At 37.4% G+C, this 72,089-nt stretch overlaps 1 protein-coding gene across 1 annotated transcript; it reads right to left on the bottom strand.

Annotated features, from left to right (window-relative positions):
* Nucleotides 1–13,732: 13,732 nt before the first annotated feature.
* Smp_130470 (hypothetical protein) lies at nucleotides 13,733–64,280 on the bottom strand (the record flags this gene model as incomplete). Its single annotated transcript, XM_018790053.1, has 28 exons — nucleotides 62,246–64,280; nucleotides 59,293–59,972; nucleotides 58,100–58,244; nucleotides 56,699–56,821; nucleotides 53,923–54,164; nucleotides 51,453–51,561; nucleotides 50,045–50,150; nucleotides 49,353–49,489; nucleotides 48,253–48,801; nucleotides 42,591–42,833; nucleotides 42,317–42,502; nucleotides 41,555–41,736; nucleotides 39,405–39,478; nucleotides 34,350–34,630; nucleotides 33,472–33,648; nucleotides 32,089–32,199; nucleotides 30,953–31,940; nucleotides 30,278–30,487; nucleotides 27,532–27,718; nucleotides 26,266–26,701; nucleotides 24,628–24,701; nucleotides 23,017–23,297; nucleotides 22,242–22,506; nucleotides 20,427–20,914; nucleotides 19,559–19,710; nucleotides 17,423–18,586; nucleotides 15,989–16,427; nucleotides 13,733–14,547 (listed from the first exon to the last, which is right to left on the bottom strand). Exons 1-28 carry the CDS (start codon nucleotides 64,142–64,144, stop codon nucleotides 13,733–13,735), a joined length of 10,743 nt encoding a protein of 3,580 aa, XP_018646391.1. The 5' UTR covers nucleotides 64,145–64,280.
* Nucleotides 64,281–72,089: the final 7,809 nt, after the last annotated feature.

Raw genomic sequence — 72,089 nt, 5'->3', positions numbered from 1 at the left:
CTGTGGCCTATATCAAAACTCACTGCTTCTCCCATGAATAGTAGTTTATGATAGGTTTATGTGGTGTACGTACTAAATAACCCAGTAAAAATACCATGGTTCCGGATACTACTTTTGAGTTACGTCAGTTAGATATTGGGACGCCCCAGATCGTTCTGATGCCAAGCACACAGTTGGGCATAACGAGGTAAGTGTGTGGTCACAGGACAATGTTTTAGCAACAGAATGACTTTCTCTAGCGGTGAGTGTGTTTTGAGAACTGATGACAGTTTCTGTAAGTACGGCCAAGCTGTCTGCTATCAAGGCATTTTACATTTAAAAATCCCTAACATTAATATGGTCTCAGCCTTGCCCTTAGATGCGAAGCACTTAGTTTACCTAGATGTTGTAAAAAGATCTACCTTTGTGTATAGATACTACATAAACGACTTAAAGGAATGGCTAAGAGCATTATAACATCCGTTAATTAACCTATAACTCGTTGTGCTGAAAAAGAACTAATTCATATTTCCAGCAGAAATGTCACACATTGGACGTCTTTTTGGAAGACTACTGAGAGTAGATTGTTCTTTCTTTGTGTACGACTCGTCATTCCTAAACATTTTTTACTGAAACCACCACCTAAATTTCAAACGTTCGAAATTAATCATCAGCCTCCTATCTTATCCTAAGTTTTGTAAAAGTCAGCAAGCCGTGTCAATTATTATTCGCATTAATATCAATTTTTATGCGGAAGCGAAAACGAATTTTCGGGCTATTCAGGCGAGAGGTGGAATACGTAGCGTGGCTGCTGGCGAGAAAAAACTTTGGTGTAAATCAAGGGGAAAATTAAATACTCTGGTGTAAAGTTAGGGGGAACGTAGACAGTTTGAAGATGACTCATGTGTGAATTCATAGACCGTATAATGGGAGACACTTGGGAGAAATGTCTCATCATTTCTTAGACGTAAGCAAAAAAGGCGAATTTTATTTACAATCTCAGCTAAGTTAATGCCGAATTTCGTCAGCTAATATCTCCCATATTTTCCCGAAGATCACCCTTATCTTTCCATTTTTGTGTTGGTTGGGTGGGAATAATTTACACGATAGTCTTCAGATGAACACGACTTCGAAATGTGATGCGCGAAGACTTTCTAAATTTACAGCCACAAATTTAGCCGTGAGATATACTTTCGAAGCAAGTGGTAGAAAACGAACAGTGAATACTCATCGGAAAATCACGTATACGCATATGAATAGCAGTAAGTCCTAGAGCCATATAGTACACCTGCCTTGGAGCTATGATTTGTATATGCACAAAAATAAAGTATGAGTAATATTTTAAGAGTTTATGGGGTCTTAAGGTGATGCTAAATCCCTGCAATAAACCTCCACTTACTCGTCGGCAGTTGTACCAAATAGTTTGTAACTCAGATATATTTATACCCTCCAGGTGCTCAACTATATTATTTACTTCATTTTCAGGGCTTTACTCCAGATTCTTTATCAAAAAAATAAAAATACCTATTGTTAGGACGAGTTGAACTTAAAGTGTTTGATGCTAAGAATCTCTTGATCGTAAGGCTTTAATGTTTACGCTTACTTATAATGGAACTACGAACCAATACTACAAGGGTAAACATAATCAAAGACGCTTTCTAAAAAAACAAGCATACGTAGCGCAAAAAAATAAATCGTGACGTAACCAACTTCAATCTCAAGGTTGTGAAACCTTTTATTCAATGAGCAATTCTTAACATTATCATTCTCGAAATTTCATTGAAGAGGACTGTAGTTTGTCACTTTCTTATAAAGATAGTGAAAATCTTGCCCCGACTCTTCAGATACGTTGTGATAACACGTAATCTTGTTAATTTTCGTAACTATAGAATACCGTATTTTTACTGTGTTGCCTAATTTTGTATATGAAATAATAGTTAAAACCACTATATTGTGAGTAATCTACGTCATTACTTGTTTTGTTTTGTTAGCCACTGCCTTTGTTATAGAAATATAATATTGTTGTTTAATGTTTTATGTTAATATCTATCACGTAAGATTGTTGGTTCGATTCGCCTGAAGATTCACTTCTGTATTTAGGTTTCTTTTAGCGTTGTTGGGGCTAAACACGCAGGAGAATATTTAATAATTGTGTGAAATGAACTTTTGGGGATTACCCTAAAGTAACATTCAAGTAACACTGACAACGTGGGATTTGTTTTGGTTTTGTTGTTCAGTAAATATGATTATGTTATAAGTGTTTATGTGCAATTTCTGTTTGCTTATTGCCATTCAATTTTGATGCTATTCCATTCAGCTGCTCATGGACAACTACTTAGGTCAGAAGTATACCTACATCATCAAAAGGGAGGAGTTTTATGAAAAGATCTACGGCGCTAAAGTGGACACCAATTTTACATTTGTCAGTTTTTACACATCCCACTAATCAGCTCAGGCCTTTTCTCGATAATTAGTTTCAGTTTGGAGGGGATAGGAGGCTGAGTGACCTATGTTTGTATTGGCAATGTTGGTCCAACCTTCTTTTAATAGCTTCGAAAGATGGTGCTCCAATCATGTGGTGAGGTAATGAATTCCATTCATTGATGATTCGGTGAGGAATTCGATAGTCAGCTGACAAGTAGTTTGTCTTGGGCCTGTGAAATTTCTTAGCGTCGTCGTAAATTCTGAATTTTGGATGACAAGAAAAATGAAGGGATGATAGGTGCAAGTTTATTGCTAAGTAACTTGAAAACTGACCAAGACACCTCTGTTTCTTCCTAATGACAATGGAAATAGATTTAGTTTGGCCAGTCTATCATAAAGAGGCTTAGCTATTCTGGGAATCAGCTTAGTTGTGGTTCTTTGAAAGTTTTCCAACAACTCACTGTCTCTTTTTAAATAGGGGCTAGTCGTTTGTATGCAGTATTCTAGTTTAGGTTGAACGTGCAATTGTAGGACGAAAACGTTGGCAGAACAGGGAGTGATCTTTGATCCTCGAGTTGCCACCAAAAGTCTTTGACGTAGAACGGTACCAGAAGGAACGTGCTGTATTGATTGCTTGGATTAGCATGCTACACCAGAGTGGTTTGTATCCAGAATCTGAAGGTTGCGTTCGTAGAGGTCCGGACCAGAAACGCTGCAGACGTAGGACGAAACCAGATTGAGCCAAGGAACCAGATGCGACCAGGATAACCATGTTCGGGACCAAATGTATATCATACGTATTTGGAGCCAGAGAGATCGACTGAGTGCGTTGACTAGAGCGTGGGTGATCAGGCCAGCTTTCGCGAAAGTTGACTGAAGTCGACGATACCGTAACAGCGATGGTCGGAGGCGTAGGCTCGGGGTAAACAAAAAAAATGATAGAAAAAGAGAAAAGTGTAGCTTTCTTGTAGTATAGGGGCAGATTCCTATACTGTATCCGTAGTTGGTTATGAGGTTAGTCGAGAAAGCGTACGGGTAAGCGTACTCGGCGACCAGAACGTGAGACGGTAGTCTCGTTCGAACCTCGTGAGCCTGCAATCTCATCCGCAGTCAAGGGCGGTGTGGTCTGCAGGTCTGGACGTGAGACGGAAGTCTCGTCCGTAGACGGGGCAGATGACACGTGCTGTTGACTGGGACGTGAGAATGAGGTCTCAGGTGCATCTAGCGTGGGATCCAAAGTAGATGTAAAGATCCCGCTAGAAGCTCTGATGGGTCTAACATTGGGTCTCGGCTTATCAGGTATAGCACTGTCATCGACGTGTGCTGGCTTGAGACGATCAATGCTGACTGTTTCGATGCGGCCACGTCGATCAACCTTGAAGGTCTTTTCGTGACGGGAAATCACGTGAAAAGGTCCTTTGTAAGGCTGTTGTAGAGGTTTGCGTACCGAATCTACTCGTATGAAAACATGTGAACAGGTAGATAACTCTCGAGGGAGAGCGACCTGTCGATGTTGTATACGAGTTGACACCGGAGTCAGTGTTCGCATGAATGCAGACAGTCGTTGGACGTAGTCTGATTCGCCGAACTTAGTGCTGCTCCGTGGTGTGAAAAATTCCCCAGGCAGACACAATGTCGTGCCGTAAACAAGTTCAGCGGCGGAACATTGAATATCTGCCTTTAAACTCGTTCTGATACCCAGGAGAACGAGCGGTAAGGTTTCGTACCAATTGTCGTTTTCGTGTGCTCGAAGAGCACTTTTAAGTTGGCGATGAAACCGTTCAACTAAACCGTTTGATGCTGGATGGTAGGCGGTAGTGCGTATGCGTTCCGTACCAAGCAGCCGTGTTAGTGAGGAGAATAATGCGGACTCAAATTGTTGTCCTCGGTCAGTCGTGACAGTCGAGGGACAACCGTACATAGCTATCCATCGTTCTACGAAGCGGTGAGCGACTGTCTCCGCCGTAATAGACGTGATGGGAATAGCTTCGGGCCATCTTGTGAAACGATCAATGCACGTGAGTATGTGATCATACCCGTGCGATGGTGGTAATGGTCCTACAATGTCTATGTGAACGTGATCGAAGCGAGCATCAGGCGTAGCGAAAGTGCCAATAGGGGCAGCTACGTGCCTGTGCACTTTTGATCGTTGACATTGTAAACATTGTTTTACCCACATACGGACATCTTTATTCATTGACGGCCAGACGTATCGTGCAGCGATGAGGCGTAGGGTGGCTGCCATACCAAGATGAGATAGACCATGAAGGGCATCAAAGACGAGACGGCGATAAGCGGAGGGTACGATGGGTCGAGGGAGGCCCGTGGAAGTATCGCATAGGATAGTACCTGAGCTAGTAGCTAGGGGTACTTCCCGACACTGAAGGGACGTAGACTGTTGTGCTTCCGTGCATGAAGTATCGTTTGCTTGGGTGGCGGCCATAGCAGGTAGGTCAAGCACTGGCAAAGTAACTGCATTAAGTTGGATACGTGATAAAGCATCAGCAACACAGTTCGACTCGCCTTTGACGTGACGAAGGTCTGTCGTGAACTGGGAGATATAGTCTAAATGTCTGCACTCTCGTGGTGAGTAGCGGTCAGACTTGGTATGCAGAACATACGTTAAGGGCTTATGGTCGGTGAATAGGATGAACTTACGACCTTCTACAGCGTGCCGGAAATGTTTGATGGCGCAGTAGGCTGCTAGCAGTTCGCGACCAAAAGCGCTATATCTCGTCTCCGTGGGAGTGAGGCGTCGTGAGAAAAGTTCGAGGGGCTGCCAACTACCGGAGATATTCTGTTGCATAACGGCTCCTATGGCGAAATCCGATGCATCAACCGCTATACTAAGCGTGGCTGATGGGTCAGGATGCACGAGAAATGTGGCTTGAGCTAGGGCCGTTTTGATATCTGAAAATGCAGTACGTGCGGCGTCGTTCCATTCCAGTTTGCGTGGATTATCGCGAAGTAAATCGGTTAACGGTCGTAACTGTTCTGCCGCGTGCGAAATGAAGCGTCGGTAGAAGTTGACCGAACCGAGAAATGCCTTCAGTTCCTTGAGTGTGGACGGTACAGTGTACTCCATTATCGTACGTACTTTATCCTCACAAGGTAGAATACCCTCATGCTTAATAACATGACCTAAGAATTTTATTTCCTTCTTCCCGAGTTCACACTTATCGGGGTTGACTATTATTCCATTATCCGAAAGGCGCTGGAATAGTAGCGTCATGTGTTGATAATGTTCATCTACGTTTGATGATGCGATTAGCAGGTCATCAATATAGACGTGAACAAAATCTAGGTCTCGTACGATGCTATCGATAAACCTTTGGAAAGTTTGAGCAGCATTCCGTAATCCAAATGGCATTCGTAGGAACTCAAATAAACCGAAAGGAGTCGTGATAGCAGTTTTCTCTATATCTTCAAGAGCGACTGGGATCTGGCGATATGCTCGTACCAGATCGATCTTGGAAAAAATTGCCGTGCCCTTGAGTGATGCCGTGATGTCATGTATGTGGGGGATGGGATAGCTATCGAAACGTGTAGCTGTGTTTAACGCTCGGTAGTCTCCGCATGGTCTCCAACTAACCCCATCCTTTTTTCGAACCATGTGGAGAGGTGAGGCCCAAGGACTGTGAGAAGGACGAATAATACCAGTAGCTAGTAAATTGTCAAACTCACGTTTAGCGAAAGCTAATTTGTCCGGTGCCAGTCGGCGAGGTCTTGCCGTGACTGGTGGTCCGCGGGTGACTATGTGGTGTACCACACGATTGGTCACCGATGGAGTCTCCTCGAGAGGTTTAGTTAATTTGGGGAATTTCTGAAATAAAACGAATAAATCGTCACGCGAATGAAATACACCTGTGATTCGGTACGCGTTTGTGTGGGCTTTAGAGCCCATAAAGTTGCTGTTCGACGAAATATCAATTAGCTGCAGCCTACGTGAATCGACTAGCAATTCATAGTGCTGTAGGAAATCGATACCGAGTATAGCTGTGGGAACATCGGCAATGATGAACGTCCACAGATACTGTCGTCGGTTGCTCAGGTTGACCGTAAGTTGTCGTGTACAATAGGTGGGAATGACTGAGCCATTCGCAGCGCGTAGTCGAAGCATAGTGGCTTGAGACTTACTGTTACCGATAGGTACGACAGAAACTTGGGCACCCATATCCACAAGGTACCTAGCGTTGGTGCGATAATCGTGCACGTAAAATAAACGGCCAACCTGAGGTGAAGTGCCGGCGAGTACGGCCGCATTTACTCGCCGGCTCGGGAGTTTCCCGCCTTGTATGAGCAGGGAGCTCGACAATGACGGGCACCGGCTCCGAAAGCACGGTGGAACCAGCACCAACCTGGACTCGCTTCCGAAACCGCCTTCTGGCGTGGCTTGGAAGATGCCCGCTTGGGGCGAGTCGTTACGGCTTTTCGAGATTGTGACCTGGGTCGGGGGGCGTAGGGGGCTGGCACATTTGCGCGGTCTCGGAAACTGAGACGAGTATGGATACATCTGTCCCTATCTCCATGAGCCGGAGGTCGTCTAGCATCGAGATCAACGTTAGAACGGGAAGTACTAGCAACCAAATAGTCGTCTTTGGTGTTAACTCGTGCTAGAATCTTATCTGCTATGAAGGCCACCTTGTTGAGCGGGGTGTCCTCGAGCAGAGCCGTAAGGGTTGGCTGTATACTGACTGGTAAGGCTTCGAACCACAACTCTTTGACTATCTCAGAGTCAGCTGTCATGTTTCCTGCAAGGGATTGCAGGCGCGTGAGGTGGTGGCTCGGCTTAGCATCACCCATAGGGTGACGTGCTAAAAGTGTCCTCAATCTTTCCTCTCTTGATGGGAGGAAATGTCGAAGGATGGCATCCTTAAGACGGTCATAAACGTTTGGAACGTTGGGATTGAGGACAACCTCACGGACAGCGGTTAGGTGATCCCCGGGCAATGATTCCAAAGCGTAGGCGTACTTCTGCCTTTGATTGGTTATGCGGCGGATCTCAAATTGAGATTCCAGTGCCGCGAACCAGACTTCTGGATCATGGGGGATGAAAGGAACCGGTCGGAAACTGATAACCTGTATCTCGGAGTCTATCATATTTATGTTATTCTTATCGTTATCTACCATATTAAGTTGCCAAAATATTATATATTGAAAAAAATCAATACGAATATATGCAACAGATGTGGATAGATAAATAGACTCACCGGATTGATCTGGTTTGGAGAATTGGCCAAGTTTGACTTGTGCTCGATGGATTGGGTTACTAGCTGTATTGCGTGTTCCAACAACGGCTCACCAGTTCTGTTGTGCGTGTCCCAACAACGGCTCACCAGTTGTAGTGGATATCAAGTCGTGGACGGACTATGATCACCACTACTATTCGATTACGCGTACAAATATGACTTGGTTCCCTTGATAGCCCGTAAACCAGAAGGCTTTACTAGTCCAGATAAAGTATATTTATTGGCGATCTCGTGGTATCGAAATAATACCGAGACGTGCCAAAGAGTACAAGCGAATAAGCAGTGCGTGAGCAAGCTCGAACCAAACCAGGCGGTATATGGAACAAGAAGTGAAACGGATACAGTTAAACAAATACAGTAAAACAATCTCTGGTACAATTGGTTACAATAATAATAATTGTTTCTATTATTCCAATCGTGTTCTTATCGAGACTGGCCGGTCACTACAAGTTCAATACCTTTGATGTAACGAATGCTCCGGATACTTTTCAAAGGATAATGCAAACAGTTTTACAAGACATAGTACCCCACAAATGTTTGATTTATCTTGACGACATTATTGCGTATGGTAGCACACCCGAACAATACAACAATAATCTAAAAGCCGTTCTCCGCCGGCTTAAACAACATAATTTAAAAGTAAAACCGTCCAAATGTCGCATGCTGAAGAAAGAAGTAGTCTTCTTGGGACACTGTATCACTGAAGATGAGGAGGGCACAGATAAAGAAAAGACACGTACCATTGTTATTTGGCCGCAGCTCAAATCGCTCGAAGACATTCGTAGTTTTCTTGCCCTAGCTTATTATTACAGATGTTTTGTTCTCGACTTCACATCATGAGCAGCACCCTTGCATCGATCGACACACGAAGGACGAAACTTTTTATGCACCAGAGAGTGTTAACAGGCGATTGATGCTTTGAAGGCACGGTTAATCTGTCCATTCATATTAGTCGTCCCGGATACCTCAGCAGCCAGAGGCGAATTTATACTTGTTACGGATACTCGTTCTGATAGTACTGCGAGTAAAATTCGAGAACATTGTGGAGCAGGTGCATCGCGAACTTGGTCATGCAGGAGAACGAAGGACTGACTACGCTGTCCGTTAGCGCTTTTGATGGACGTCCGTACATGAAGGTATAGCGGAATTTTGCAAGAGTTGTAACATGCGTTGCCGTTTTAAGTCGTTTCAGAAGACATCCCGTGCACCGTTGACTCCGACGGTGACAACAAGACCACAATAGCTGGTTGGCATGGATAGCATCGGATCATTGACAACAACAAAAAAGAACTAGTTATGGTGGATTATTTCACTAAATGGCGTGAAGCAGTACCTATTCCGAAGCAAGAAGCCCTTACGGTTGTCCGAACTTTCATCGATCACTGGGTTTCCCGTTACGGTGTCCCGTTCTCACTTCATTCTGACTAAGGTCCAGCCTTTGAAAGTCGTCTTATAGCTGACACATGCCAGCTATTAGGAATCAGGAAGATACATACTACTGCATATCACTCAGAAGGTAACGGTCTTGTAGAAAGAACAAAGTGAACTATTAAAGCTGTCTTACAGTCGTTCGTCAGAAGATCGTCGCTGGAGTTATGGGATGATATGCTTCCTCAATGTATTTTAGACTATCGTACATCGGTACAAGGGCCGGCAGGATTTTCACATGCTATTTCAATTTTCGGGCAAGAAATACGCTTACCAGTGGAGATGCAGGTGCCCTTGCTGCCCTGCGAAGAGCATGTACCGTACATACGGCAAAAGTTTGGAATATTCCGTTGTTGTGATTTTCATAAATCTAAGTAAAGCCTTTGACATGGTTTGTTAGCTGGGTCTTAAATTAATCTGGAAACCTCAGGATCTATTATAAGATCGTAAACTAGATAGGTGACTTTCTCAATGATAGTAGCCAACAGGTATGGGTACCTAAGGTTTTATCGCCGTGTGAGTCCGCAAAAATGGAGTTCCCCAAAGTACAATCCTTGGTCTCCTTCTCTTTTTACTTTGTGTAAATGGCTTACCAACTGTAGCAAATTCATCTGTTCTACTCTTCGCATATAACATAAAGATTTGGGGACCCATACACAATATGTCAGATGAAATTTTATTACAAGATGACCTATGTTCACTGGTTGAATGGAACTGTAAGTGGTCATTAGTAGTTAACTCTAACAAGAGTGTCGTTATGCAATTAAGTAACTGTGACGATTCACATCACAACACAATATGTGCAGTTGTTTTACCTGTCAAGATCTAGGAGTCGTAATAAGGAATACAGGATTCAAGCAGCGAGTACTTGTTTCAACTATGAGGCGGATATGCTAGGACGAGTTCAACGGCGAAAGATGAAAATGTCTAAAAACCTCTATGATCCACCTCACAAGATAAAGTGAGATGCCTCAACCTATTTCTGTCACCTTGTCACAGGTTATGGAGTGGTTTAATACTGGCTTACAGTATAGTGAATGATTTTGGTGTTATTATATCTCATCTAGGACTGATCGTTAGAGAGGACGTTCATAAACCGAGATCAGACCGTTCGCGTTCGAAGTTCCGTTTCTCTTACAGGGTAGTGACTGCTGGAATTCCCTACCAGAGTACATACTATTTGCACCTGTTGACACATTAAGAGCGATATAAGATCTTTACAGGACTACAATTTGCAAGGACGAATATAAGTCGATTGACCCCCTATCCTTAATACCCCCTATTTCAGATTTCCTATTTATCTTCTCTCGGGAAGAAATTTACACGTGAAAAGAGCGTGATATTGCAATACCCATGTGTGATACTGACAGTAGTAGTTTCAGTTTGAGCATAGTCCATCACAAGAGTTCGTGTGTGGGAAGTACCCCTTATATTGTCAACAAAGGTATCTAATGTACATTTCACATAGTCGGTTGACTCAAGAGCATCCAGCTTGAAAATATTTAATTACACTTTTACCGAGTTTAGACTTCAGATTACTTACGTCACTGATGGTGGTTTCTTTGTGAAATGTACTCTTCACATATGTGAGTGTATATTTAAACAAGTGGTTCTAGGAGTAGACATTGTCCTCAGTCTATCTGACGAGAAACTGACCATTCCTTAAGTATATGTGGGCTTCGGCCCATAATGCGTATGCGATAGCCCTTGTAAATTACATGAACAACCGCGTGGTTTCACCTAGTCGTCGACTGAGATACTTAGTGAAATGAGATGCATTACACACGTGTATAATGGTGTATATATGAAATGTGAGAATAACTCACAACGAGGAAGTAATTGAATTTACCAGGGTTTACCCTCTGGACAGACCCCCGAACTTGCTCATCCTATTCTGGGGCCTAACTTGGTTCGTAGTGAAAATGTTATACGACAGTTACAGCGAATAAACCCGGTTACTCTGGTATACGAAACGCGGAGTTTTACGTGTTTCAGGGAAAAGCAAGTGCACTATGAGGTAGACTTAATGTCCGGAAAGTGTGACTACAGAACCCTCCAGACTTGTTGCTATCCATATTGTCATATGTTGTGTGCATATTCGAGGAGACGAATCTACGCGTGCTACGACTATCAAAAAACTTCAAATCGCTAGTTAGCTGTGCTTCGAAATCACGGATAACAGTCAACAGTTTGTCCTCAGAATCCCATCTTGTGAATCGCTCACCAAGCAGTTAAGTGTATAGTATCTTATGTAACGTGAGACTAATCAAATTATCGCAATAAACCAGAAGTAACGTCTTTGATTACTGCGGACTAGCTTACTATGTTGGGCCTAACTTATATTACTGCAAAACGACAGAAGTGGTTCTCCAAATATATTAGGCTTTCCAGCTGGAAACGTTGGTTGGTGAGGTTCATCACTTAACAGAAGTGTTCTAGCAAATGAATTCCTATGGACTACAGCTACTTTGACTAAAAGTTTTGATGTGTTAATTAAAAATGTTAACATTCGTGAGCTTCGTCTAGAAAATACTTAAGTCTTATTTCAAATGATTTTTAAACACTAATACTGGGAGTAATAATAACACTTAAAGTTCAGGAAATTTCATTATATATTCTTATGGACAACAAAAGTTAACTACGATGGTATGCGTATATTGTTATAACCATCACAGTTCAGTTCTAAAGTCGACCTCTTCCAAATTGTCCCCATGATCAGTTGACATTCATAAAAACAGAAATCTTTCATAAATTATGCGAACTAGGGTCCCAGAGAACATAAAATCCACTTAACTGGATGTTGTGACAGCTTTCTAAATCAGGGATGAACTCTACATGAATATAAGTAAGCAGTTGGTTAGGAGTATGCAAAAGCCTTATTTTCTTGCAATTTTACCGCTCTGAAAGGCAGGAACAATTTACAGATGTCAACTCCAAGTAATTTCAAGATTTTAGTCAGAAAAGATACACTTATTGTATTATTGTGTAGTGACACTAATTTGATAAACTAGGGATATTTTCAAGTCAATGTCATTTAGCACATGAAAATTGGATTTCAATCTGTCCGAGCAAATGCTACAGTGATCCTTCATATGGGTATTTATTACAAGCAGTGATACAAGTTAACGGGTCTACTAGCCTTTCGCTTAAGACTATGTTGAATCAAGAAAAGATGAATTTCCAGTTCCTAGCATCGTAACCGATATTACAAACAATTGTCTCCATCTAAGACATTATATCATTCATCACTACTCTACAGATCAGGTCCAGAGACAAAATTGTCTCAGCATATTCATGAGGAGTTTCGCTGCTCAAAGTGATACAGGTTAGCCGTAACTTATCAGGAATTTTCTAAAAAAGAAAGTCCGTGTAAACGACAGATCCCAGTTGATATTTGTCAAGAAATCATGATGAAATTAATGTCATTCCACTGTTTCACGCAGTAATTTGCTACAAAAAAGGTCTAAATAAGTATTTTTATAACAAAACTAGATTTTACATTGACTTTATTGCTTATTTCTAACGATTTTAATAAATAACGCATAAAATCCACGTACACATTCAGGAGGCGTATCTAAAAATACTCTTCGCCTCTTTCGGTCTTTTTAAGTACATATAAATTTTTTCAGGCACAATTCCCACACAGTAGTACACATGTAGAAGTGTAGAGCTATTAAATTCTGAGTAAGTATTTATAATGATTAGGAAATTCCATTTTATTTTCAACTTGCTTTAATTACACTGACAATAGATAATAATGAACATCATAACTATTTTAAACTAGGTTCATGTTACAAGTCACCAAAATATTCTGTTTAATAACAACTAAACAGAATTTAATAAAAGAGACAATACGCTGAACATTTGAGAAATTCATTATTTTAAATACCTAGAGAAGCAATATATCTATGTATATGTATATCTATGCATACATGTGTAAGCATAATTAGTTTTATTGGAAAAGAAAACGGAAGAGAAATGCATCAGATACAAAGTGTTCTTAGACAGCAACATATGGTTTTAAGGTATAACAACTAAGATAAATCCGTAAACACAAACATACATATACGGACGTGTGTATATGTAAGAGGAGGAAAACGTGAAGAAAGTCAGGAAAATTGAAACAAGGAAAGAATTGAAAATAATTTATTGAGAACGCTAGGACTGTGTTTGAGTTTTTTTCAAAAAGAATTTTCTAAATAGTTTAATCGATAACTGAAAAAAAGACAACATACGATATGAACAGGGCATACTTTCTCACTAGTTATAATTTAGAAACATACACAGAAAGAATATAAACGCATTATTATCATACATATCTCATTTTTTGGACCGAATTAATCACACAATAAATACACATTAAAATCACTTGAAACACCATTTACTAAACAAGTAAATTTTAAAAGCAGCATTTGTGAAGTTTTAGATGCTTAGAATAGAGAAAAGCATAATAAGAAAAGCGAATAATAATGATAATGAAATGCCCAGAAAGCAAACGGAAGATTGGATAACGCACCGAGTTGAAGTAGAAATAATTTGTAAAGGCGATTATCAAATAAAAACACAAGCAACGATATATATATATATATATATATATATATATACTGATTATCATACTATAGATACACAAAAGCGCGAAGAAAGTAAAATGATTATTTACTGAGATCCAAAATAGCTTGACTCTCTTCAAACTCCTTAGTATTATCGTATTTATCCTGAGATTGATCTGCATGTCTACAAGATACAGTTTGTCTCGTATCGCCGGAATCCTGAGTTTCTCGCTCTGAACAAACAGAGCTAACTATTTCAGAAGCAGGGGTAGGAGATGTTGGGATTAGGTGAGGTCTATTATCTGGTTGAGTGCATGACTGTTGCTGAGAGTTTGAATGCTTTACAGGAGTAGACGTTGTTCCGATTCCGAGTGAAGAATTTGTCGCTCCACTAAACATTGACAGAAGAGCTGTAGTATCTATTTCTCCGGGATTTCCACAAGCAGACATTAAAGTTGAAGCTAAAGATGCAAGGAGTTGTTGGGAATCCCAAGGATTAGTTGTTTGGGTTGCCTGTCTTTGTTGCATCTGTTTAGCTGACAACAAGTAGTTGGCGTACAGAGAAGCCAGAGTGGCTTGTTGTGAAGCGAAAGGGTTAGATGTCAAATTAACATTAGATGATCCGATATCTGGTGGAATGACTGATCCAGAACATGCTAACATAAGTTGACTATATAGAGCTGCCGCAGTTACAGGATTGCACATGTAAGCCAGATTCATTGCAGCAGCCTGCTGATATACAGCATTCAACATTGAATCCATCCGTTGGTTACCGGTGTTTAATTGGAATGGATCTTGTACTGTTGGAGTACTACCAGAACTCCTATCGGGAACAAATGGATATGCTTGACAATTGATGGGGGGATCTGTCACTTCGACAGGATCACGTCGGCGACTAGAATTCTCCGAACGACTTCCTGTGATAATAATGAGAAATAAAGTAAAAGAAAGCTATGAATCATAAAGGATATGGGGTAGAAGACATAATAATAAAATTTAAAATAATTACACAATATAGGTTATATTTCAACAAAATAACCACAAATATAAGTGGAGACAAAACAAATTCGAGTCTTCTATTTCACTGATGGATATAAACTAATATTAGTTTATTATCCGAAAAACAACTTAGATGCTATGTCGGATTTACTAGAATAGAGGCTGAATTCACTTGAATAACACACCAGAAATCTATTTGAGTCAAATACTGTCTTGGTTACTCGGAAATATTTATATATGAATATATATGGATAATATATGTGGTTCTACAATAAATCATGATTAGTTAAATTTAAGCCTACAGTCATGGTAGATAAGACAGAAACAACAACAACAACAACAACAACAGTCAATTACAAAGCAATCAAACGTAAAATAAATGAAAGGTTCAAAATGGCTGTTCAAACAAAATTCATTTCAAAACCTATAAGAGGATAGCCAGTTTGTCGATAATTAGTTTAACCAATGAGGTACAAGAAAAAAGGATTAACATTGATTATTAATAAGTGATATAGTCGTAATGATTTTACATACAGTAATCAACGATTAATATGTGTTTCTTTTCATCAATTGGTAACTGATTTATGCTGGGAAGAGATTTGAATGAGGGCTCAACATGGCATACTGTAAATACTTTATTCATATGATAGCGGAGAAAGTTGAAGAAGGTAAAATTGCTATTTCACTGCTAGTCATAATATATTTTGAGATCAAACAGATGAAAAGTTAAAATGCTTTATTACAGGTCACTTTTATTTGGGTTTATTCACAATAATCTTTATACTCTTATTTTAATCTAAAATCAATACATATCTCAGTAGAGTATCAGTATAAGCAAAGCTTGATAAACCCATCATTATAATAATAAAACGATATAAACCACAGACTGTCGATTGGTGTTTAATGGCATGAGCATTAAAGTTTTGCTGTTATGCAACCAACATAATTATTTCACTCGGGAAGTTGCAACTAGCATTAGTTATTTTCTTTAAAGATCCATTTATAGAATGATTCTTTAGACGTTTACTAAAATACCATGTCTAAGCCTCCCCCTCATGTATTGCCAACCTATAAACTCTTGGTGAGTGATCAACCTAATTTAACCAGAATATTATGCTATTTTTGATTATTTGTTTATTTAAGAGTTTTTTTATTCAATGTAATAAAGCCAGACCACTTAACAGGATACTTTACAAAATGAAAAGTAGCAGTAAAGGTTGACACGTTTAGGAATATAAAACAATTCAAAACTAATAACTAACTATACAATCGATTAAAACTCATCTAAATAGGTATCACCACTAAAAAAGACCGGAATACAGACGCAATAAATTGCCCTATTTGATAAAATATTTTTACCAGCGGAACGGGATTTCGAAGACCGAGATGTTGACGGTGCACAGCTCGTGGAGACGGGAACTCGTGATTTAGAAGTAGTAGTATTAGAGACAGCTCCAGTAACAGAGGTAGCAGTGGATGATGGTGTGGAGGAAATGGACTGCCAATTACTTAAAGCAGAAGCGATCAAATTCGCGTATGCTGGATGACGAGCATAAGCGCCAAATGTATTTAATAACTGTTGTTGTTGTAAATATTGTTGTGTATTGAAATTGTTAACCTGAGCGGCAACAACAGATGATGGAGAATTGGACGTCGTTACATTGTTATTGCCGACACCACTGCCGGTTGCTGCACTAGCCAGCAAACTGTTTAGATAATGTTTATAAGCTAATGCTTCCATATTACTTGTATCTTGACCCCTAGCACTTGCAACACGATTATAGATCGCACGATCCTCCTGAAATATTCAAAATATAGGCAGTGAAAAATAGACACTACATTATTTAGAAAATTTAGGACATAAGTTAGCGTAAACTAGTTGGTTTATGTAGGAATACAGGACAGACACCTGAAACCGGTTACTGTACACCTAATTTATACTGAAAAACAGGGTTAAAAATGTAAAGATGAATGATTACCACTTCTAGTTAAAAGAGTATTTTGTGAATCAATAGACTACAATGAACACACATGAATACGTTATTTATTTTCTGTTAGGTCCTGAAGAGTGTGTTATTCTGTATGCTTAATTCACTGGTTTTTCTCCCAATCCTTTTTTTAAAGTGGTAAACCACTTAGTTTCAGCGTAATTTTTGCTTTTTCACATTTTCATCCTGATGTGCTAAATGTACAACATCAGAACGTTTAAGCTTCACGTTAACACATATGTTTTAGATAAAAAAAGCCCTCAATCAGTCGCAGGTGACAAGTGTATCTGTTCAAGTTGTCACTGACAGAAACAATCTTTTAGCAATAACTTCTAGTTAAGAGAAGCGAATATCACATATTAAAATACAACTATATTCAGTATAAAAGATAATGAAAAATTTTCCCATATGTTAAAAGAATCTCCAAAGTTGAAGATTACTGTTAAGAGTATCCTTATATCTATTAAGAATAATTAAATCTTTTCAGTCCCCCTCTCCTTTAACAGCAATCACTTGATTATGGCTTGAGAATAAAATTATTAGATAATGTAGTACAAAGTTCAAATAAAAAAATTACCATTCGTTCTCATCTTAACATTGTTAGCTATATACACTGTAAGATCCTATCAGTGAGTACAGTTCAAGATAAAGAAAACCATTTTACACCGCACTGGACACGGTAAATACCAATTAACTGCATTACAAATAAAAGATATTCTCACTTTATTACGAGGAATAATACAACAATTGATTAATAAATAAATTAAGAACGGTTAAAAAAATTATTCTGAAGAGAACCACTTACCACTTCTACTGAATATGGCATATAATTTGGATTTGCATCCAACCAAGATTCCAGTGATCTTCGTTCAGGAGCTTTATCACCATAAATTAAAGAACCATCAACTAAACTAATTACTGGGACACGTACATCCCAAATGTCAGAATTAACATTCTGAGAAGCTTTCTGTACATTATTATTGTTCGACTCAATTTTAGATGAACTGAGACGTTCACGTTTAGAACTGTAAGGAGCTTTTGCAAATGTTGAATTTGAATCCGATGGAAGTTTAGAAGTATCACTTTTTCGTTTACGTCCACGATTATTCGCTCCAGAAATAGGGCGTGCTGCAGATGTCATACTGGGTGGTGGCATTGAAAAGTCATTGTCATCAGACACTGGATTACTGGCAGAAATCGATAACGATTTGGGACTTTGTGAAAAGTGTTCTGAATGTGAAGCTGCAGATTTTAAAGTTGTATCACGAAATGATAAGGTTTCTTGATCAGAATCAGAATTGGTCTGACATTTATCATGACTAGAAAACAAATTTTTGCCAAGTGAATTAGATCGATTACTTCGATTGCGAATTCGACCACGGTTTCGATCAACCATAGTATTCTCGTTCGTGGGATTAGAAATAAAAGGTAACTGATTGTCATTTAGATTTAATGGAATGTTGGCAGACGTAGAAATACTCTCATCGGGATCCGTCGGTATAGCAGCTTCAGACTGTGTTTCAGAAGAATAGGACTTTAACGACGCTGACTTACAGTGCGATGAATTAATATGCCTCCCACTCATAGAGAAATCGAATTGTCGTGAATCGTCAAATTCATTATTCGTAATGACAGATGATATATCGGTTAAATTGGATAATTTCAGGTCACATGGTGAATCTAGTGAATTAGAGGTCATTTCAGAAGAAAAAACGGGTAGACCATACTGTTTTCGAGGTAATGAGACATGAGAGGCATTCAGTGAAATTCTTCTAGAATTACTAGATGACAACGGATAACTGTCACGAGATAATGACGACGAACTTCGATAAGTTTGAGGGAATGGATCATTCAAACTTGTAACTTTTGACTCAACATGTGAGCGAGTAGAATTTACCATAGATGATGAAACTGAAATTGCAGTGGTAATCGGTGTAATAAAACGACGGGGATTCGGCCATTCGTTAGTCTAAAAAGAACACATTACACATTTTGGTATAGTAGGTTTTGTAGTCAAGATGCTACAAGAAATCACACATTCCTGAATGAAAATATTCATTAAAATAATCACTATGTAATTTAAATGAAAAATATTTAATAACTGACTTCTAATTAAATTAGTCAACTAACACTAGATGCAACAAGAATTTAAACACATCTAAAGCTATGAATTTTGATACAATTTCGAAATTTTATTATTAACAGATGATTTCTTTTGAGTTATTTAGGGTATAGTATCCATTTCTTTATGGACAAGAAACTACTGAAATAGCTACGGTTACATTGTATTGTGTGTCTTTGTCTTTCCTCAAATTCTGACATTCTGAATTCCTCATAACATTCTTAATTCTTATTTCACTCATTTATATTTCCTCAAATCTTCCATGCCTAATCTTTTCAACTACCACTCATACTATTACTATCTCTACTATTCTGGGATAATTTCGTCTCTCTGAGGTATGGTAACTTGAACGGATGTACATATGTACTAGGTTCTACTTTGTGACTGACTGGATTAAGCAACTTCAAAACTTCGAATCTATCGAAAAACCACTCTAAGCATGTTGTTGAAATCAATTACACACGATTCGATAAGTATCTCCAAAAGTATAACACATGATTCTTAACATTAATCTCGACAATTGTTAAAGGAATCAATATCAATTTAAGTTTCGCGATAAGCTGAAAACCTGAAGTACCTGATCAAGACAGAGACAACTTGATTTCACAAAAATAAGGTTTAACAAAAGTTTAGTGCTTGTATTTATAAACAAAACAGCTAAAGACGAATAAGGAATTGAGTGTGACAGTCTTCTACTTACGTAAATTAAGAAAGGCGGATATGTATGTAAAAACGAGTGATTGTTGAGAACGCTATACTAAAAAGGCAGGTACAATATCAAGAATTTCCACAACACAATTGAATATAACAGTATCTTACTTCAACAGTTTGACAAATAAGTTCTAAGCGATGTTGAATTGTCCTGTCTTTAGGCCATGAGATCGCCAGATTAGTAGCGAATTTGATAGACCATTCAGCAACGGTCGAGTCTGATCCGACTTTAACGATATCAGTGCCGTTCGCATCATCAACTAACGAAGCAGAATTTGAAAGAATGTAAAATTCTTAAAATAAATCAAACATTGAAAATATTACAAAAATGAGAATGGAAAATTTGTTGGGAATCTGGAAGTTTACATAAAAACTTTTATTGATCATAAAACAAACTGTTCATTATGTTCATTTCTCTAAATGGACACTGTAATTATTATTTGTTTTGTAATGGTTATTAATAAAGAATTATTAATTAGATATATAGTACCCACTGTAGTGACGGTTACAAAGTGAAATTTATTACATGGATATATTCCATATCAGGAGTAATTAGCCTTGTCTTGCGAAATTGATCAATCTAATAAAAGTCGAATTACAATGAAATCTTAATCGAGTTTATTATTAATGACCAATTACCTTTGAAGATATTGCGGGGATAAGAATACTTAATTATTTAAAGTATAATTCACACTTAATTTAAGTGATGAATATAATCTATGTAAGGAACTCTAGTTTCTTTAAAATAAGGTGAAACACTGAGAGTACATGCTTTACACAATTTGAATTACAAAACTCAATGCGTAAATATAGAGTCATGCAATATATTAGGCGTTCAGTGAAGTAAATTTTTACAAATGACTAAAAAGAATATGAAATTAATAAATAAACAGCTAAACACAGATTTGTAAAATAAAAAAAAATTAAATACTTGAATGATCTCCCTTGATAGTGACTTTGACATCATTTTTCTCACTGACACTATGATTCATATCTGATGATGGATCATTCTCAGTGTTATTCACAGCAGATGGAGTTGTAACATCATGCGCGACAACAATTTCAGAAGTTATAGAATCTGCTTCATTATCATCTTTAGTACAGACAGGATCTGGACAATTTGTAGAAGTCACTGGAGAATGATTTTCTAATTGATTGCATTCTAATTTATCTATTACATCAACTTTTTCTACATTTAGTTCAGATGATAGTATTTCAGAGAGACCAGGGCTTTCTTGTACTTCCTCTTTTTCTTCTTTCAATAACTGAGCTGCAGCTGAACGAGCTGCTGACGCAGCAGCTGCAGCTATACTTGATCTACTTGATTGATTAGCATTCAAATCGCCAGGATAATCTGTAACAGCTGGATCATGAGCCAGTTTATCACGAATCAACTGAACTATTCGTGCAAAACTCGAATTCGAATCTTGAAGAATATTTAGATCAGTGCGGGCTAATCCATGTCTATCACCAAAAATAGATAAAATAAAACTTTTCAATATTGTGTCCTAATATACAAACACTAGAAAGTAATTTTTCATAACGATAATTCTCTTCTCTCTGGGTACATTTACATAATATCACTCGATAGCTGAAGGAAAGTTAAAACCTAGTTAAGACCTGAACTATGTAATCAGGTCAATTATCGAATTGGATCCAAATAAGTTTATGTTTATTACACAACTTCAATAATTATCCTCACATAAACGAAAGTAGTTCGTACAAAAAATTTCTAAACTGGTTTAATTACCGATGACATATGCACTAATATCAATTTAATAACCAGTAGTGAAAATGAAACATAAGTTGACATATTACTAGAAGACATTAAAGTCATAAGAATGTTAACAACTTAACAACAACGGCAAAATCCAGTCTTGTTACGTACGAAGTGTATCTCTAACAAATTGGTACCAATGGGTATAAAAAATTATTCCTTAAAAGGTCAAATAGATAAAAGGAAAGTGTAATACGGTCCTAAAGCACGATCACATCGAGTTTCGTGTCATTACCTTAAAGTTTACAAAATAATTTTTATAGCTTAACAAGTATTCAACCAACCTTCACCCTAATAAACCCTCTTGAATTGTTGAATCGAATTAAAGTGATGAGTTATAAGAAATAACTTTTTAGACAAAATACATGAATCCAAGCTATGACGTAAGTAATGATTGGGTTAGGAAGAGAGTACTAGGTAAATATGGGAAATCGATTGATGAGGTAGTAAATCTTCATCAACTGAGGTGCTTGAGATATGTGTTACGTATGCCCCACCACACCCTACCTAGATGGACAATGTTCTCTGGTGTAAGAAAGCTAAGAGGAGGTAAATCAAAATATAACACCAGTCCACAAAGTCACTGACAACTGGAATCAGACAGGTTAATAAGTGTGAATCACCTGGTTGCTGTACGCGTGATTATCATAAACAATGGTTATATACTTGCATAACATGGCTCAAAATTGTTGGCAATGACGCAGGTGCATTAATTTTTTATTTTCCCTCAAATTCTGACATTCTGAATTCCTCATAACATTTTTTATCCTTATTTCACTCATTTATATTTCCTCAAATCTTCCATGCCTAATCTTTTCAACTACCACTCATACTATTACTATCTCTACTATTCTGGGATAATTTCGTCTCTCTGAGGTAATGAGGCATGGCAACTTGAACAGATGTATATACGTACTAGGGTTCACTTTGTGGCTGACTGACTGAATTCAAACTATTAAATGTATTCGAGAATGAATAACATCTAATTCTTTTTACTAAAAGTTTTAAACTTACTTTGCAGCAGCAAACAACAACTCTTTGTCGTGCTTTCCAGGTATCCACCAACCTGGGAGATCAGAACTAGACTGACATAATTTAAGCCTTTCCTCCAAATCAGGATGTTGTAGAATATTATTTCGAATACGTACTAACAAATCTATACGTGACAAACAACGACTAGCACGTTCTTCAGAAATAGGATCGATCACAAGTTCACAGCCTAAATCACTTGATCCCGATGTTGTAGTAGTAGCGACAGTGGAAGCAGGTTCTGCAAATACTGTGAAAATTTATAATTACAATTGTTTTAATAAAATATAACTCAGGGTATTTAAGTGATATAATAGAACTAAACTGAAGGAGTTAACAAATAAAGTATAATTATAGTGGAAAACAGTCAACCTTTAAACGGAGAACTTACTCGAACACAAATACTTTATTTGAGTAGATGAGAGGATTCTGAAAACATTATTTATATGTAGCAATATTGAAAAATGTTAATTCCTGGTAGAATCCTAACGTTAAGACACACTCTGCGATTGTAATACACCGAAATTAATGAACAAAATATTTACGGCAAATATCTAGAAAATAGGTTTAACATTTGAATAATGATTGACTGGCTCGTGAGGAATGACGTAACATTTCGAAGTGAAAGCTAAGTAATATTTAATATGTGAATGATGAATCAATAAAGTACAGTTTAATGTGCATTTACAGGGAAATAAAAAAGAGACGTTAAGTACCAGAAAATATTCACTTTTTTGTGGACAGGATAAAATAAACGTACCAGTAAGTTCCTTTTTGCAGACACGTTGACACATTCGATAAAAAGCTTGAAAGTATTCAACTAGCGCTTGATCAGATTTTCGACCTAGATTACCAAGTTGTCGGAAATTAATCCAATTATATATTCTTGGAATTGGTGGTTTCGATGATGGCTTTGACTCTTCATCAGTATTTGATTTCGACACTTCGTCAGTATCTGTTGTGGGGGGAATCTCAGCAAATTCTACACCAAAGCTTGATACTACACGATAGAAGTCAGCTTCTTCTCTACGCGTCCATTTTCTAAATTGACAGTGGAAAAATTGAGTGAAATGACACATTTAAGAAGAAAACCGAGATTTAGCAGTAGACTTACATATGTACGCTGGGCATAAGGCTTTAAAATGCTTAAATTTGCGTTACATACTAGTGAGTTGACGTAATTATCAAAGGTGACATCTAGTCTCAAATATTTAATACTTTATTGTTAACTCACGATATGAACCGATGTTAATTTGTATTTATTTCACCATGCATCATCAAGGGGAACGCTTTTATGCGGTGTATTTGTTTGACAGACGTAGTTCAATAGTTTAAGCGCTAAACTCATAATCATTAGAAGAGTTTAAACTATACATCGTTTACCAAGTTTAAGCAACGAGGTAATGTTACAACCTTCCATATATCTAAATAGTTGTTATAAGAAAAGTATAATGCTCTATTGTTTTTATTTATATTACTTTATGTATGCGCAAAATATATACTGAAAGCAAAGGATATGCGCAAGTCTTTGAATAAGTGATAGCATAACATAAAGTTAAGAGTGAAACAAGATTTACAGTCGTTAACTATAATGATAGACCGTTCACAGCAAAACAAAATGCTAAAAACAGCTTAGATATATAATATATATATATATATATAAATAAGCCGAAATCAGAGTATTATTCAACGGTAGCAAAAATGAATACGGAAGGGAGAAATTATAATACCACATAGTGTTTGTCAATCTGAGAAATCGACTAGTAAATTCGAGATATCCTAATGATAAAAACTAAACCGGTAAATTTAAATAGCTTTGTAAACATGGATGATGTTGTTCAGAAGGAAGATGAAAGCTCCACGACTAAACCATCCAGCTCAGAGAACAAAACCCCATTAAAATCATCCACCTGAGCTACAAATCTTCTCCATCATACAACACATTATAAATTAAAATCTGGATATTAGGTTTGATTCCAAAGTCAAATTAATTCATAAGAAAATCATTCAAGAAAAAAAACAATGTTTCCGTCTAAATTTTAAAACAAAAGAAATATCAGTTGTTTCTGAGCTTGTAAGAAATCATTAACAAAAACAAAATATATTAAAATAATATGAAGTAAAACTTCAGTCAGAATTGCAGATACACCTATTTGATAAAAGTGGCAACTATCAAAATAACCTACATTTATATTTCCTTATCTATCATCATTAGCAACTTAAACTTGAGTTTATGTGGCGAAATATTTAAATAGAAACTATAGATTGTTCTATTTGAAAGTATTGATTGTAAGATCAAATTATTTGTTCTGCTAATACCTACAAACTCCTGAAGTTAACATAAATGAAATAAATAAAATTATTAACTTACAAAAGTTTTGGTTCTGAAAGTCTTACAACAGGTGAACATGTTACAGACTCTTCAACTTCAACTTTGGGCGCATGCTGAAATAAGACAAATAATATACAAGATGAATCAGCAAATAACGATTACAAAGTAATATGCTCCTGATAATTATTTTGTTCACAAAGTCTTACTAACAGTAATAGTGTATAAAATGAAAATGACTTGAAGTATAAAAAGGCCTAATAATTAGATTTTTAATTAGTTATCTCGACAATCTCATTGAATTTTGACTTCATTATCATAAAAGATGACTTATGTATTGTTCAATGACACTCAATGTATGATGATCACTTTGATTGTCTAAAAGGTAACTTTATGAAATCATTTTCTAAAAGATGTGATTATCCGCATGGTTCAAATTTCTAGTAAAAATTACAAATCAATAATTACTTGAGGTAGAATTGTAGAAATTTGTATAGTTAGCCCCCAAATGCCCTTGTACGGCCGAGGGTGGGAAGAGTCCGCTCTCTCTCTCGAAATGCTCTCACAGGGAAGTCATACTCACTGCCTTCTCGTGGCAGGGGTGTTGTTTACGAAATTGAGAGGACGAAAGCGAATGTCCGGCGCTTTACCCGGGTTAGTGGACACGGCGAGCCCACCTGGGGGAGTTGGAAAACCCTGATTCCAAACCAATGGTGCACATGGGCTCCAGTATCCTGAGGGAACAAATCGTGTGTGAACCAATTGTTGGTCACCGGCTACCATGGGACTGCATCTCCTCACGATGCTCCATTGCCTTGTGGATCAGACCTTTAGGGTCGAAGGCTCCGGGTGTGGCTCCCCTAAGAAAATCACCTGCTTCAGTTTGGGCACCTGGACAGTATCACAGCCCTCACACAAGTCGAATGAGATTTGTGCGGCGCATATGTATCTGGTGCTTCCTTGTACCGATATTTATGTGTTTAAATAAATAAATAAATGAATTGTGTAGTTATTATTACTACGTGAGAATCTAGTCAATACAGTTTGAATGATTGGCTTCAAGTATCATCAAAAACGGTTTAGGACGGAAATTCATGGTAAGCCTACAGTTATTTCTTAATACATCCTAAATAGATCCTACAATTGATTGTCAGTCAAACTGATGAAATCTATTTTAATCGTGTTCTTAGTAGTTCTGTTTTTTTAAAAATACATTTGGCCATAGCTTTCCCACTTATACTTCACAATTATATCATTTCATTTTTCCTATATGATGAATAGTATATAAACAGTTTTAGTGTTGTAATTAAATGAATAAATGAACAATATATTTAACTGAATATGGTTATTCAGGACTATCAACTAGGATCTGGATCAATAAAAATAAAAATCTTAATTTATCAGTATAAGTAAAACCGATTACCTGATTTTTTTATTGGAAAAAAAAGGTGAATACACTAAAACCAATAAAAACAATAAAATAAAGCCTGAATATGTTTTTCCCTATGACATTCATATTCTTTAAAGTAGAATGTAATTTAACTTTTCTAGAAGTTATGACTATCAGTTGTGGTTTCAAAGAATAATAAAGTTGAAACTGAAATGAAATTGTTTATTGTTACAATGTTTAAATTTATTTAAAATTAATTAAATAATATAAATTTGAATGATTGAACTAACCCGAGATGAATCAGATTCTAATTGACTTTTGATGCGTTGGAAAAAACCAACAAGTTTTCTAGCTCGAGAGTTTAAATCTGCAAGTTGAGGAAATGGAAGAGCAGCAAGCAAAATATCATCTGAATAATTGTTTTCATTATTCGAGGTATCCGTCAGTGGAACAGATGATACATCTTTTTCAAGCGGCTTACAAATATTGTCTTCTCCTAGGTTGTTTACTTTATTATCATCCACCTCTGAAACTTTTACATCATTCATAGTTGTTTCAACATTCTCTGAATTTGTTTCAGGAACAACTAAGGCAGAAGGATCAGAGAGTGGAAGAACATTTTCTTCAGGTTTACATTCAGTTGTATCATCAGTTCTAACAAAACCCACTTCAGTCTCACAGTCACCGTTTGGACTTTTTGCAACCACTCCTGATTCACCATGATTACTAGGAATGACAGAAATAAAAAGCAGATCAAGTAGATAAGTGCAACGACTTTTTAACAATCATAAGAATTTGCTGAATAGTAATAATAAATGAGCAAAACAAAGCCAGGTATTGAACATCCTTTGGCATCGTAGTAATAACATGGGAAAAACATACACGTAAGAACACATTTAGAGGAAATCCATAAAATCACTTGTTCGTAAACATCAGAAAGATGAATATACGTAGCCTATGTAAGAGTTTATGAATATTATACAATCCAAATACATTTCAGATAATATATCCCTAAAGTATTGGGATCCAATTATATTTGACACGATAGCATGTAATTTGGTTTAGTGGTTTTAAAACCATTTAATGATCACGACAGTTCGATAAACACTATGGATTAGAATGGTCGGTTCCACTGTAGATTTTCCGGAAAGGAGTACTATTTCTACCAAATTAAGAAATACTAAAATGTATTTTTCTTTTTTATTTCAAACTAGAAGCATCACTATATATGGACAGCAGTATAAATTTTATGAACCCTTATTAGCTAAATACAGCCAATAGTTGTTTGTGTTGTTAGTTAGTTAGATTTTAAAAAGTGTATTTCCGTACTATTATGGACAGTGATTGAGAAGATAGTCAAAATATTGACTAAGGTATTTCACAGGAGAAAAAGTAAAACAGTATCCAAAAAAATTATAAAAACTTGTAGTAATATTGTTCATACTATGCGAGCCGGTTATGTCATAGTTATTATAGTAAGTGTAAACGAGTGCAAATTATAAAGTAAAGACAATGATCATGGCTAATGTCTATGTAATACAATAAAACGAACTAACTTCATTAAACGTTCTAATACAGTTGGATTTCGAGATTGAATAATTTCAACAGCACGAGAACGGAAGCATAGCTTAGGGTCTAAACGAATTGCTGTATACTTTTCCCATCCATGTTTCATAATACCAAGTAGTAAACACTTGTCGCAACAGGCATCCCACCATGGTGCAGGCAAATCTGAATCAAGAGCTGAGATGAATAAAGTTTAAAGAAAAAAAAGACAAAGATTAGGAACTTTTTATAAATTGAGTGTAATAAGTAATAAGAGACGCATTAAAATGATATATTAATTGAGAACAAGGAGGGCATAATGTTACGCAGAGATAGTTTAAGAATTACTGTTGTTACTGGAAATAAAATAAACGATAAATTAGAAAAATGTAATCTCAGTTATACGCACAATTCAGTTATTAAAAAAAAAGTAGGACCTAGCAGAAATGAGCATTAGACTAAGTTGCTACATCTGGTATCAGCAAAGTGACAAGAATTCATAAAAAGATGAGAATCAATAAGCTGTTCATGATGAACATAGTGAAGAAGACTTCTATAATGTTATTTGTTATACTAACATTTAATTGAACAATTAAACAACCCAATTAAAAAAAAGAAAGTCAATTCGAAAGACTGAACAGTAAATATGTGATTAAAGAGTTCGGAGTATACATCCCAACCGTTTTAATTTGAAATACTGACATTTTCAAATGATAGTCAGATTATCGATCATGTGATCCAGTTAAAATGAATTAACACTGTATCCCAGCTCATCAATGTATTATATTGTTATTGCTGAATATCAGACATTTCAAGCACCACACGACACGATAAAATACCAATATGTACAGTGTAAACTCATTAAGCAAAGAGTAAACGGTGGATAAAGTTGCAAAAAGACATCAGCCGACGAGCAAAGAACACGAAGAATAAAATCAGAAATACACAGTAAGATAATTAGAAAAAATGAAAGAATAACGTAAGTAAAGTGAACTAGTGAATATTTATTCATTTGAACACATAAACATTAGTACAACGGGGCACAAAATACATATGCGCCACACAATAATAAGGAGGTTGTGAAGAGATAAACAATGTAAAGTGAGTATGATAAAAAGAACAACAATGAACAGAAATTAGTGTGTGAGAGTGAAATAATTATCATTATAATAATAAGAGAAACAGTTCAGTTAGGAAAAATACAACCAGAAAGCATCCTTTCAATTAATGAAATTACGTTCATTTTTTATAAAGAAAGTCACTGCAGGATCGCCACTGGCTTCTATTCTGAGCCATATCTGATAACGTCTCAAGCTACTGTGTTGCACCATCTCTAGGACCCCAACCAAGGAGTCCTGAAAGACCAACAGAAACTAGTCCTGTACACCGACCTCCCATGCCACCACAGCATGTCATTTCAAACCAGTCCCAACGTCGGCAAATAATACACAACGTGGAATTCTGTGAGACGACATTCGTAGTACACGTCCAAGCCACTGAAGTCGGTTTTACAAGATGGCGACACCAACTGAATTATCGTCCCTGTACTCGAGCACATGTTGTTAAACTCTCATTAATAACATGGTGTTGCCACTGAATGTCGGCACTCCTTCGCAGACAACGATGATCAAACACAGAGAGTCGTCTAACGTCTTCAACTCGGAAATGTCAGGTTTCACAAGCGTTGTAGATCCAAACTTTTACAGTCAGACTAATATCATGAAGGCGCCAAGGATGACCCAGATTGGTAAAAGTGGATCTAGTTTCACTATATGTGAATCAGTCTCATCACTCACGCCGCTACCAGCACTTAGACAGCCACCTAAGGAGTTGGAGTTCCTTGCTGACTTCTGCCTCTTTGGGTAGATCAGTCGTCATGAGCCATGGAGGGAACAGAACAGTCTGATCGATGTCACTGGGGCAACAGACCAGTCGAACTGCTCCTCGAGAAACTTTGTCCATCGTCTGAGACGTCGATGGATGTTAGGAGATGGCATCCCGTCAGCTTCAAAGATTGTTTCGCTTACACCAGACATTTTGTTGCAAGTGACATGGATGAGTTGAAAGAGCGTTGGGCAGTTACTAGGTGTAGCTGCTGCTTCCAACTCGTTAGCACGACACCATTTGATCGATCGGTGAACCGTTTGCCGTATATATATATATATATATATATATAAGGATAAGGTGAAAAAACTTGGACTGTCATCTATTTCATTCTCTCGAAGTGGAGATGCGCTGGATGAATTATAATCTTATGAAGTTGAGATATCGAAGCAAATGGCTTAGTTGATTATCAAATTATCGTACTTCAATAAAGTCCCGTGAACTCATTGAAGAATGTATGACTAGAAAAACTACGTAGAAGTATTTTTAATTCGTAGGTAAAAGTATTTAACAGCCTATATTAATAATTCAAACAGTAACTGATACCAAGTCATAGAAACAGGTTTATATACCGGAAAAATTATGTGACTTCAATATCCCAAAATCAAAAATGAGGCTGTACAAATGCATACCTTATATAAAGATGCTATGTCTTGAAAAACTGCAAAGAGTTGTGAAAATCGAGTGCCATTTTCAGAGAAAATTATGTATGATATGAACGCGGTAACAAACAGAAAACTAACACACTTAAAAAGACGAATATGGATGGAGACAGGATAAACTACTAATATTGTCAAGATATGCATTTGGAACGTAAACAATTCCCTGAAAATAATTTATGCGAAAGATAATTAAAAACGGTCAACAAAATACCTTCTAAGGGAGGTAAACTTGATGCTAACTCATTGAAATCAGTATGACTTAATTTGGACGAGATCAAATCTTGAGCAGGATTTATACCAACAATATCACATTGTAAAAAGAACAGAAGAGCAACACGATTCAACAGCCTAGCCCCAGCTCTTTGAACATGCTTTTTAAAACTTTCAGATGGTAGTAAAAGTTCAGGTTTGAATGCTGCAACTTGAAATGGAATAGAAAAAACATGCAACAACAATAGAACAGTTGATTTTTACGGTTATATTGATCAAGAACAAAAGTAGTATGAAGATATTGAATAGAGAAATCACTTGTTGGAATTATATTCAAGCAAAAAACAATTAAAAGTAGATATTGAGAAGACTAGGTTTTATTCACCTTTGACCTTAATACATATTTATTAATTTCAATAGCTGAGATCATGAGTCAATTGAACCTAGACAACCATGAAAAACCTGGAAGCACTGAACGGCCATTTCGTCCTATTGTGGGACTCCTCAGCAGAGCGCATCCACGACCCCGCCTCGTGAGATTCGAACCCAGGACCTATCAGCACGATACCAAAGTTTCTATAGACATCAGCAATCATACAATCTGAAGCATATAATTACTATATGTTTTAATAAAATGAGGAATAAAAAAGTAACAGTTTATTGACGTTAAACTTACGTCTAGGAGATATTTGGGTTTCTTCTATTTTGATAGGATTCTCATCATCAATATCATCTTCATCTTTCTCAGGAATTTCATTTCTTTTAATTGGTTCACACGATTCCAATTGGGTATTGCATTTAACCATATTATGTACAATATCTGTATCGTCTGCAGTTAGTTTCGCTGTTGCAGTATTTAAAGGATCAGTTGATGAAACATCATCTACTATTGGACTTCCAATTGCATTATAATCACTAGGAACTGGAGAGTCTAAACATTGTTTACTTTCAGTTATCAACTCGGAAGATAACATATCATCTTTTTTGTTCACTTTCTGTTCCATCATTGGTGTTTGACCATCAAAGTTTTCAACATCAATATTAAGAGATACAGAAGGGGCTATACATTTAATTTTAGCGGTGGCTTCTGAAACAACAGTATTCACCTGATGAATATCAAGTTTCCAGGTACCAGGGCGAGCAAGAGTTTCACAGATAGCACGTGTGCGAACATCTGAATTTGGTGGTAAACACTGTAAAGTGTAGTCCAATAACGCACATGAAAAATATGCTAATTCAGATGGCAGCATAGTTCGTTTGAAAGTGACAGATGAAATTGCTTGCTCCCACTGACCCCAGGACCATGTGAGTAAACAACGCTCAACTCGAAAAAGATCAGCTCGATCAAGCGGTTCAATTACATTTGGATTACTTTCTATGCATCCATCAGGTTCTTTTGAAACAAGGGATTTTTCCTGCTTGATGTTTGAAGTTGGTATTGACTTTCGTGAACTGCGAGCAGCTCGGCGATTCCGACGGGATCGAATTCGACCTGATGAACACTGAATAACCGTTTCATCACCAGAACTGTTTGAGTTTGCATTATCATCGAAATCAGACATGTTAAAGCTAGCTGGACTTGGGATGTTAGAAGGTTCATTAACCATCATTGAGGAATAACGACTAGTTTGACGGCGTTGACGTGGAGTTTGGACTATCAGATCCTACAAAGAGTAAGAACATAAAGTTAAAACTGGTTTCCGAAGAGACACTGAAATACTACAGAGATTATAAATTCTTAAAACAAAACTAAATCAAGAAAAGACAACTTTTACTTTATGCCACGTAAAAAACAACAGTAATGAGACTTACTTTCATGACTAGTGCTGTTTCATCAACTCCAGCTTTTTTAGCCCATTTCTGCCAGAAATTCGGATCGTCTAATGCAATATCGCTTCTGTTATCTGACATTGAAAATGTCGCCTAAAATAAGATTGTAAAGTAGAAAAGTCAGTAAGCAATGGATATACAAACAATGAACAAGAAGAATAGACTTAAATTATTCGATTAGTCTTGAAGAACAGACAAACGGCTCAGCATTTTATCTGTTAATTATCGAATTTATTTATTTATTTCAACACACATATTTGAACAAGGAGGCACCGAATACACATGCGCCACACTTCATTTGATTTGTTTAAGAGCTTGGATACTGGCCGGGCGCCCAAACCGAAGCAGGTGGTTTTCGTAGAGGGCCGCTCCGCAAACTCTTGACCTAGATGTCTAATCCACAAGGCAGTGGAGCAACGTTAGGAGATGAAGTCCCATGCTAGCCGGTGACCAACAATTGGTTCATACGCCATTTGTCCCCTCAGGATGCTGGAGCCCATGTGCAACATTGGTTTGGAACCAAGATTTCTCAATCCCCCTAGGTGGATCCTCTGTATCCACCGACCCGGTTAAAGCACCGGACATTCGGTTTTCATCTTCTCAACTTTGTAAACAACAGCCTCACCGCGAGAAGGCAGTGAGTAGGGCTTCCCTGGCAGTGGCTGTATACGCGTGGCCGTGTGAGAGCATTTCGAGAGGGAGAGAGGACTGTCACTACTCTCGGTCATACTAGGGCATTTGGGGGACAATTATCGAATACACTACCCATTGTGACCCAGTATACATATAAAGGTCTATAAGGTGAAGCATTGAGTCAAAATAATTATATGAAAGCTTATTAAACTACCTAAATAGCTAAACGGAAGTGTCAGGTGGCAGTTAAGTGTGCAAACTACTGAACTAAAAATTTGCATTGGCATACTGAATAATTATTATCAAAACTTAAGCACGACAAAAGTAAACAACACAAAGCAGATATAATATTGAGAATAACATATAGTCAAGTTAGTCCGTCACACATTCTCATATGTAATGTCTAGGATATATGTTTCCATTGAGGAAACGTTTAAAAAGATTAGTTACACAAATAGTAAAAAGCAACATTTCGACTATTTTAACTGTAAGAATATAAAACAGAAAAACAGATTATACCGCGAGTTTGAAAATAACGGTAAAATCACAAGATAGCTTAGTTTGCTTACCATTAGTTAAAATAAAAAATGAATATGTAGTGATTTACATAGCAGTGTATGACACAAAACAGAAAAATCGAAAATCATTATTTCATTGAAAAAGCAAAACAATGATCAACATCAGTAAGTCAACATAAAAAATCAAAATGAAAAGTTCATAAAGTGGCATTACTTTAGAAAAAGTAGAATTCTCTTTTCCTTGTTCTAATTGGACAACGCGAGCTCGTGATTGAAGGATCTGATCAATATCTTCCTCACAAAAATCCTCGCCAGCTTTATCATCATCCATTAATGCTCCATATGCACCTTTCTTTAAAAGATCTTCAATTTCTTTCTTTGTCATTTGAGCCTATGAGAAATAAATATCCGGAAAATATACTGAATTCAGATGATGAAAATTAAGTAACGGATGGAATTGTAAGTGAATCAAGTCAAATGACATTCAAAGGGAATGCTTTACCCTGTACTCCAATTCTGTTACAAGATAGGTTTTGAGTCAGTCAAACTTAATCATTATAGTTATCTCCACCTCATCTAGCCTTATTGAATATACAACCGGTAAGTCTCGGGTTTGATATCGAGAAAAAGATTTATTTCTACCAACGTTGAAATGATTATCAATGATCAAAACCCTTCTACTTTTGCGCTTAAATTCAATCATTACACACACATTACATACACAAAGCAGAGATCATTTGATGTACATGTATGAATTTGTAAAAGTTATGTAACCGTATTTTATTTGAACTTACTGTTCTTAAACATTTTAGCATCACTTTAATTTGAAATGACTTTTTTCGAAAAAACGTATACTTATGATGATCATTATTACGTGTTTTAAGAGTTTTGATATAAAACTGAATCAATAAAAATAGAGAAATAAGAAATTTATACGTGCCAATAAGTGTGAAAACAATCAATAATACTTGTAGTGGGAAAATTACAGTACATTTAGTTACTCGACAAAATAATTATCATACCATTGATTTAGATTCTTATTATTGATAGAAAATACAATTAACATAACCATCACTACATTAGTACACATACTTGTCTAGCTTCTTTACTGCCCATAGATTGAAGAACTGCTCGATCTAGGCCTAGTTTAAGAGATGCTCGATCAAACATTTCACGTTCATATGTATTACGAGTAATTAAACGATAGACTTTAACCATCTTTTGTTGACCGATACGATGACAACGTGCTTGCGCTTGAAGATCATTTTGAGGATTCCAGTCAGAATCGTAAATAATTACCACATCGGCAGCAGTTAAATTAATTCCCAAACCACCAGCTTTGGTACACAACAAAAAGACAAATTTATCTGGATCTAAAATAAGAAAAAGTAGATAAATAAATGAAAAAATAAACAAAACGAAGGGAAACAATCATTAACAGGCATCATATTATCGATGAAAGCCATAAGGAATACACGGAATAATGACATAACATGTTAATATAGATGATGAGCTGAGTGAAGATAGATAAGTAATAATAAATCAAATGTCAAAATATCCAAAAAATCAAAACGATAAAACATTTTATACAAATGCAATGTCATGTGAACATACCTCCGAAAACAATTTAGTCAAAACAAAACTTATTTATTTTGTGTAGATTTTAATTCAATTAACGGTAGATAGATATATGTCAAAAGTGGTAGTTTCAACAACTGCAATGTTGACCAACATGCATTTGAGTTAATCTATTCACAGACTGAAAATTGTATTCTGCTTTATGCTGATTATAGTATAAGTCAATGGTCGTGAAATATATATATATATATATATATATAATGCATATTATATAAGTAATAGGATTCCTGAAACCTGAAGAATAATAAACATCCTAGGATTAGTTTGATTTTCGAAGATAACTTTAGTTGGTGCTAAGAATTTGAAAGTTAGCTTATCACACTCAACAAATATACAAGTATATAAGCGATGATAGCTTAACTCATTAACGGTAATTATTGGAAACAATTTTCAAAAAACATTACTTGAAACTGTTAATTACAAGGTAGATTCGAATTAAGAATAAATTTGACCATTGGTGTTTAAGTAAATACTAGGTCGACGTTGAAGTAGTGTCGAATGTTGTCTACATGTCAAGAAATTTTAATACAGATGGGAATTCGTACGTTTGTTTCTACTTTAAAACATATTGAAAGGTCAAGATTTTGACTATACAAAATTAGTTATTGAGTTATTTGTTCAATTTTAAATAAAAGAAAACAATATACCGTCAAAAATTATTATCAATGATACAAAGATTCAAAATCAAATTTATGACATTCCTCTATAGATTCATCTTTAAACGTAAGGGAATCATTTAAGCCTCTTAAAACGAATTCATACACATAATGCTGCCAACACCACTAATCAGTTTGTGTTTATGGGTAACAAAAAGAATTAAAAATCAAATCATGAAAACTTTTGCTTACTTTGCTTACGATCAATAAAAGGTATCAGTAACCTATTATACAAACTATTTACACTATTGTTATTATCATCATTACTGTTAATTAAACAAAACGATTATCTGAATGATGAATTTTAAAAATATAATAAACAAGGCACGTTTCTTCTCTTAATATTAAATGTCACCAAATAATTTATCAGATTACTAGCAATATCATTATTACTATTCATGATCATTAGTTGATAATGTACGAAACTGTTAACATTTTAGACAAGTATTTTTAACAAAAAAATAGAAAGGATCAGTTGATACCTATAGGTATTTCGTGTAGAAATAAATAGTTTTAATGACTATAGAATTACTTGTTGCTATTTGTATGCGAGCGTACGTATGTGTATGTGTGTATTGAAAATCAAATATAGTTTGGCAAAATATGAAGAAAAAAAGAAGAGGAAACTACTGAACGATGTACATGTTACATAGTTTAATAGAAAAGAAAAAAAGGACATACCACAACACAAATCCGATACCTAATGGAACGAAAAAAATTCCTAGTCTAGTTTTAAAAAGAAAATTGTTGAAGTAGGAACTTTTGTCTTTCTCTTGTTTCGTTGATGAAATAGAGGGAGAAAAAGAAGAATTACAACTATGAAAAATGATTTAATCCCTTGAAAATGATGATATACTTTATATACAGTAGAAAAATTCCCAGTTTATATGATCGTTAACACAATCATTTGGTTCAAAAAATTATTAAATATCAGTCTACTCTAATCAATTTATATAAGGAAGTACAGAGAATACATGTTTGATGAGATAAATAATGTATCACGCATAAGACACTCTAGATGTATGAAAAAAACCGTGAAAATTTACAATACCTGTTAAGTAGTAGCGAAGATATAAGTACGGGTAACTTGCAGGACCTATTATTGGACTATCATTCTTATTGTATAACTATTCGGTAACTAGATTATCTAAGCTTCATTTTGACCTATTGATTATTACTATATGATTTACTGTCCCTATGTTATGCTCAGTTTTATTGACTATTGTCTCCCACGCTTACAGCCTCATTTGGCCTGGTTTTGTACAAATATTATTTTCTATTTTTATGGTGTGTTGTGGTCTGCCTGTCTGATATATAAACAAAGTATGCTTGAAATAAACGATTCGTATTGCCGAGGCTGATATTGGTGTTTTTGGTCTCAAGTGGACGGGTTGGGCGGATAAGGACCAATAAGGACGCTAGGTTACTCATATAAATCGAACGTCATTGTCACAGTGTGAAGGTCGTAGAAGTCGTATTCTATTGGTGGATAATTTACGCGAATTACGTCCTTGTTAAATTCGTAAGGTCATAACGAATCAGCGACGACCTTGATCAAGTCATAACAATTGGCCACAGGCTAGGTCAAATCATAACAAATTGGCGACGGGGATTTCGGTAACAAAAAAATACAAGGATTGGGACGTGGTTCTGGCAAAAGAAATACAGCAGTCGGTGACGTCATTTTGGAATTAAATAATCCATAATATTTGCCGGTGTTTTTTTGGATTTATTATTATTATTATTATTCGCATTAAAAGAAAAAAAAATGTCAATTTATCAAGAACAGTTGCAGTTAATAATACAGCAGCAGCAGCAGCAGCAGATGTTAAGCTTCCAGCAGAAACTATTTGAAATAATTTTGGACAAATTTTTCACTAAACGAGACGTTTCAGAAAATAAAGAAATTATTTCTAAAGCAGATAATGGTGCGAAAATGGCTGTCTCAGAAAAACGCCAAGTTGAGGGTTCAATTCCCTTTATATCTGACGGAAAATGCAAAATTGGTAAGTTGGTCGGTTCAGAGCAAGACAATATCTTGCCTAATGCACATGAAACTGTGACAGTATCAGATGAGCAAGAAAAAGAAGGTTCCGCAGACAACCCCCTAAGTCCAGGATCAAATGAAACACCATTAAGTCCGCCCATCTCTGAAGACAAACTTACGTCAGAACAGAACTACAGTTTGCGTGATATTGGCCAAGAAAACTGGAAGAACGCATGTCCAGAAAATAACTGGAACAATACAGTTAACCAAATTGTGCCAAATGTGATTCGAAATCATGGGGAGACAGAAGTTTATAATATGGGTTCGCGTAATGATGCCCATAATTCTGATGAAATTTCGTATAAAGATGAGAAAAATAAGTCGGTCGAATCAGATGGTGATCAAAAATCTAATGCAATTTTACTTGATGCCAATTCTCCTAGTTATCTAATATCCTCTAGTGGAAATCTTAATGAATTTGATGGAGATATTTCAGAAAAGCTGAATTCCGATATCCTAAAATCAAATATCGTTCATCATTATCTATTCATTTCTAGTAGATTCTGCGTTCAATACGAGAAATATGTCCTAAATAAAGTCATATTAATTGTATTTTGGAGATATGAGGATCCAACATTATTTCGTGGGGGAGGAAATGTTGGAGAATTTCAACTTACAGGTAGTTTTTTTAAAATCAGAAGCTAATCGTCGAATCTTCAAAAAAGGGGAGGTGTTAAGTAGTAGCGAAGATATAAGTACGGGTAACTTGCAGGACCTATTATTGGACTATCATTCTTATTGTATAACTATTCGGTAACTAGATTATCTAAGCTTCATTTTGACCTATTGATTATTACTATATGATTTACTGTCCCTATGTTATGCTCAGTTTTATTGACTATTGTCTCCCACGCTTACAGCCTCATTTGGCCTGGTTTTGTACAAATATTATTTTCTATTTTTATGGTGTGTTGTGGTCTGCCTGTCTGATATATAAACAAAGTATGCTTGAAATAAACGATTCGTATTGCCGAGGCTGATATTGGTGTTTTTGGTCTCAAGTGGACGGGTTGGGCGGATAAGGACCAATAAGGACGCTAGGTTACTCATATAAATCGAACGTCATTGTCACAGTGTGAAGGTCGTAGAAGTCGTATTCTATTGGTGGATAATTTACGCGAATTACGTCCTTGTTAAATTCGTAAGGTCATAACGAATCAGCGACGACCTTGATCAAGTCATAACAATTGGCTACAGGCTAGGTCAAATCATAACAATACCTATGAGAGAAAAGAAACCTGATATTACATGATATTGATGTGAAATCATATTGATAATTAACTAGCAAGATATATTCCAAGAAATAAGTTAATATTATACAGCTTACAATCAACTTTGAGGTGTGTGTTACTAATCATACTTTGAACTGTTTTATAAATTATACGATTTATTAAACAATATTTATCTATTGATTATTTTATTTAATTAATTGTTCTTTTTACAGTTGTATAAGTTAAATAAATGGTGTCATAAGGTGAATGAACAATACGTGATTATTTCCACATTACTGCCCTGAAATTGTAGTATCAATTGGCTCGTCACATTATTGATCAAAACTATTTTTTATTTAAAGAAATCTATTAGGTTCATCTGTTTTTTTCAGTAAACAACATTTAAAGATGTCTAAAAATTTCTTTTATTCATGATTATAAAATAAGGATATTTATGTTCATGTTCTACGAGGTTTCTATTAATGTTTACGGTAAAGGCAATCCCACAAACTCTGTAAATTGTTATGATCAATAGAATTCAATTGGCTACAATTGGTTGATAAATTACTCTGTAAAACGATTTCTTAAAACTCACCAATACTGAATCTGTCTATTGCCTCTTGGCGTAATGGTCCATGAATCCGTCCATCGATACGTTCAAACTGAAACCTAAACACAGTATACATAAATTGCATATAATTTATAGGGAGATGAGATAAACTAAATTGAAGCTAACACACTAAAATGAATAATTCTGCATGAAAACGCAAATATTTAGAAAAGTATACCAGTAATGTTGTATTCAAGAGACATATAAATCAATTACGGAGAGTATATATTGAAATTATGTTTACTAATGTAACAAAGCAGTAAAATTGAGATAGTACAATCCTGATATAAGTTAGTAATAAACGAAATCTCTACATCCATAATTTAGCTGGAGTGTTCTTTTTTATACTAACATTAATATTACACATAAACAATAACAAATCGTAATATTGTAACTAATGTTAGTCTGAATTACAAGCCTATAATTTCGACTTATAAGTCAAGTACTAATTACCTATTAACCTACAGGGATAGCAATACAAAACTAACCAGTTATATAATTGGGGAGCACAAGTTATAAACTCAAAAATAATAAGCCCAATTTACAGCATCACTGTAAAGTTACTTTTACTCAGTGACAACAATAGATCAAACGTGACATCAGTTAAAACATCAATGATACATAGTATTACATAATGAATCGGAGGAGCTCGAATGATAATGCAGTAACCAATTATACAAAGCATGCAAGTACTCTTCATGAGACATTTTGTTTAAAAAGGAGAAAAAATAAACGTGAATACTAATTAAGTAGAGCTAGACTTTGATCACACGTTACATGACTACAGATTGTACCCTAACCATTTCGATTACGAGAGATAAGTCAGTTATCAGTAGCTTAATTGTATGAAAAAATTTCACTTCTAATAGATTCATTTTCACTAACTTATAAACACTAGCAATCTCATTATATTTTTACATGCTTTTAGATTTCATCATACTGAATATTAGAAAAATTCAAACGGAGATATTTTTCGTCTGTTTTATCCTATAATAGATTAAGGGCGAAATGTATAGGAATTTATACATGAGATAACAATTGATGAACGAAGTTTGTGAAGTAGAGCTGATCCAAAACGAAAGATAAACATTTTTAGAAATATTCAGTATGAAGCCTGGTGGTCGAAGCGTGCTAACGAGTTAAAAGCAGCAAGTGCAGTTGGTAACTGCCCAATGTTCTTTCAACTCATCCGTGTCACTGGCAACAAAAAGTCTGGTGTAAGCGAAACAATCTTTGAAGCTGACGGGATGCCATCTCCTAACATCCATCGACGTCTCAGACGATGGACAGAGTTTCTCGAGGAGCAGTTCGACTGGTCTGTTGCCCCAGTGACATCGATCAGACTGTCCTGCTCCTTCCACGGCTCATGACGACTGATCTACCCAAAGAGGCAGAAGTCAGCAAGGAACTCCAACTCCTGAGGCTCCACAAATCACCAGGCCCGGGTGACTTACCTCCGGCTCTTTTTAAAGATGGTGGAGACTTCCTGGTCGGGGGAACCGACTGAGTTGTTTGCAAACGTTTGGCAATTTAAGAGTGTTTCAACATCATGGAATGAGTCGACGGTTGTTCCTATCTTTAGAAAGCGTTCACGTCACTTATGCAACAGCTATTGTGGGATTAGTCTACTGGCGATTGCGTCCAAGCTATTGGCTCCCATCGTAATTCGCAGATTACTGGAAACCCGAGAAACACTGACTCGCTAGGAGCAGGCTCGTTTTCGTTCTGGTCAAGAATGGATTGATCACATCTTCACCCTGTGCTAAATATTTGAACACCGTCATACTTATCACAGGCCAACAATCATAATGATTCTTGACATTAGGATCGCCTTCGATTCGTTGGACAAAACTGTTCGTTGGGATTATTTATTTGAACAAATAAATATTGGTACAAGATGCACTAAATACATATGCGCCACACAAGTCACTTGATTTGTGTGTAGGCTGTGTTACTGCCCGGCTGCCCAGACAGAAGCAAATTTCAGTCAAATAACTTGGTACTATTAATTTTTAGAATGACAAAGAATAATTGTAATTGTTTATAAACTCTAAGGTTAAGGAAAAGAATACGACACGATAAAAGATTTTTGCACTCATGATGCCAGCATGACATCTGGAAAATTGGCAACTTACCCTTGGTGAACAAGATAGTCTTCAAGAATATCGAGTACACGAATCATTTGAGAAAATATGAGGACTTTGTGACCATCAGCGCGCAATTTCGGCAACAACTTATGAATTAACACAAGCTTTCCTGAGGCATAGACCATTGTTCGAAAGGTTAGATCATCTTCACTCAAAGTATTGTCGTTTGCCTTCAATAACATTGAAAAACCATTAATTTTTCGTAATTAAACAATCAAAAGGATGTATTTTTACTAAACTGAGTAAGCCACATAACAGAAATATATGAAAATAAAATTCATTTTGTCATCGATTCAGTTGTCTTCAGTAAAACTCGTATTTTATGCTTTTTATGGACTAAAAACACGGAATTTAGAGAAGCAATTTCATCCCACCGAACTTATTGTCAATCTTTACACCCATTCTTTATTTCTAAACATCCTTATATTGCTATCGTTTATGGAATCCAGTGAAACATTCCGAGACGTTTACGCTTACAAGTACTTTAAACTAATATAGCTTTAGTCATCCGTAATCTTAAGTTTACAAAAAGTTTTCTTCAGGTCAAGAATGAGGACTATTTATTAAAGCCGTACAATGGTATTTATATAGACCTAACTAACATAGTCCATTATACATACATATTTATAATTCAAGCATTGAACCGCCTTTTTTTCTAAATGATATAAAATGATGTTCCGGTGAGAAATGGATTATATTTATATATTTTAATTGTCGAGAAAATTAACGGTCTTAAGAGTTAATTAATACCTGAAATTCTGAGAGTATAGCATCTTCAGCGCCTTTAATTAAAAATGGATGATTACAGCATTTTCTCAATTCCATCATTATATTCATTAGATTAGGTGCATTCGTACTGGAACCTTTGCATAGAAACGAGAAGTTACGTTCCATGATTGCTCGATAGTATTTCTTCTGTATATTAGTCAATTCCACCTATTTAAAGAAAAAATTTGGATGAGCGACAAGATAAAAACAAAATTAATTGTATTACGTATATTAATTAAATAATTTACTGAGTTACCTCAACGACAGTTTCTTCTTTTGGAGCTAAACTCTTTTCAACATCTTCTTTTAACCGACGTAACATCATAGGTTTTAGCACTGTTTTTAAACGTTCAACTTGTTCTTCTGTTTTCAGTTCACCATACTCAGCAACAAAAGTGGCTGAACAACTGAATTTTTCAGGTTCCAAGAAATTCAATAAACCAAACAACTCTTCTACATTATTTTGCAATGGAGTCCCAGTAAGAAGGACACGGTGATCCTGAAATTTATACGGTAAAAGAAAAAATTTAACTTGATAGCCATATTGACCTCAGGGTGCACTTCTTTCATTTAGACTAAAATGTTTATCATTATCCTACATAATGCAGTATTGGAAACTGATAATTTTGAATAAATTGAGCATTGGGTAGATTGTTATAAATAAATTAATGTATTTATGATATCCCAATGAGTAGAAAAATTAGATTTTCTGACGTTTCGTGACTCAGTGCAAGCCACTTCTTCAGAGAATAAATAAACGAAACGTCAGAAAATCTAATTTTTCTGCTCATTGAGATATTACAAATATATTAGTATTGGAAACTGTTTACATCAGTGAATCACAAAACGCAGTTTTAAATAAAAGTTTCAAACGAATGGAAATGCAATTTATTTTAAGAATACTAATAAACGCATCATTGTGTACGATATGAGAAATGCTAAGAGGGGAAGCAATAATGAACACCCAAGTTTTTCCAAAGCCACAGCACATACAGAAAGCGAGCACGTCATCTACCGACTAAACAGGTAAAATAACAGAGGAAACGCTGAGGGTTGGTTGAATTAAGAAAACTTTTACTCAGGAAAGCATCATAAAAAGAAATGTAGAGTTAAAGGTTAGGATCACGGTTTAGGGTTAAAGTTTGGATGTAGGATTAAGGTTAAAAAAAAACTAATCCCTAACCATAACCCAAGGACATATATCATAAGCCTTAGAACCTAATTTTGGCTTTGAAGCCGAAACTATGGATTCTAATCCTGGCCTTCAGCATTAGCTACAGATCCTTAATCTAAAAACTAAGCCTGAATCCTAATCACGGAATCATAAATCGCTCATTCATATTTGCTGCGTTCCAACTGGCTGAATGCGTCAACAACTTGTCAAAGTCATTCACAGATTTGATCAAGCTCGCTCTCATGTTTCAGCTTTACCTATGAGAGCTATATCGGGTATAATTTTGTTGATAAAAAATATTAGCAGTCTAATTCAAAGTATACAATAGTAGTACGGGTAGACACCACGCTAGATAAAAGATATAAACAAGTAATTAGTAAAATCACTAAAGTGAGACCTTTTTCTACTTCTTTTCAATGCGAAAACAAAATTATAAGATACTGATTGGCAAATATCGTCTATTAAGAATAGTAATAAATTTTCAGTAGAAGTAACACCCCAGAAATACATGCTCATTAAATTGCTTAGGTAATCGGTTGTTGTAACACTTCAGATGCGTAACGAAGAAATACTACAAATACAAATGATACACAACACCTCTATCGCCTATTTAATGAACATTTTGTAAACACATGGAAAATAATCAAATCCATGTTTGGACATCAGTTTAATCATTATCATTACAAATTTAATCTAAGTGAATAGTGTGTACGAGTGGGAGGAAAGTCGTGCAACATTTATTTTATTTATTTATTTAAACACATATATATTGGTACAAAAGGGCACCAGGTACATATGCGCCACACAAAATAATGAAAGTAGGAAGAGAAGGGATGAAAAGATAAGGCGGACTGAAATGTACAACCAGAAGACTCTTTCAGTTAGGAAAGTTAGAACCATTCTTTATGCAGAAAGTAAAAGAAGGTTGCAGCAGGATCGCCACTGGCTTCTATTCTCAGCCATATCTGATAACGTCTCTAGCCACTGTGTTGCACCATCTCTCGGACCCCAACCAAGGAGTCGTGAAGGACCAACAGAAGCTAGCCCTTTGCAGCTCTCTTTCATGCCACGACACCATGTCATACACTGACCTCCTCTCCGCTTTTTCCAACCAGTCCTAGAGTCGGCAAATAATGCACGACGTGGAAGTCTCTGGGACGACATTCGTAAAACATGTCCAAGCCACCGAAGTCGGTGTTTCAAGATGGTGACACCAATTGAATTATCGTCTCTGCGCCCGAACACACGATGCCGAACCTCTGCATTACTAACATGGTGTTGCCACTGGATGTCAGCAATCCTTCGGAGACAACGATGATCGAACACAGAGAGACGTCTAACATCCTCAACTCGGAGAGGCCAGGTTTCACAAGCATAGAGCAAAACTGCTCTCACCGACGCGTTGTAGATCCGACCTTTTACAGCCAGACTAACATCACGAAGGCGCGAAAGATGGCCCAGATTGGCATAAGCCGCTCTGGCTTTCATTATACATGCACCAATCTCATCACTCACGCCACCACCAGCACTTATATAGCTACCTAGATACACGAACTTCTCAACTACTTCGATCTCCTCACCATCCAGGGTGAGTACAGGATTAGAATCCTGCCAGTCTTGTAGGAGTACTTTGCACTTGGAGGGTGCAAAGCACATGCCGTACCTGCGGACACTGATTGCCAACTGATTAAGTGCTGATTGCATGCCTTGGGCATTATCGCACAGTAAGACAATATCATCCGCATACTCGAGGTCGAGAAGTTCTCCAGGCAACAGATCCACACCGCCATTACTTACATCCACCAGAGCTGTTTTCAGGATGTCGTCGATGGCAAAGTTGAAGAGGAACGGTGAGATCGGGCAACCCTGCCTAACCCCACTGCTCGAATGGAACAAGGGAGAAAGGTGGTTGTATGCCCTCACTCTGCCTGAGGTGTTCGTATACAGGGCCTTTAAGATGTTAATGAACTTCTCAGGCACACCCTTCTTCAATAGACAATCCCAGAGAACAGTCCTGTCCAACGAATCGAAGGCAGCCCTGATATCAAGAAACACTACGATTGTTGGCCTGCGATAAGTATGACGGTGTTCTAACATTTGGCGGAGGGTGAAGATGTGATCAATGCATCCTCGACCAGAACGAAAACCAGCCTGCTCCTCGCGAGTCAATCGTTCTCGGGTTTTAAACAACCTACGAAGAATGATAGAAGCCAATAGTTTGGACGCAATCGAAAGTAGACTTATCCCCCGATAGTTATTGCAGGAACAACGTGAACCCTTTTTAAAGATTGGGACGACTATTGACTCATTCCATGATGTTGGAACACTTTCTTGCTCCCAAACCTTTCCAAACAACACAGTCAATTCCTTAGTCAGAAAGTCACCACCATCTTTAAAAAGAGCCGGAGGTAAGTCATCTGGGCCAGGTGATTTGTAACGTTTCAAGAGTTGGAGTTCCTTGCGGACTTCCGCCTCGTTTGGTGGAACAGTCGTCACCGGCCATGGGGGGCAGGACAAGCTGGTTGATGTTGCCGGGGCAGCAGGCCAGTTGAACTGCCCTTCGAAAAATTCCGCCCATCGTCCAAGACGTCGGGAGATGTTAGTGATTGGCATCCCATCATCCTCGTAGATTGTTTTACTCACACCAGACTTCTTGCTGCCAGTGGCTCGGATGAGTTGGAAGAGCTTCCGGCAGTTACCAGATGCAGCTGCTGCTTCCATCTCATTAGCACGCTCCGACCACCAGGCTTCCCGGTCCTTACGCAAGCTTTGCCCAATTTCATTACGTAACAGCCTTCGTTTGTGGTCAAACTCACGGTCACCCGGAGTAGACCGACGGGCTTCCATTAGTTGTAAGGAGCCAGAAGAAACCCAGTGCTTGTAAGCGGGACGTTTCGCGAAGCCGCAAGCGGCTTTACTCGCCATTTTCATGGCGTCGTGAAGATGCAACCAATGCTCATATATACTTTTCGGTGGGGTGGTAGCTAGACTAGAGGCTAGCTCCGCTCGATACTTGCAACAGAAGTTGCAGCCAGTTTACTAATATCAATCCGTTGGTGGTGGTCAATCCTTCGGCCACTGAAAAGTAAGGTGAGATTGGCGCAGACCAGGGCATGATCAGACTCCAGATAGGTACTCCAAAAGGAGCAGCAGTCTTGTACACAACCACGCCAGCGGTAGCTGATCGCGATGTGATCAATCTGAGTCCAGGCTTGGGATGCAGAGGGAGGACGCCAGGTGGCACACCGGCGATGACTGTGCCGGAAGTTAGTGCTGGCCAGAAACAGGTTGTGGTCTGTGCACAGTTGCAGCAAACGGTCCCCGTTATCTGTCCTGCGACCAACAAGTCCCCATCGGCCACCTAGACGACTCTCTTCTGTGCCTAGACGCCCGACCTGTGCATTCAAGTCTCCGGCTAGTACTACAAAATCTGTCGAACGCGCTTTCTGGAGAAGAACTGTTAACTGATGGTAAAACTCATCCTTGATTGCATCCGGGCTGCAATCTGTCGGGGCATAGGCGGAGATGACGAAAAGACACCGTTTCTCACGCCGATTTCTTCTCACTTTGATGTAACTTTCTAATCTAACAGCACATAACCGACTGTTAATGGGGATCCAATCGATTAGTGCTGCCTCAGCCCTAGCGCTTAGTGCGACACCAACGCCAGCAAGACCAGACGAAGATGCCACAGGGTCCCCGGATAAGCGCACGTGGAACAAGCTTTTCGAGGCGACAGATGGAGAGCGGATTTGTAGTACTTCACTAGAGTCTTGAATACGGGTCTCGGATAGACAACAAACATCAACATTAAGACCTTCCAAAGACATAGCCAGCCCTATCTGTTGTCCGATCTGCATTAGTGTGCGAACGTTGAAGGAAGCCAGCTTGAACGGCGTACGTGGTTTCAGAAAGACTGCCTCAGTATTCATTATCGGTGGAAGCATTCACTTTCAACCAGACAGTGACTGGAGATCGTTTAGATAGGACAGATTTTCCACCAAGAGCGAGCTGCTGCATAAGTTGAAGAGTAAGGTTACACAAATTGGGGATAAAAGGGGGTGAAAAAGCGGTATGGTAAGTAATAATAATAATAATAATAATAATAATAATGTAAATTGTCTTGCTTATAATATGAGCAGGAATAGAATCGTCAGTAGAGTTCATCATTTCATTCATTTGTGTGTGGGCTGTGATACTGCCCGGGTGCCCAAACCGAAGCAGGTGGTTTTCTTAGGGGACCACACCCCGAGCCTTTGACCTAAAAGTCTGATCCACAAGGCAGTGGAGCATCGTGAGGAGATGCAGTACCATGGTTGCCGTTGACCAATGACAGGTTCTTCCGCCATTCGTTCCATCAGGATACTGGAGCCCATGTGCACCATTGGTTTGGAATCAGGGTTTTCCAACTCATCTAGGTGGACCCTCCGTGTCCACCAATCCGGTTATAGCGCCGGACATTCGCTTTTCGTCCTCTCACTTTCGTAAACAACACCCCCGCCACGAGAAGGCAGTGAGTAGGACTTCCCTGGCAGAGACTATATATTCGCTGGCCATGTGAGAGCATTTCGAGAGCATTTCGTCGTGCAACAACGAATCGATGGTGTTAGTCCACGAAAACGGTTTCTTATCTCCACTGATTTCCGTAAAAACAAATTATTATTATTATACAGGTTGCATATCAAGTGCATTCCATTTGCACAAATAACAAACAAAATGAAGAAAAAACAAATATTTAACTTACCAAATCTAAATATCTCAAGCCTTCACCAAGTTTACACTTTTTATTTTTTAGTCGGTGCGCCTCATCTATCACAGCAGCTGCCCAATGAATTTGACCGAAAAATTCAATGTCATTCATAAGAACTTCAAAAGTTGTAACTATCACATGAAATTTATAAATATCGTGTCTAGGTGCACCGGATGTACGCTTACGATAGAACATTTCATATTCTTGAATCATACTTCGACTAACAGAACTTCCATGATAAATAATCACATTAAAATCTGACCAATTTTCAAATTCTCGTTGCCAATTACCAACAGTAGATAAAGGAACAATAATTAGAAATGGACCTTCGACATTAGCTTTAAATATTTCTAAAAGAAATGTAACACTTTGTACTGTTTTGCCTAAACCCATCTCATCGGCAAGAATACAATTACGGTGATGATACCAACAGAATGTAAGCCAATTCACCCCTTCAACTTGATAATCACGCAGTTTATTATTGTTTTTATAAACTGTGTTAGAATCGATCGGTTTCCAAGTAGAAGGATCAGGTCGAATAATCTATGAGATAAAACATTTCACAGGAAAATATTAACCATTAGAAATCAGATGCATTAGAATTAAACATAAAATAGTAATCAAACAGCAAACACATACACTTTAAAGTCATGTGTTAATGAAAATAAAAGATCAGAGCAAAACCTTGTGTACCTATGAATTTGATTTTTCTTTTCAAAAAAAGGAACGAAACGACCTCAAATATGAGTAAGCTTTGGCAATTTCCTCAGTACAAATTATGAAGGAAAAGAGGCAGAAAATTTGTACAAACATAATTTATGGTAAATAAAACATCAAAATTATGTAGAGTAACAAAATCATCCTTTGTTATCTGCAGAGAGTTAGTCTATAAACGTATGGGTAAAAGTAGATATATTGAATAATATACCCACAAAAAATACTTTGGAAATGACTGATATATATTATGAGAAAAAATATCTAAGACCGTAAAAACACTCATCTATACTATGTAGTATAGCATTTTTGACTAATATTAGTAAATAATTTTATATACATGTATTACCAAAACATAAGAAGATAGTAAACAATATTACCTTGTAATTATTATCCCTAGGAATAAAAGGATTCCTTGGTGGGTAACGACGTTTGTAGAATTCTTTAACCTTTGTTGGGTCAACATCCTGAGATAATTCCCACGTGGCATCTTCATAAGCTAACGAACGCCATTTAACTAGGTAGTAAGTTACATTAACAGGTGAACAGGTGCCATAGTCATCATCCTTATCATCAACATCATCATCTTTTCCAATTTTATTTGTTAGTAAAGCTGCTTCCAATTGAACGCTTTCTATTTCAAACTGCTTAGCTGCTGACGATGTATTTCCATCACTGATATCAACAAACCTATCTTTCTCTTCATTATGAGACGACATTGCATCAGCAGGACTAGGACAAATAGTGTCTGTAGACTTTATATCTAACTCAACAAGTGTGGTCTGAGAGATATGTGAGGATGTATCGCCTGCATTGGAACTACTAGGAGGAGGACAATTTGGGTTGTTATCAGCTTCAAGAAAATCTTCAGTAAGTGGTGTTGTTGAATGATTTTCTGAAACCAATTCTGAAGTATTCATTAACATGATAGTCGACTCCTCAGATGGAGCTTCACTTTTTATTTTACATTTTGTTTCACGAACATTACGGACTTTATTGCGCTCTTTGTGTCGTCTAATATACCTTTTCAAATCCGCTGGATCACCACTGAAGTTTTCTCTACCAGACTCACGTTCTAACTTCTCCGTAGGTACTAGTTGACCATTACTATAGACTTTAACATCTAGTACGCGTTCAACTTCCACATAATCGGGGTTAAACAAGACGACATCATCATCCTAAAAGTTAGAAACATAATCAATTAAGAGTACAAGTAAAACCAACTGAAAAGCAAGTAAATTTGAAAAATAATATGTGAATCAGAGTTATTCAAGACTTAATGAGCATTAAAGTCGAAGTATAATTCACACTAACACTACAATGAACAACCAGTAAGTTTATTTTTTTTACAAATAAGAGCTTTATGCTATCATCTTCGAGATACACTACGTGTATAAAATAATGGTATTATCCAGTTGCCCAAAACTAAACAAGTAGAACAGAATTTGAATTTGCAATCTAAAGAAGTATTTTAACCAATAAGTCCAAAACAATTACCAAGGTTAAGAGTTCAACAAGGAAACAATAAGTCTATTCATAAAACGATGTAGTAGTTTCCACACTACTTTTATAACACGAGAACAATTTTCAATATCATCAAAATGATTTTCCCACTGAAAGTAAGTTTAAAAATTCCACTTGTGGTGTGAATAAGTTACCTAATAACTTGTCTAGTAATCCGGTGATTACCCAAGATAAAAAATAAGTAAACTAAAATTTTATTTATAACGTTTTCACAGCATTTACCAACTGTGAATTCCTAAGGTTTAAGTAAGAAAAAAATGCAGGCAGACAGATGAGAAACAAGTGAGTTAAAAACAAAGTGATTAGAGCAGAATGATATCAACGGTTGTATGTTGTGTCTATTGGCGTGCGTTATGTGCAGCACTATAAAATTTTAGATTAAGGTCTAATAGCTTATAAAGTGTTGGTCATAAATACCAGAACTTATTACCCAAAATATACTAACAATACAATAACCTAATATTTGTCCATTGTATACTTATTCTATTTCGGTTAATTGTTTAAACGGATGAATTAAGATGTGAGATTTTACATTGTTCAGCCTATTATGTCTTTTCTGAAATACATGCATAAGTTGCATTTAAAGTAACGTTTTTTGTCAATGATTTTATGATTGAACTGACTGGTGCAGTAATTCGGTACTCCGCCGGATAACACTGCCGTCTCGAGTGATAGATGATAACATTTGATTGTTAGCAAAAGTATAATAATTAATGTGTAAAGCCCCTTTATTGAGTCTGAAATAGGGAGAACTATATAATATAGACCCCACTTCTGACAACCAATGCTACATAAACCAGAAATGATTTCATTATGTATGCGTCTTAGTGATGCTGGTGATATAGAACATGTGCACATACTAAATGAACAGTTAGACAGTCAATAATACGTAAGTATTACGCTCAGTTGTAAAAATAAAAGTCTCTAGCCATTGAATTAGTTAAATAAAAACTTACTTCCGTGCGTATCGAATTGGCCTGTTTCATCTCAAATCGCCTTATTTTCGGAAGGATACGAGGATCAGTGATTTCATCTAAAGCACGCCACTCACAATGAAGGTATGAACTACAAAAATATTTTTTTAAAAATGACACCAAATACATACTTTACTGAAGAACAGAACCTTTTTATGAAAGAGAAAGGAGTATATAATGTGTTAATAGTTGAGAAACCGAAAGATTACACAATAGATGGATGTGTATTATGTAATCTTAGAATACGCAGATGACATAGTCCTGTTTGGTGAAGACGCTGACAAAATGCAGAGACTTCTGTTAGAACTGAGTAATAATGCCAGGATGTTTGGGATGCGTTTCTCCCCATCTAAATGTAAAATGTTACTCCAGGACTGGCCTGCGTCAACACCTGAACTAAGGATAGAGAGCGAAGTAGTCGAACGCGTAGACAACTTGACTTATCTTGGAAGTCTGATCAGCCCTAGTGGGTTGGTGCCTGACGAAATCTCAGCATGGATTCAAAAAGCTCGTTTGGCTTTTGCCAACTTACGTCACCTATGGCGAAGACGAGATATCCGTCTGTCAATTAAGGGACGAGTATACTGCGCAGCAGTTCGCTCTGTTCTATTTTACGTCTGTGAAACATGGCCATTAAGAGTAGAAGATACTCGCGAGTTACTAGTATTTGACCACAGATGTCTTAGAAATATTGTCAGCATCTGCTGGGATCACCGGGTAAGTAATAGTGAGGTTAGACACAGGGTATTAGGGAATGATGGTAAATCAGTTGATGAGGTCATGAATCTTCATCGACTGAGATGGTTGGGCCACGCGTTACATATGCCTGAACACCGATTACCACGACGCGCTATGCTGACTAGTATTGGGGATGGTTGGAAGAAAGTTAGGGGCGGCCAAACCAAGACGTGCCATCAGTCCGCAAAGTCACTAACTTCTAGTCTGAGCCATGTTGGTAGATGCAGACTACTTGGTTGGGGTCCGCGTGACTATCGTAACCAATGGTTGGAGACTCTAGGTGACATGGCTGAGAATCGATCACAATGACGTAGGTGCATACACTCTTTATCTTCCCTTAAACCTTGAGATTAAAATTGCTTCATAACTTTCTTCCTTCCTATACTACATCCTTATATACAACCTATCTTTTATATATTACCACCAATAAATTGACTACTATGAATCCGGTGTTCATCTTGTTGTGCTAACAAGGTATGGCAACTTGGACCGATGCATATGTGTGCCTGGTCTTACGTTGTAGCTGACTGACTGAGATGGATGTGTACCATGTATTGATAACTCAGACCTAGGCTAATTTATAATGCTAAAACTGATGGTCAATTAAGCAATAAACCGATAGGATTTTCAGCTCTCTTTTTCATAGACTTTTCTACACTTCAGACAATATGGCATAGGTGTTGGTATTATTACATGCCTATGTGATTTATTTTAAGCTTTGAAATTATTCAGGATACTGGCAAAAACTGCAAACAGATAACATGAGTTTATTGCAATCGTTGACTTTTTATAGTGATACTTCATCAGACAGTCAGTCGATGACTTCCAGCTATGGTTCACTTCAAAACTGTAGCCTAAGGAATACTGTCTTTATTTGTACAATTATTCCAACAAAACAAACGTTTAGACGGCGTGAAATGGCGAAACCATTACGATGGAAGATTTTGGGAAATTAAAGTATTTTCACAGTTGAAATTACGAGTCTACCTAAGCTATACCACTATTCAGAATCTTGAAGCACTGAACGGCTGTGCCCCCCCCCAAGTTTTAGACTCATCGGCAGTGCGCATTCACGACCCCAAACGCGGGAACTCGAACTCAAGACCTTCGGTCTCGCACGCGAACGCTTACCTGTGAAGATACCACAATCTCTACAAACCTCCCAAACTAATAACAATCATATGCTTACTCGTGACTAGCTACAAGAAGAAACTCCTGGAGTTCCAGTAAGAAGCCATGACAGTGTAATTCAACTGTGTGGGGTGTGAGGCAGTTACACACCGAAGACAATGGAAGATGGTCGCGTAACTTTTTTGATTGATTGAAGCTAGATATTAACACTATTGAATGCCGGCTCAGTGGTCTACAGATTGAGCGTTCGAGCGCGAGATCGTGGATGAGAACTGCTGAGGAGTTCCATACCAGGACGAAACGGCTGTCCAGGTTTTCAATGTGGGGTAGCGCAGATGGACTTGTGATTTCAACTATGAACATTGATAAGAGTTGAGCATCACAATAAAATGTATGCTTTAATGGCCGGACAGCGGTAAATATGTATATGGTTGTGTTTAATTTACATCAATTATTGTGTTCTGAAGAAGTATGATTAAAGACAGGTGAATGCACGAACTGCTAATGGAATTTCGCAATATCACCATAAAATGAGAACAAAGAGAGTAGAGAATGTTAAGAGGATAATCACTAGAAAACTTACTAGGATTTATATTTCAAATAGAATTCTTCAACTTCTTCTTCTTCCTCTTCTTCTGTAACTGTGATTTGAGACTTCTCCCCTGAATTATTTGTTGAATTTTGCATGTCAACCTTACTACTTTTGCTAATAACATCGTCAGTAGATCTTATCTCAGTTTGAGTAATTTTTTTGATCAATCTCTTAGTAATTCGTCGACCAAGTACAGACTCAACAATCTTGTTATCAACATCTTCGGCAAAATCCTAAACAACAAAATACACAAACCGGTATAATAACTAAAAGAAAATGAAATACAATCAAGGATTCTGGGAAAACTAAATAAGATACTTTGAATTTCATAGTGTTTATGGATTATTGAGTACAAAAAAAAAGTCATACAAATAACTAGACCAATGATTCTTCTGACACATCAAACATAGTGATCGTGAGTATATCGCATTTAATATAAATATGGCTCTATAGCTTTCAAGTCCTTATTTTAGGTCACTATGTGCAACAAAAAATTATTAGCTTTTATTATTCTAAGAACCAAGTACCAGAAATATTTACTTACGATAAGTAGGGAGCTGTTAGGCTGATTTGATAGCACAACTACTTTTCGATAATAACAAACCTCAAAAATATGCTGTTTTTCTTATCTCTATCACGGTTTCGTAACACACAGACACTAATAAAATAAAAGTTTAAAAGTAGCACTTCACATCGTTATTTGAGCGATTATATATTAAAGTTCGCTCAAATGAAAAGTAACTCATTTATAAGTGTTGCGCTGAAAGTTTTATAAGCTTGGAAATATGTATTTAATATGCTGCTTCTACAATTAAAACATGAGTTCATTACAACAAGGTTTCTAGAAATGTCTAATATGTTACATTTCCAATTCCTCCGCTCTTCTTACTGGTAATTCCTACTGACTGTACCGATATGATGTATGAGTATTCAAACACATAAATTCTTGTGGCACATTTTACAGTATCATTGGTAATCAATATGTTAAGGTTGGATTAATCTTACTAGAAAGAAACCTGCGAAAATAGACTAGTTTCTTAAATGGAAGAATTGAGAAGATAAAAGAAAATTGGTTAGTATTCGACAGCTTATACCACGATTTGCTACCCAGATACATTCGTTTTCCTACAAAATTTTAATTCAACAAAAAATGCTTACGCTCGTCATGAACTTCTAGTAGCAATAAAAGCATGATATCATTTACACGTCTGCACTTTTCCCCTAACATTCGTTTCTTCTATCGGTTTACGGTACATTGATAAAAGATGTTGCATAACTTAATTTTAATTAATTTAGTTACTTAGTTAGTTACTTTTGTTTCCCTTAAAAAACCCGACCGTTGCTGCTACCTTGACGTGGTGGTCGGGCGTGCTTGTCGTAATAAACCAATCGAGCTATACTGGCTGGAACAGTCGTTCCTCAAGGTCCTACGATGCCAGGTAGGTCGGTTGAAGAACGGTAAGACTAAAAGCAGCAAACCCAAGGTCCGAGGGCGAAGTCGTACTGCTGACTGTACAGAGGTGTGACAGCAGTAAGGTGTTTCCTTCAGACAACCAGCATAACAGCGATCCTGCCTTCCCACAAGGAGGGGTGGGATTAGAAAAGGTCGACCCTAAAAATGCACACCTCACCTTATCCCACGAATATCTGTCTCCGGCGGTAAGGTCCCAACAAGTACGGAGCTAAGCGCTTAGACATAGTACTCGCAGCGGGTGACTTTAATGCCCAATTAGGCAGCTTAAATCAAACAGAAAGACATTTAGGTGGGTATTTTAGTATTCCGGCTCAACGAACCGATAATGGTGATCGTCTGTTGCAACTATGCTCAGACAATCGTTTATTTTTAGCAAGCACTAATTTTAAGCGTAAGGATAGACATTGTCTAATATGGCGACCACCTGCACCAAACCAACGATGGACTCAGATAGACCGTATTGCCATCAGTCATCGTTGGAGAGGCTCAATAGAAGATTGTCGCTCGTATTGGAATACTTGTTTAGACTCTGATCACCCTTTAATACGAGCACGCATTTGTCTGCGCCTCACTGGACGCAGGAAAAGTACACTAAGAAGACCCATTAGGATTGAACTGGAGGACGAGAAAGCCAAATGTAAATTCCAGGAACAACTGAGTTCACATCTAGGCAGTTCTGGGAACGAGACTGACCCAGATGCTGCTTGGAAAGATATAAGAACAGCTGTGGAAACAGCAGTAACATCTATTAGTAATTTAAACCATAGGGTTCCAAAAATCCAATGGATTTCTTCCAAGTCTATTTCACTGATGGATTCGCGTAAACTCATCCCATCAGGCTCCGAATACGACGAAGAGCGTAAACAAATTAGATCTTGGTTAACTAAAAGTCTAAGGAAAGATCGTGAGCAGTAGTGGGCAACGAAACCAAAAGAGATGGAAAAGGTAGTGACTGTAGACAACACCAGGCAACTCTTCAGACTAACAAAAGAAACCGGAATTAAGAAGTCAAGTGTAAGTGAGACAATCTCGGAAAAAGACAGAACCCTTATCTACTCTCAGCCCAGACGTTTAGAACGATGGGCGGAACACTTTAAGGAGCAGTTCAGCTGGCCTTCAGCTACTGCACAACTACCATCTATTCCCAGAAAACCTGAAGTTAGTAATTTAGACATATATTGAAATAGCACATAAGTACGTTAGTCTTTAACTGAGAGTTTAAAGTTCAACTAAGGATTTAGTAGGGAAAATATGGTTAATTAACATTATATTATTCTTCGTCAAATTGCTTACAGCAGAATCATTAAGCGTAATCACTTCACCATCCTGTCCATCGATCTCATCATCACTAAGGTTGAGCTGTAAATCGTCAGTATAACTTTTACGATCGCCAGTATTTCGTTCGGAACGACGTTTCTATAACAATAAAATATTAAGGTAAAAAAGATTTATATTTTATCAATACAATTTATCTATAAAAGCACTTAAGCTAAAAATGAGATACCTGACATTTTTATTAGAACAGAAGTTCTGACAATACCATAACTTGGCCCAAAAAATTCAGACAGTAATTAGGACATGAATGCACCTTTTTAAACTCATACCAGGTACTTAGACATGAACTACATCCGGTTACCGAAACCGAAGTAGACGGAGAAAGGTTCAAACCTGAGACTTGGTGGCCAAAGGTTAAATTATCTAACCATTAAGCCACCGGCTCCACCAATGAGCTGACCTAAGTGGTACAAACTTTGTAAAAGAGATCTAATAATTATTTGACACTAAGTAGGATGTAATAATAATAGAAATGTGGAAACTGAATACTATGCTGTGTTTAATGAAGTGACGGTTTCGTTTTTAATTTCATGCTTCACAATGTGACATAATATCGTTCACCGAATAACATTTCTGATATAATTTGTTATTCATAATTAAAACATCGCAACAAATTTTGCACTGGGAACGTATTAACCCTTTTAAGAGCCATATAATGACATTAAGGTTAAGTTAGACAGTCGAGGTTAGCCATATTATTAAAAGAGAACGTGGATACAGAAGGAAAATTAGAAGACCTTAAGATAAAAACCTGACGAAAGAAACCGAACGACAACTATCATTCTGATGATATATACTTTGTTTCATCTTTATCTGACCCTCTTCAGCGTCAATGTTTGGAACCCATTTGACACTATTCTTGTTAAAGTGGAGAAACAAGCTGAAAGCTGATCTAGTCATATCCCTAAACGTAGACCGGTTTAATAATAAAAAACCACACATTTTCTCCGGAAACTAAAGCATAATCGAGGGGTGTTGTGAAATACTAGTGATCTTATTAGAATGATAGTTCGATACCTTCAACTACATATATTGTTTGATCACAGCTATAATGTTTTGTCTATGAGCAAGAAAAGAAGCTGTGTTGATTATACTATATTTGACATTTTAAAACCCCTTGTAGAAGTGAAAAAGAGTACTTGGAAAATCTATCGGAGTTGTTGATTTCTTTATAACTATGACAAAACTTGCCAATAATCGTGAAATTTAATCGAATAGTTTTGTGTAGGCAAGTTCATAATTGGAAACAAATTTTGCCAACCCGAAAATTTGTTCTTATATCCTAATTATTCGCTTAGTTCGCCGCTTACGGTTTTGAAAATTGGGTAAAGATTACCGGAAATCAATGTAAGAACTTACACTTCTTGAGTTATTAGCACCCTCGGATTCCACTCGAACTTCAGAAGTACGGCTTCCTAGGCGGCTTGATACATCCGGTTCGGATCCTGAGTCATCTCCATAAAATGCTGAGCGTCTTTTTCTTTTGATCAACGTAGGTAAAGGTCTAAAACAAAGTTTACTTTTTATGTTAACCAGTAAACACTGTAAACGATATGTGATAATGCTAATGTATGCATTATTTACTAACTAGTATCACCTAATTATAAAATATTTTGTAGGGGATTAAACAAATTTTAAGCAATGAATGAAAAGGAAAGTCTTCTGTAAACGATCAGCTATTAGAAATAAAATTAAAATCCTCACCAATGCTTCAGTGAGTTTTACAAATGACAAGCGGTTTTATTTTTCATTTGATTGTTAATGGAAAACTGAATAAAATTGATTATTTTCATTATTGTTTGGTCAATCTCCCTGTCATAATCGGACATTGTAAAGGGATATGAGAGCTTAGTAAATTAGGTTATTAAAAATGAAGATCTAGTACTCTGGCTGCAACAAAACTTGGTGAGTTTTGATGAGACTAGACAAGAAAAATATGTAAGCTGTACAACAACTGGTTTGTATTTCATTCAAAATGATTAATTTGTATGAAAGACTACCAAAAATAAGAAGGGTGATTCGTTGAATAAGAACTCGTCTAACGATGGATTTTGATGTATAGCATATGGGCTAATGAAATTGAGTAATCACAAAGTAAACAAGTATCATCATCAAAATCAAATGAGGTGTCGGTGAAAAAATAACAAGCAATATTCTAAATGCCGATTTGAAATGCAAGGCGACATTATGGATAAAATTCAAAAACACGTAGTTAGATTTGGGGAGGAAGGGATTATAACGTGACGCAGTCTTTGGTACTTTGAGAAATTGATTACGAGATACGTTAAAAACAAAACCAAATGCGTGAATTTACAAACGTACAGACAGTACCTAGTACAAATTTATACTTGTCTCAATTAGTTACATGTTATACCAGTGGAAGACCCGAACAGTAACTTTTCTCCCAACTAGCATGATTAACGCAAAACATTCAAGAAAAATCAGACTTAATTTTATGTTTCGTACTTTGTACAATAGTAAAGTAATTTAAGAAATGTACATTAAATGAAACCCAAAAATATGTTGCAAATTGTGAGAATGAATAAACGCACCTTCTTTTCTTTGGGCGAGGTCGAGCTCGTACAACTTTAACTTGTTTTGTTATTGTTTCAGATAACTGTGAAGCGTCATTAGGGGTTGTTTCTGAAGATTGTGAAATATTCAAAGAATCATCCGCTAACACAGACGTGGATTTAAGTGACTTTCTGTACTTTCGTTTTTTTCGAACCTCAACAGGACGAATAGAAGCCCGACGCTTTCTGGATTCTAAAAGAGACTCGTCACCCTTGGTGTCAATATTTTCATCAATACTTTCAACTGCATAAGGATTTGAAACGAAGTTGTCAACACTTTCAACATCTGTCCTAGGTTTTTTCGGTGCACGACCACGCGGACGCTTTGTTAGTGGAGCTATAAAAACAGGTTTGTCAGGAGTGTTGTCAGATTGAGCTTCACTTGTCGGAGTCCCAACTTCTCGATACTTTTTTGGCTTTCGCGGATGTTTATCTGTATCATTATCGTGATTTCGAGGCTTACGTCCTCTAGTCTTTTTCACTGGTTGTGATTCAGTAGATGTAGTCTTCGGTAGAATAGAAGCGTAAGAGATATCACTGCAGCCCATACTACTGAATTTATTCATTTCAATACATTGAGTTCCGGGCCCTACGATAGAATGTACAGGTGCTGGTGCTATAGGCTGTAAATGCTGTCCAATTAATTCGCCCGAAGTTCCCTGAATAATATTTATAGATTTTCAAGAGTTAAAATAAAGGAGTTAAATGGAATACAATTATTTTACGCCAAAAAATATGAATCTATTCATAGAAAATATAGAATAGCTATTTGCCACTAGAGTTATAAATGAATGATTTATTCGAATCACGTTTAACAAGTATGAAGCGTCTCAAGGCTACAATGATTACCACCAATTACGTTCACTTTTATTACAGAAGCTCAAAATCTCTTTTTCAGTTTCATCACAGTACTGAGATCAGACTTGTGTGTATACTCATCAACTTTCTATGCCAATCACATTGAGGACTCTCATTCTCTAAAGTTAGTATTAAACAATGTGTAAATAACATTGATCGACTTAAGAACAATGAGAAGTAACTCAGTCAGTCAAACGTAACGTAGAGTCTCACACATGAGTACATTAGTTCAAGTTGCCATACCCCATTAGTGGTTTTGTCACGGCAGGTTCCAGAGTAGGAGAAGTAGTTATTGTGATTTGGCGAATGTATATTCTTAAAAACTGTAAAATCATTGGAAAAAATTCAGTCACATACCAATCAAAGATAACTGTCTAAAACGGCTAATTTAGACGAATATTGAAGGCTAATTATTCCGAAATCTCTAAACTTGATAGTAGCACATATACCAATTACTAGTGTAATAACATGTTACATGTAGTCAGCAAACTCTATTACTAGACAGAGCAGTTCGCTCTGTTCTACTTTACGGCTGCGAAACGTGGTCATTAAGGGTAGAATACACTTGTAAGCTACTAGCAATTGACCACAGATGTCTTAGAAATATTGTCAGCATCTGCTGGGATCACCGGGTAAGTAATAGTGAGGTTAGACACAGGGTATTAGGGAATGATGGTAAATCAGTTGATGAGGTCATGAATCTTCATCGACTGAGATGGTTGGGCCACGCGTTACATATGCCTGAACACCGATTACCACGACGCGCTATGCTGACTAGTATTGGGGATGGTTGGAAGAAAGTTAGGGGCGGCCAAACCAAGACGTGCCATCAGTCCGCAAAGTCACTAACTTCTAGTCTGAGCCATGTTGGTAGATGCAGACTACTTGGTTGGGGTCCGCGTGACTATCGTAACCAATGGTTGGAGACTCTAGGTGACATGGCTGAGAATCGATCACAATGACGTAGGTGCATACACTCTTTATCTTCCCTTAAACCTTGAGATTAAAATTGCTTCATAACTTTCTTCCTTCCTATACTACATCCTTATATACAACCTATCTTTTATATATTACCACCAATAAATTGACTACTATGAATCCGGTGTTCATCTTGTTGTGCTAACAAGGTATGGCAACTTGGACCGATGCATATGTGTGCCTGGTCTTACGTTGTAGCTGACTGACAGACGGAACAGAACAAAATCCAGAAATGAAAAGTATGAATCGTAAAAGCAAGATCAGGAGTAAGATAAACTGTGAATGCATCTACAGCCAAACGACCAATTTCTGATTATATAGCTTCGTCTCCAATCTTAGATTGCAATTATGATGTAGAACCGAGCTACAAAGCTTTAAAAAGCAGAAATATGACTGCAACGAATGAATACATCTACGGTGCGGTCCGAAATTTCTATGACTTTCTGTACCCGATACCTAGTTAAATTAGCAGTGTGAATAGTGAAGTCCAAATAATAATAGTATAAACAATGATGAGAAAGACTAGATATTAAGCATACAATCTGGGGAGATTAAAATGTAAAATCGAATGATTAGTAAGGCCCAAGATACGGGGAATCACATATCCATTGTGATCAGTTTTGAGGTATGTCACATGAAATCTCCAATCATTTATTGTGATAACCTCACGGACTCCAAACAGGTTATCTGTCTACCAATATAACTCAGTTTAATAATCAAAGATCTCATAGATCAGCCGCGCTTTGATTTGGTCACACGTAACTTTCAGCCTACTTCTACACCAGTCGTCGACACTAGTTGAGGTAGACAGTGGTTGGACATAATTAATACGTGTCTCAACCACATCAGCTGATAAAGACTCACAACCTCACCAACCGATATAGCATCTCTGACTAGCGTTTAGCGTCCAACTCTGAAACATTTTTAGTTTTATTTACCATGGCGAAACTTAAAAAGCTGAAAAACTCAATCCTAGAATGTTTTAAAATGAAGCTTCTTTAGTCTCTGAGTGTAAAGCATGCATAAGTTTACCCTATGTGTAAAGGAAACGACCGTGAATCTAACCCTTACTCAAAACAAGCAAAATCGCATTTACCTGGTAATGTGGGTTCCAATAGCTTCCAGTATTCATGTTTAGCCGACTTTCTTGTGTGAGTGGAACGTACTGTCCATAATTATGATATACCTGAGAAAAATTTCCAGAAGTGATAGATGAAGCACTCCCACAAGGAGATTCTGACATATTTTTACACAGAGGATTATAAGAAACATCGGAAGAATTCTCAGCTTGGCGATAGTGTATTGTAGATCCATGTATCGATTGCTGAACTGTGTCTGAATTGAGTGTAAATGGACAGGAGTTAAGTGATCCTATGAGATTACTTTGACTAGTGCATATATCCATTTTGCTGTAGTCCACTTCAGTGTTTACAGAAGTACAACTTAACGACTCAGGAATTCTTCTTGAATTTGATTTCGGATCATTGATAACCTGCTGATTTCTAGAAACAACTAACGAATTTTGAAGGGTTGAGTTATTCTGAGGTAATGTGGCGCATGCGGACGCAAGTGATTCCCGGCTCTGTTGGCTAATAGAATTTTCCAAAAATCCATTAGATACACCAGCCGACTGGCAAAAACTTGATAAACATGAAGAGGTGATGCAAGGGTTTATATTATTACTTGGGGATATGATCAGTGAGGGGCCACACACATTACCTGACTGAGAACATACAGTTAACAAACTGGATCCAGGAGATATATTTCTATCTACGAAACAATTTGAAATAGTGCTTGACATGGTATTTTGATAATTTGAGGTGGAATGAACAGTTGGGTAACTAGTAACTGTACTGACAGACAGATGGCCGCTCACAACCGAAGAACCTTCCTGTAAGCGGGGTGTGGCAGCATATGGGTACGAAGTATTCGCAACAGAAATACAGCTGGACGAAATGGATGTTGTGCAATCGTTTGTGCTAGTAATTTCCTGTGAACTTTTTAATGTATCACTCTTACAGCAAACTACTCGCGGGTTAGAAGCACTACAGTTAGTTCCAATTGGTTGTATATCTACGGGGTAACGATGGATTGCATATGATAATGGTGAGGATGGTTTGGGGGCTGATTGAGAAACAGAGAGAGGTACGCTCTGAAGTGTTTTATCACTACAGTTCTGAGCAGGATAGAACGTTTGGACAGACTGCTTTTCAGATGTTGGGACGGATGATTCCAAAGTTCTCAACTGCCCCTGTAAAAAGTTTATTTCTTGTTGAACAGTTGGGGAAGTGGATGACAAACGATACAGTTGAGACAAACGATCACAAATCCGAGTCGATTCCTCCTTGTATAGACTGACTTTCTGAGATTTACAGTCCATAGTGTTTACATATGACCCAGTTGGATCATTCTGTAAACAATGAGGTTGAATACTAGATTGAGTCTGAACAGTTTGAAGAACACCTGAGTCTTTACTTCCGTTTAGGTAACTCCCCGCACAACTTGGTGAGTTGGATGTAAGTGTTTGGATAGCGGAAACACGACAGGCAAACTGACTCACAGTTTGAGGATGTACTTCAGAAGTTCGTGAATGGGGTAGTGAAAAACGTGCATCACCTGGTCGTAGACTGTAATTCGACGAGGTGTAAGGTGAATTTTGGTCCCATATGTACTCCGGACGGTCATATGGGGAACCACATCTTGGAGTAACTGATCGTTGTCGATTGTTACTGCAATCATATTGATTTTCGGGATTCGAAAAGCCTAAAGGAGCACTTGTATACAATTTGGGGTCATAACGAATCTGCTGCTGTTGTGGAATGTTAAATCTAGACTCGTAACCATAATATCCTGGTGCTTGTTGCTGAAAATTAGTAGCGAAGTTTGAATTGTTCTGGACGTTTTGGTGGACTGTATATGAGCAAGATCCCGGGTCGTTTAGGTCTTCCAGGAAGCTAGTTGACTCGACACCGAATGATCGGTACTGATGTTCCATTCGAAAATAAGTTGAATTTACAAAATATTTCCAGTATGGCTGTTTTTAAAGTGTATTACATCTTCAATCATTATTTGGTCAGTGGAAGTTAGGTTAATAGTTGCCATTTTTCATTTCAATGACACCGCTTCCGAATGACCTAACGTAACCCTGAAAAGGCACAAATGGTTCAATTGGTTTTGAACGGAATAAAAGAAGGAGCAACGAAATAGAGCAACGAGGTTTATCAAATACTGGATTCATAGGATTGTACGAACAATTTGTCGTTTAGTGTTTCTCATGATAAAGTAGAGTCACGCTTATCAGATTGATGAAGTAGGCACTATTCCAAGGTTAATTCGATACAATCCCCCGTGCCATTCGAGTGTATTTATAACGTATGATAGCCAGTTGATGGTGCAATTTATTCTGAAGTGTATGATCACTTCATCAATTATTCATGGGCTAAATTGCAATCATAAGCATATTCCTGAAGTCATTCAAAGAAACTCTCCACCACGGTTCAGTAGGGAGGTTCGCATCCTTCTCCGTACGAAAAGGAAAATGTGGGATAGATTTAATTTACTGGGGACTGATGAGACAAAATCTCAATATCAAAAAATTCGGAATACCTGTTTCTCGACCCTCCGTAAGTCTGGAAAGTTGAACGAAGATAAAATTGTTAAGGAATCCATGGAATGTCCTAAACGCTTGTATTCTTATATAAACCAAAGGACAAAAGGAAGAAGAAATTTTCCTTCACTATAGGTAGACAGAACTACCTCATCATTAGTGGAGGACGACTTTAGTAAAGATCAAGTATTCTCAAAATAGTTTAGCAATGTATATACCGTGGAAACACCCTTCCCACCAGTCCAAGAAAATCCCCCACACAAACACCGAACAGCATGGCTTTTAATGAACTCGATGTCTTTGGTCTGCTAAATAAGCTTGACATATGCAAATCCACTGGACCCGATGAGCTGCATCCTAGGTTACTAAAGGAATTAACTAACTTTGTTGCGAACCCTTTAAGTATATGTTTTAATCTGTCCATAACCCAATGTCGTTTAACAAAAGGCTGGAAGCACGCCATTGTAAGTCCTGTCTTCAAAACAGGTACGCAACATAAACCTAAGAACTACCGACACATTAGCCTAACTAGTGTGGTTGTTTAAATCTTAGAAAAGATTATTCGGAAGGAGCTGTTTAAGTACCTCAATGAAAACCGGATCCTTTCGGAGAAGCAGCATGGTTTTAGAATAGGTTACTCTTGTCTCACTAACTTATTAGTCGCTCGTGAAAGCTGGTGCGCTCCTAAGGGCTAAAAGTTACCTGTAGATGTAGCCTACATCGACTTCAGCAAAGCTTTCGACAAAGTTCCGCATAACCGGCTGTTATACAAGCTAAGGAATGTCGGGATTGGAAGAAATCTATTGATGTGGATAAAAGACATCCTAGTTGGGCGCCAACAAAGAGTACGTGAGAACTCCAAGTTGTCTAGTTCGGAAACAGAGCTTAGTGGAGTCCCTCAGTGTACAGTTTGGGGACCATTTTTATCCCTCTTCTAGGTAAGTAACCTCCCTCGTGTACTATCATCATCGGTCTTGCTATATGCTGACAATGTCAAGATATGGGGAGCGATAGAAAGTAAGGGTGATAGCTTAGAACTCCAAAACGACCTGGAGATTTTATCTGAATGGTCCTAAACCTGGCAATTGCCGATAAATACTTTCGAGTGTAATGTGATGCATATTGGCCATCAAGGTACAGACACATATAAGATGAATAACACTGAGCTACCTATTGTTGAGACACACAATGACTTATGAGTCATCATTGGTCAAGACTTAAAGACTACTGCACACTGCCGTGCAATAGTCCTAAACTTGAGTACTGCATACAAGTGGCTAACCCCAGCTTAAAAAAGACAGTGAGCTTTTGGAAAGGGTTCAGAGAACAGCAACTAAGCTGATTCCCGGAATAGCGAAGCTCCCCTATGTTGCTAGAAGGACCAAGCTAAACCTATTTCCGTTGTTATGTAGGAGAATCAGAGGCGACTTGATCACAGTTTTCAAGTTGCTTAGTGATAAATTCGCACCTGATATGCCTTCATATTTCATGTCTTCCAAAACAGAAAACTTACGAGGACACTTCAAAAATGCTCACAAGCCCAGAACAAATTACTAGCCATCTGGCTAAAGACTTTCATATCGAATCATCAACGGGTAGTAGAGGCTCCATTCGTTGACTATTTCAAAACAAAGTTGGATTAACTGAGAGACCATCATTGTCAGGACTAACACAGGCCATCAAGCCTCCTGTTCTTTACAAACTGAAACTGATGTGATATGAAGAGTGCAGTACGTCCCTCTGCATATCGTCACATTATTCGTTCTATTGATGACTTTTGAATAACGTTTGTCTCACTATACTCTTTAATACAGAAGCGTCGATTGTTTGAGGACTCAATTAACATACTCAGCTGTATCCATGACAATCAGGTATGCTACTGTCGCTATCCGAATAACCAAACTATTTCCAACTGAAGAATAACCATCGTTTCCTTCGCGAAAGGACACATTCTCCAATGGACTTTTCGGACTTATAAGAGGGTAAAATCACTTTTTGTGGCATAAAGATTATGGATGTGACGATTAGGCGCTGGTGCACTTTGGGGAAGTTCATGTCAACGACTCCATTTCGAATATTATCCTGTTACGTTAAGACAGCTTTCTCAAAAATCTTCATTTTTGTCAGGCTGACAACTAGTACAATAGTGACTGCATTTATTGACCGGAGAATTCAGTGTACACAGCATTCTACCATGAAAAACGTGATGACATTTGCTAACAACTTTCCTCATGCACTACACAATACAGGTAATCATTGTAACTTCAAGGTCTGATTATTGGAATATTTGGGAATGTTGATAAGTCATTTATATAGCTCCGGAGAGAAGAAGGAAAACAGCTTAGTTGGTAAATTCGCATGTTATTGAGCTCATAACACAAATATCCTAAGTCTTCACGAATTTGCTGTCTTTCAAAAAAATGTCATGTCTAATCATGTTACTGAGTACGATGCACCATGAGCTGACTGGACTTCCGAGAAATCAGAAAATGTCAATCATGAGGCATCGTTTAAGCTACCGCAAAAGGGCAGAAATAGTGCCAAGACTGACAAACTATAGGTCACTGCTTAGCCTCGCGATTCTATCCTGTCGACTTATCCACTTTTTGCTGAGATCACCAAGAAAAATAGTGAGGTGGTAAATAAATCCCCAAAATCAATAGTTCTGTACGATTTCGACATTGGATGCTGACCACATTAGTTTTAATAGACTCACCTAGCTGAAGGCGCTCGGTCGTGCATTCGCTCTAGATCACGAATGGGAACGCCGTGCTCAACATCCCCTGCAATCGTTAGCCTGTTGCGATCAGTCCATCCTCAATACATTGATAACCTGTCAAATATATCCTCGAACCTCCTCACCTCTGACTTTTGATTTCACTATGTAGGTACAAATTATACTAGAGGGTGTTACTGGTTACAGCGCTGTCAAACTCCAAATACCTGTTGCATCTTCAGTAGTCACCACAAATAAACGCTTTCTTCAATGTTGTGTCTTTTGTGTAGCGTCAATAAACCAAGATTGCTTGGAGTGAAACCAGTGAATATTATGGTTGATGGAGGGCTTTTCGATAATTCACAGAGATCCTTTACGAACTACAAACATTTTTGACCTCCTCCACTACATAACTTCATCTGAGATATAGTGTCAGACAGAACAGTACCTTGTTCTTTTAAGCTCACTCGGCACATTTTTTTGCTGGGGTTATCATGTGAAATGGTTTCAGAGGATTGGATCGATCCAGTAACAACTCATTCGTATAACGTATGCTATTATGACCAATCAAGTGTGACATCTGTCTCACTATTGACTGAAGCGAAAATCGTTTCGCTTAGTTTTACACTAGTAATAAAACTTAGCGTGGGTGTATATTATCATGAGGTTACATAGATACTTCAGTCAACACAACTCTTCTATTCTGAGTATACGTCCGCGGAACTACAAGAAACAATAAAAAAACAACAGAAAAACCATATTCTGTGTGTCAAATCACACTTAAACTGATAGTAAATTGAATCTGTTTACTAGCACAAATTTGTTGGGTCTTGTAGCAACCTGTCCGAACTCAATCCCAGGTGAGAGAAAATTTATTACCACTAATATTAATGGACATCCATTTGAATTGCAAATAGACACGGCATTAGACGTGACGATTCTCTCACAAAAATATTGGATCAAAATGGGCAGACCACGTGTGGTGACAACAACACAAAAACCTCGTAAGGCATGCGGTAATTACTTACGTTTGTTCGGTCAACAACATTGTAAAGTGTCTTTTCGTGATTCGACGTTCACTGGAGTATGTTACATAGCACCAGTTGATCCTAATTTACTTGGCTTATGTTGGTTTGACCAGCTGCATTTAGCTGACATCCCGTTAAGCACCGTATTTCATCTAGTAAAGCGACCCCATGACCCGGAAGCATATTCAAGGGAACTAATGACGGAGATTTCAACCATTTTACGGCCTGTTTTGGGTCGGTGCTCAGCCATGAAAGCAACACTTCGATTGAAACCTGAGTCTAAACCTGTTTTTCATCCGAAGAGACCAGCACCATACGCTGCAATATCGAAAGTTGATGAAGAACTTAATCACCTTTAACGTCAAGGAGTTATTACTCCTGTTTCTTATTCCGCTTGGGCAACACCCATTGTTGTTATCAGGAAGGCTAATGGTACAATTCGAATATGTGCAGATTTTTCCACAGGTCTCAACGCAGCCCTAGAATAGCATCACCACCTACTGCCAGTCCCAGCAGATTTGTTCACTATGCTGAACGGTGGAAAGATCTTTGCGAAGTTGGATCTTGCTGATGCCTATTTTTAAGTGGAAATGACTGAAGAAACGAGAAAGCTACTCACTATTAACACACATCGTGGCTTGTTCCAGCATAATCGACTACCGTTTGGGGTTAAGACCGCCCCATCTATGCTCAAGCAACTAATGAATACCATTCTATCGGGTATCCCGGGGTCGCAACTTATCTGGATGACATCCTCATTGTTGCCACAACGTCAGAACAGCGACGAGAACGCACAACAGCCGTGCTGCAACGCGTCAGAGACAACGGATTCCGGCTACGCCCGAAAAATGCCAGTTTTACTTGAAGCCCGTGAAGTATTTGGGTTTCAACTTCGATGCTGCAGGTCGCAGACCAGAAACCGAGAACATCCGAGCTATAAAAACCATGCCCATTCCTACCAATATCTCTGCTCTCCGATCTTTTCTGGGATTAGTTAGTTATTACTCAGCTTTCGTCCCATCGATGCATGACATACGCGCCCCACTGAATTATCTTCTGAATAAGGATACCAGCTGGAACTGGACAAAAGTGCGTGAATTCGCCTTTTGTAAGCTGAAGACAATTATTAGCTCGGGACTACTATTAACACAATACGATCCGTCCTTGCCAATCATCGTGGTCGCAGACGCTACAGCCTTTGGGCTCGGTGCTGTCATTTCACACTAGTTCCCCGACGCGACAGAGAAAGCCATTATGCATGCATCGTGCACATTAAACCAAGCAGAGAGAAAATACAGCCAAATAGAGAGGGAGTCTCTCACCCTAGTCTTTGCAGTGCTTCGCTTTCACAAATTGCTTTACGGTCGGAGATTTACACTCCTAACTGATCACAAGCCCCTCCTTGCGATATTTGGTTCGAAGTCTGGTGTTCTGGCCCGCTCTGCAAACCGTCTCCAGCGATGGGCCTTGATCCTTTTGGGTTATGATTTTGACATCCAGTATCGACGCACCCAACATTTTGGTCAGGCAGACGCATTGTCACGACTCATCAGCGAACACCCTACGACCGATGAAAATGCGGTTGTTGCTTCTCTTTCGACGGAAGACCACGCGCATTGCTACCTGACAAGTGCTGTTCGTTCTTTGCCAGTCTCAGAATCTGAGATACGAACTGCTTCCAGAAACGCCTCCATCACTAGGAAAACGATGGACTACGTCACCAATGGCTAGCCATCAACTAACCTTGACGGTGACATGAAGCAGCTTCACCATCGTCGAGACTTATGTGTTGTAAATGAATGCTTGATGTTTGGAGATAGAGTGGTGGTACCGGAATCCCTACGATCGAGGGTGCTGAAGCAATTCTATATTGGTCATCCAGGTATAAAGCGTATGAAATCTATCGCCAGAAGCTATGCTTACTGGCCCCTCATGGATCTAGTAAGCAAATGCGTGCAGTGTCAGCAGGCAGCTAAGTGTAGTGCGAGAATACCGCCGCTCCCATGGCCACAGCCTGAGTATCCCTGGTTCAGAATACATGTCGACTTTGCCGGTCAAATTAATGGAACCGTTGTATCTTGGAGTGTGCTTTTTTGTAATGCTGCCCAAGGACAACTCATTGCTGTATATATACGTTTGATCTTTTTCCCCTTACGATTGCTGTGCTTCTGGCTGCTATGGAATATATTTTCCCCGCTTCCAACTTGGACTTCTTACTCTAGTTAGCTGGGTCTGGGACGCGTCAGAATAGCTAGCTCATTGGTCTCTGGTCACAAGTATTTGTTCCGTTAGCTGACTAGTGAATTCGAAACGCTTCAGATATAACACAAACTCAAGCGAACACACAACAGCCGGCTAGTTTAAGTAACGTCCCTAAACGTTTATTTGTGTTAATAACTAATAAGTTGTTTTATTGTTACATGAACTTTTGGACGTAATAAATATATTGCTATTTTTGGTCCGCCGCAATATTAATGGATTGCCCTCTTCCTACGAAAGCGTTCGAATAACTACATACGCTGGGAAAAACGGTCGTACTTATTAGCTATACCCACACTGTAGTTATTGATATCTTTTCATCCTCGTGTTTTACTCTTTTTCATTTCCATCTATTTGCTTATTTTCCTCCGAAAGTTGTTTATACTTAGAATTTTTTAAAATAAACAATCAAATGGTTGCTATATGTTACTACATCTGATTATCACAGCTGCTGTAGGACAAATGCACCAATTGGCATTCAAAAAATCTTAGTCCTTAGTAAAAAGTCAAACTCGTTAGCACTATAAATAGTGATATAAATAGGATAATGCAACTGGACGCAAACACGACCACTGGAACCAGGAGCTTTCTAGTGAAGGCACCCAACCACACTGTTAAAATCTGCTGTCCATTCGGCTAGATGGGATTGGATAACGAAGCCTGAGTAGTGGTCCGATAAAGAGAAAACTAACTTTGGACAAGAATTTCAATTTCAGATTCATCACATCAAAACCAAAACCCATTCATGTATATAATTCTGATCGTTTTATTGGATAGATTGACAGAAACAATAAAGCGAACCGAATGTTTCTCAATATGTCTTATTCAGAATGCCAAAGAGAGGTTACAGAGGACTGTGAGACCCAGAACAATTATATGATGGCTTAAATCAGTCATCAACAAAACGTATAATGCAGCGAAGGTCATTATCAAAGAAAGAACGGGGTACATCCTTCATTCAAGACCTAAAAGACATGAAAACGATTGCGTCACATCCCAATGCGTCTAATAATTTGAGTGTGTGTGTGGTCACACATACATAGGGAGGAGCAATCGTGATCTGAAAATTAGAGTGGGTGAACACGTACCAAAATGTCTGCAAAAACAAATAGAATCAAGTGACCCAATAAGAGTAGGGTATAAACATCCATCATCCTCTATTACTAAACATATAATCGAAACAGGTCATAAGACTGATCTTAACTCGTCTTTTGTGGTGTTGTATAAAAGGGCGTATACTGAGGTTTATTGAAGCCTTAGCCATACGAAAATTCAAACCCCCTTTGTGTATTCAAAAACAGTTTGTTCTCTCCTTAAACCTACCCTGGTA

Source organism: Schistosoma mansoni (genome assembly GCF_000237925.1).
Source record: "Schistosoma mansoni, WGS project CABG00000000 data, supercontig 0126, strain Puerto Rico, whole genome shotgun sequence".
Classification (NCBI taxonomy): domain Eukaryota; kingdom Metazoa; phylum Platyhelminthes; class Trematoda; order Strigeidida; family Schistosomatidae; genus Schistosoma; species Schistosoma mansoni.
This window is presented reverse-complemented; position numbering and strand designations above follow the sequence as displayed.